The sequence below is a fragment of the Lycium barbarum genome, chromosome 6 (genome assembly GCF_019175385.1).
Source record: "Lycium barbarum isolate Lr01 chromosome 6, ASM1917538v2, whole genome shotgun sequence".
Classification (NCBI taxonomy): Eukaryota; Viridiplantae; Streptophyta; class Magnoliopsida; order Solanales; family Solanaceae; genus Lycium; species Lycium barbarum.
Window position 1 is genome coordinate 51,394,796 of NC_083342.1, and position 72,089 is coordinate 51,466,884.

The window sequence follows — 72,089 nt, forward strand, 5'->3', positions numbered from 1 at the left end:
TTCTTACTATCCCAAAACCTGTACACAGGAAATACCAACCATGCCTCACAGGGCCAACACATATACGTATATACGTATCATATCATATCGCATCATAGCCACACGGGGCTAACAATTTCAAATAAAAGTATAAAGATGCCGAGGCTTACCTCACATGCCCAACTCAAACTGCACCTACTACACTTTCCTGTTTATTTTTTTTCTTTTCAATCTTCAGCTTCATGTTTCAATCGTATTTCAAACACCTTACCCAGCATACATCTTTCATACCATTACTTACCTGTGTACTGTGTAGCTTCCAATATCATCAGTCGCTGTCTTACGTTGATACCGTTCTCCGGCTGAAATCAGAGGATAGTAAAAAAAAAGGAATTCATTTCCTACAGCGGGCTCTATCGCACGATCTAAGATTCAAAGAAAAGTAACACCCTAAATGTCCTGTAGCTTCCTGTTTATAGATGTGGTGCACAACACACCGATAAACAAGACTCTACTAGACACGGTCTGTAGACACTCCGAGGACGAACCGCTCTGATACCACGGATTGTCACGACCCAACCCTGTAGGCCGCGACTAGTGTCCGTACTGGACACCCAAACGTACCCAATAACCCAAATCAGCATATTAGCAGAATATATCAATATAAAAGTCAGTTGGCGTTACTAGTTATCATAGGTGAACAAATATAGCACGTGGAAGCCGATAAGGCTATCACAGATCATATCAACCCAAAACATATACAGAACCCACACAATTATGTCTACAGACCTCTACAGAACATAACAGAATCATAAGACGGGACAGGGCCCCGTCATACCCCTGAATAGCATACATATATACAATAGCAGCAGACTGTACCAACATATAGGCTCTGGACAAAAGAGCACTCCCAAAATAGCAGAATAGATGTCCTAGGCAGGCGGGTCAGCAAATCTGTCGTCTGTACCTGCGCGGCATGAAAACGCAGCCCCCGAAGGAAGGGGGTCAGTACGAAATATGTACTGAGTATGTAAAGCACGGAACGTAGTAAACAAAGTCATAATCGAAGCAGAAGATACAGAAAATGAACTGAATATCCAGATTAGCAAAATGCTGATCATATAGCATAAATAATATTCGCTGGAAACATATGTCGTACCTGGTCCCATTACGGAACAAGATCATAACCGAAACAGAACTTACAGAGAAGTGAGTGTAACATCCGAAGTATCAAATGCATATTTTCGAAACATGAGGAGTGTGTACAGAAACATATACCATATCATATCCGACCCCTGCCAAGGGACTCGGCAAACAGAACGTGGCCACCCCCCGACGCTGGTGCCACCACACATAAGGAGCAGAATAGGGGATAACCCCGTAACATAACATATCATATCAGATGGCCATATCAGATCATATCATATCAGAATGTGTGTACATGGCACAGCATACTCCACAACCCATGTACATGTATACCTGCCCCCTCACATCGAGGCGCGGCGAACAATGCAGTGAAATACGCGTGATAACATATCCTGGCCCGGGCTCAGTGAAGGAAACGTTGAGGCATCCACGAATGGAGTAGTGAGAAACTAATGCAAAATAAAATATAGCACATTTACGAAGACTCAGTAGCATAATTCAGATGACAAACCATATGACAGAAGCGGAGCAGTAATCATAGTGTATGCATTTCGGATATCCCAATAGCATATGTCAAAATAAGCTTTTTGTAATCATTTTCATGTTTCAAAATACATTATGGGGCTTATCAAAATAATTCAAACAAATGTCATATATTTCCAGAGACTCAATAAGACCTATCGGATGACAAATCGAAATAATGAAATCGGACAGAATCATAGTGAGTGTATTTCGGATGTCATAATGGATTACAGAAGCATAATCTTTCTAAGTTCGTTTCCAAGTTCCGAAACAGTTTTACAAGACTTAATGGAATATTTAAAACAAGTTTTATTTAGTAATTACAAGCGTAGTTAAAAACATTTCTTAAAAAAATACGCTCGAAGACAAGTCATAACCACTAAAAGGGTAAAATCGAAAATAGCGGGCCCACCTCGGGACAAACGAAGCGGTGGGCTCAAATTACGTATTTTAAGCTTATAAAGTCACCTACGGAGGTTCTGGGGACATTCCATAATTTTCTAAACAATTTGCGGAAGTTTGCACAATTCTTTCAATAAAGCATACTTATAGGGTTCAATTCCATTGAATGAAAAAGGGGGATTTTCAAATGCGGATTCCGATGAGCAGAATACTTTCCGAGGCTCAAATTCGATCCTAGTACACCTAGGACATGCCAAAAGAAGAATCGGGATAGCTTTACATACCTTTTTCGCCCTTTACGCTAGTCCAACTTCAATTCCCGTTTCGTCAAAAATCTGCAATTGGTCACTTTTACCAATTATCAATTTCAAATTTTTAAGAATTCAATCTTAATTCATACTTGTCTACAGAAATTTGGGCAGCACCTCCCCTATACATATAGCATCCCCGAGAATTTAACTCGGCCAAAACAATCAACATCAACCCCACAACAACACCAACAACAACAACAATTAATATAGGACACAATATAACACAACTAGTCTTCTTTCCGACATAATGCAAGAACTTTCATTCCGACTTTCCATTTCCAAACCAATCTCAATGTTTTCATATTCATTATTAATCTAGATTATCACAATATAATTTGGAAGCATTTCATATCATTTCCACAAGATATACAAAATATACAAACTTTCCACCAAAGTCATAATTCATCCAAAACTTCTAATATTCAACCTACATATCCATAACATATTTCCATCTTCCAATTTCATCAACCATAATCATAATTCACATCTTAACAACTTCATTTCCATAATATCACAAAATCATTCTAAAGTGACATAATCTTCTACATTCCAACTTCAACCAAAATTCATTCAACTTTCATTCCCAATATAATTTTCACCATAACCACAACTAGAATACAACATAAAATTCAACTCATATATGTATACAACACATATACACCCATGGCTACATATATATATACATACCCACTTTGCAAACTTCCTTATTTCCATAATTTCTACTCATTTACACATACCACAACATAAACAAACCTTCATAACATAAGAAAAAAGAATTGATTCTTACCTTTTTCTGCAAACTCCTTCACTTGAACAAGTTGTCAACTTGAAGAAATAAGTGCTCCTTCTTCCAAAACAATTACACCAAGTTGTAAAGGACCCTTAAATTAGTAGGAATACCACAAGAAAATAATTTTTGGAGGAAGATTTTGAGGGTTGAATTTTCTATGGCCAAACCCGAAATGGTCCTTTGTTTTGCTCTTGTTTTGTTTGTTCTTTCTCCTTCTAAGTTTCTTGAATCATCTAAGGGATAATGATCCCTTTATAATTAATTTGTCACATGGAAATTAATTAATTTGGTGGGCTTGGACCAGGTATGGCCGGCCACCCTCTCACCTTGGGCCTAAAGTTTTCTTTTCATCTTTTTGGGCCAACTCGGTTGGTCCCGAGTTATGCCTAGCCCACTGACCTTTCGACCTTAAAACGTTTATATCTCCTTGTACCGACGTCACCTGGGAACCCACGACCTATGGATGGAAAGCTAATTCAATTATCTACAACTTCTATTTCTTGGTATTTTTCCACATTCCAAACTTATAATACCGTTTTGTCCCCCCAAAGTCAGGTCACCCGAAAACGTATTCTTAAAAATATTCGTTTGGAGGACTTCCACTTTGATTTGGCCCAAAGGTCCTTCTTGAGTTGTGTTTAACTTCACATATGTGATTCATATAATTTGTCACATGTCCCAAAAAATCTTGACGTGTGGGCCCCACCTCAACTTACAATTAATCCGACGTTCAAAAATACGGGATGTAACGCGGATAGCATAATCTTTCTAAGTTCGTTTCCAAGTTCCGAAACAGTTTTACAAGACTTAATGGAATATTTAAAACAAGTTTTATTTAGTAATTACAAGCGTAGTTAAAAACATTTCTTAAAAAAATACGCTTGAAGACAAGTCATAACCACTAAAAGGGTAAAATCGAAAATAGCGGGCCCACCTCGGGACAAACGAAGCGGTGGGCTCAAATTACGTATTTTAAGCTTATAAAGTCACCTACGGAGGTTTTGGGGACATTCCATAATTTTCTAAACAATTTGCGGAAGTTTGCACAATTCTTTCAATAAAGCATACTTATAGGGTTCAATTCCATTGAATGAAAAAGGGGGATTTTCAAATGCGGATTCCGATGAGCAGAATACTTTTCGAGGCTCAAATTCGATCCTAGTACACCTAGGACATGCCAAAAGAAGAATCGGGATAGCTTTACATACCTTTTTCGCCCTTTACGCTAGTCCAACTTCAATTCCCGTTTCGTCAAAAATCTGCAATTGGTCACTTTTACCAATTATCAATTTCAAATTTTTAAGAATTCAATCTTAATTCATACTTGTCTACAGAAATTTGGGCAGCACCTCCCCTATACATATAGCATCCCCGAGAATTTAACTCGGCCAAAACAATCAACATCAACCCCACAACAACACCAACAACAACAACAATTAATATAGGACACAATATAACACAACTAGTCTTCTTTCCGACATAATGCAAGAACTTTCATTCCGACTTTCCATTTCCAAACCAATCTCAATGTTTTCATATTCATTATTAATCTAGATTATCACAATATAATTTGAAAGCATTTCATATCATTTCCACAAGATATACAAAATATACAAACTTTCCACCAAAGTCATAATTCATCCAAAACTTCTAATATTCAACCTACATATCCATAACATATTTCCATCTTCCAATTTCATCAACCATAATCATAATTCACATCTTAACAACTTCATTTCCATAATATCACAAAATCATTCTAAAGTGACATAATCTTCTACATTCCAACTTCAACCAAAATTCATTCAACTTTCATTCCCAATATAATTTTCACCATAACCACAACTAGAATACAACATAAAATTCAACTCATATATGTATACAACACATATACACCCATGGCTACATATATATATACATACCCACTTTGCAAACTTCCTTATTTCCATAATTTCTACTCATTTACACATACCACAACATAAACAAACCTTCATAACATAAGAAAAAGGAATTGATTCTTACCTTTTTCTGCAAAGTCCGTCACTTGAACAAGTTGTCAACTTGAAGAAATAAGTGCTCCTTCTTCCAAAACAATTACACCAAGTTGTAAAGGACCCTTAAATTAGTAGGAATACCACAAGAAAATAATTTTTGGAGGAAGATTTTGAGGGTTGAATTTTCTATGGCCAAACCCGAAATGGTCCTTTTTTTTTGCTCTTGTTTTGTTTGTTCTTTCTCCTTCTAAGTTTCTTGAATCATCTAAGGGATAATGATCCCTTTCTAATTAATTTGTCACATGGAAATTAATTAATTTGGTGGGCTTGGACCAGGTATGGCCGGCCACCCTCTCACCTTGGGCCTAAAGTTTTCTTTTCATTTTTTTGGGCCAACTCGGTTGGTCCCGAGTTGGGCCTAGCCCACTGACCTTTCGACCTTAAAACATTTATATCTCCTTGTACCGACGTCACCTGGGAACCCACGACCTATGGATGGAAAGCTAATTCAATTATCTACAACTTCTATTTCTTGGTATGTTTCCAAATTCCAAACTTATAATACCGTTTTTTCCCCCCAAAGTCAGGTCACCCGAAAACGTATTCTTAAAAATATTCGTTTGGAGGACTTCCACTTTGATTTGGCCCAAGGGTCCTTCTTGAGTTGTGTTTAACTTCACATATGTGATTCATATAATTTGTCACATGTCCCAAAAAATCTTGACGTGTGGGCCCCACCTCAACTTAAAATTAATCCGACGTTCAAAAATACGGGATGTAACATCATCCCCCCATTTAGAACATTCGTCCTCGAATGTTCAACTAGCCTTATGGGGTATTATAATACGTCGGAGAGGTCTCTTTCTTTCCTTCAAAATTTCCCAAACGTTACTATTATTATCCTCCTTTTACGTACTCGTATTCTTTCTATTTCCGAACATCGTTGTGCTAGAACGTCCCGGCCTTAGCTGGCGACGGAACTAGTGTCAGTTTACTTGTAATATCTGTACCATGTCTTTCGCTTTGTCTCTCAAATTCTGTTCAGTTAATATCTTTCATACCTCGCGACACTGGCTGCTGAGGTCCACCTGTCGGTCGGTACAATCATGAATTGGGTGTCATATGCACACATACACATTTACTACCATTTTTCTTACAAAACAATTTCCAAATGCTTATTCAAACTTACTCTCATTCCCAAGCTGCATTGCGCTATCTTCTTCCTCACCAGCTTATCTTGTCTTAGTCTACCCGACTTCTTGAGGGTTTCTAATAACTCCGCATATCCTAATTTCCTTTAAGTTACCTCAAATTTCCCATTCGTCCCTTATTCCTATACTTGTGAAAATTTTAGTTTACTTCCCAGGGGGTCACCCATCCCAGAATTGCTCTGGCCCTAGCACGCTTAACCTTACAACTTTAATGCATTTAAACACGTTAAGGCCGGTATAATTGCATCAATTGCCCCGCACAGTCTTTATCACGTAATTTAAGGCAAGTCGGGGTCTTAACAACTTTCAAAACGTTCTCGTAGTGGGTCCCACCCCGGTCTAGAGAGGATTCTCTTACTTTTCTGACTATATAGTTACCATGTCGCCCCCTGTAAATCCTCAATATTTACCTTCATGTATATATATATATATATATATATAATTCTAGACAGCCCACGAGTTTAAGTTTTTATTCCACAAATTCCATCTCCAATCCGTCGATGAAAACTGATGGAATGTTACTGTAAGGCATCTTCCGACCACCAGCAAAAGAAAACTAGAGTCCGACGAACTTCGCGGGATCTTTTAGTACTTAATTCACATAATTACCTCCATATTTATATATATATTTTTTAGTCGTGAGCGAACCACTCAATTTCCAACTGCCTGTCATACACTTTGTATCCTTCCAATTAGAGGAAACTTAATCGTTGGACATTTTTTCCCTTCCACATATTTTTGCCCTTCACATGGGCTGTGCTAAAGCGAAATGGGGTTCGAACATATTTCTGGTCCATTTAAATAAATTGCGAATTTGCTACTCGTATATGCTTTCTCGAGATAAAATTTTCCAAACAAAGATAATGCTTCTTACGAATGCTATGGAGGGTATCTCTTAAACTTTAATCCAACATAATGGGTTTGCCCTATCGGTATCGACCCTTAAGACATGTTATGAATTTATATCTCATTTTCCTCTTTATATTCCTAGAAAAATTTGGGCAGAAGTTCCTCTGTATTTCTTACTATCCCAAAACCTGTACACAGGAAATACCAACCATGCCTCACAGGGCCAACACATATACGTATATACGTATCATATCATATCGCATCATAGCCACACGGGGCTAACAATTTCAAATAAAAGTATAAAGATGCCGAGGCTTACCTCACATGCCCAACTCAAACTGCACCTACTACACTTTCCTGTTTATTTTTTTTCTTTTCAATCTTCAGCTTCATGTTTCAATCGTATTTCAAACACCTTACCCAGCATACATCTTTCATACCATTACTTACCTGTGTACTGTGTAGCTTCCAATATCATCAGTCGCTGTCTTACGTTGATACCGTTCTCCGGCTGAAATCAGAGGTTAGTAAAAAAAAAGGAATTCATTTCCTACAGCGGGCTCTATCGCACGATCTAAGATTCAAAGAAAAGTAACACCCTAAATGTCCTGTAGCCTCCTGTTTATAGATGTGGTGCACAACACACCGATAAACAAAACTCTACTAGACACGGTCTGTAGACACTCCGAGGACGAACCGCTCTGATACCACGGATTGTCACGACCCAACCCTGTAGGCCGCGACTAGTGTCCGTACTGGACACCCAAACGTACCCAATAACCCAAATCAGCATATTAGCAGAATATATCAATATAAAAGTCAGTTGGCGTTACTAGTTATCATAGGTGAACAAATATAGCACGTGGAAGCCGATAAGGCTATCACAGATCATATCAACCCAAAACATATACAGAACCCACACAATTATGTCTACAGACCTCTACAGAACATAACAGAATCATAAGACGGGACAGGGCCCCGTCATACCCCTGAATAGTATACATATATACAATAGCAGCAGACTGTACCAACATATAGGCTCTGGACAAAAGAGCACTCCCAAAATAGCAGAATAGATGTCCTAGGCAGGCGGGTCAGCAAATCTGTCGTCTGTACCTGCGCGGCATGAAAACGCAGCCCCCGAAGGAAGGGGGTCAGTACGAAATATGTACTGAGTATGTAAAGCACGGAACGTAGTAAACAAAGTCATAATCGAAGCAGAAGATACAGAAAATGAACTGAATATCCAGATTAGCAAAATGCTGATCATATAGCATAAATAATATTCGCTGGAAACATATGTCGTACCTGGTCCCATTACGGAACAAGATCATAACCGAAACAGAACTTACAGAGAAGTGAGTGTAACATCCGAAGTATCAAATGCATATTTTCGAAACATGAGGAGTGTGTACAGAAACATATACCATATCATATCCGACCCCTGCCAAGGGACTCGGCAAACAGAACGTGGCCACCCCCCGACGCTGGTGCCACCACACATAAGGAGCAGAATAGGGGATAACCCCGTAACATAACATATCATATCAGATGGCCATATCAGATCATATCATATCAGAATGTGTGTACATGGCACAGCATACTCCACAACCCATGTACATGTATACCTGCCCCCTCACATCGAGGCGCGGCGAACAATGCAGTGAAATACGCGTGATAACATATCCTGGCCCGAGCTCAGTGAAGGAAACGTTGAGGCATCCACGAATGGAGTAGTGAGAAACTAATGCAAAATAAAATATAGCACATTTACGGAGACTCAGTAGCATAATTCAGATGACAAACCATATGACAGAAGCGGAGCAGTAATCATAGTGTATGCATTTCGGATATCCCAATAGCATATGTCAAAATAAGCTTTTTGTAATCATTTTCATGTTTCAAAATACATTATGGGGCTTATCAAAATAATTCAAACAAATGTCATATATTTCCAGAGACTCAATAAGACCTATCGGATGACAAATCGAAATAATGAAATCGGACAGAATCATAGTGAGTGTATTTCGGATGTCATAATGGATTACAGAAGCATAATCTTTCTAAGTTCGTTTCCAAGTTCCGAAACAGTTTTACAAGACTTAATGGAATATTTAAAACAAGTTTTATTTAGTAATTACAAGCGTAGTTAAAAACATTTCTTAAAAAAATACGCTCGAAGACAAGTCATAACCACTAAAAGGGTAAAATCGAAAATAGCGGGCCCACCTCGGGACAAACGAAGCGGTGGGCTCAAATTACGTATTTTAAGCTTATAAAGTCACCTACGGAGGTTCTGGGGACATTCCATAATTTTCTAAACAATTTGCGGAAGTTTGCACAATTCTTTCAATAAAGCATACTTATAGGGTTCAATTCCATTGAATGAAAAAAGGGGATTTTCAAATGCGGATTCCGATGAGCAGAATACTTTCCGAGGCTCAAATTCGATCCTAGTACACCTAGGACATGCCAAAAGAAGAATCGGGATAGCTTTACATACCTTTTTCGCCCTTTACGCTAGTCTAACTTCAATTCCCGTTTCGTCAAAAATCTGCAATTGGTCACTTTTACCAATTATCAATTTCAAATTTTTAAGAATTCAATCTTAATTCATACTTGTCTACAGAAATTTGGGCAGCACCTCCCCTATACATATAGCATCCCCGAGAATTTAACTCGGCCAAAACAATCAACATCAACCCCACAACAACACCAACAACAACAACAATTAATATAGGACACAATATAACACAACTAGTCTTCTTTCCGACATAATGCAAGAACTTTCATTCCGACTTTCCATTTCCAAACCAATCTCAATGTTTTCATATTCATTATTAATCTAGATTATCACAATATAATTTGGAAGCATTTCATATCATTTCCACAAGATATACAAAATATACAAACTTTCCACCAAAGTCATAATTCATCCAAAACTTCTAATATTCAACCTACATATCCATAACATATTTCCATCTTCCAATTTCATCAACCATAATCATAATTCACATCTTAACAACTTCATTTCCATAATATCACAAAATCATTCTAAAGTGACATAATCTTCTACATTCCAACTTCAACCAAAATTCATTCAACTTTCATTCCCAATATAATTTTCACCATAACCACAACTAGAATACAACATAAAATTCAACTCATATATGTATACAACACATATACACCCATGGCTACATATATATATACATACCCACTTTGCAAACTTCCTTATTTCCATAATTTCTACTCATTTACACATACCACAACATAAACAAACCTTCATAACATAAGAAAAAGGAATTGATTCTTACCTTTTTCTGCAAACTCCTTCACTTGAACAAGGTATCAACTTGAAGAAATAAGTGCTCCTTCTTCCAAAACAATTACACCAAGTTGTAAAGGACCCTTAAATTAGTAGGAATACCACAAGAAAATAATTTTTGGAGGAAGATTTTGAGGGTTGAATTTGCTATGGCCAAACCCGAAATGGTCCTTTTTTTTGCTCTTGTTTTGTTTGTTCTTTCTCCTTCTAAGTTTCTTGAATCATCTAAGGGATAATGATCCCTTTATAATTAATTTGTCACATGGAAATTAATTAATTTGGTGGGCTTGGACCAGGTATGGCCGGCCACCCTCTCACCTTGGGCCTAAAGTTTTCTTTTCATTTTTTTGGGCCAACTCGGTTGGTCCCGAGTTGGGCCTAGCCCACTGACCTTTCGACCTTAAAACGTTTATATCTCCTTGTACCGACGTCACCTGGGAACCCACGACATATGGATGGAAAGCTAATTCAATTATCTACAACTTCTATTTCTTGGTATGTTTCCAAATTCGAAACTTATAATACCGTTTTTTCCCCCCAAAGTCAGGTCACTCGAAAACGTATTCTTAAAAATATTCGTTTGGAGGACTTCCACTTTGATTTGGCCCAAGGGTCCTTCTTGAGTTGTGTTTAACTTCACATATGTGATTCATATAATTTGTCACATGTCCCAAAAAATCTTGAAGTGTGGGCCCCACCTCAACTTACAATTAATCCGACGTTCAAAAATACGGGATGTAACACGGATAGCCCCAAAGGCAGAGAATAATAATGCAAGTAGCCCCGAAGGCAATGATTAGAAATGTAAATATATATACCGTACCCGACCCTTTAGTAAGGGACACCGTACCCGGCCCTCTAGTAAGGGATCGGTGAACAATGCAATGAAACTGTGCACGAACACGTACCCGGCCCGGGACTTGGTGAAGTCATACATTAACAATATGCACGAGTAGAATATTAGAGCAATCGTGTACAAACTGAATCACCATTTAGAACTCAAGAAAAATAAACAGAATGAACCAACACTTGAGAATCAAAGCCAACTATCATGTCAAATACGATTGAGAATTAAAGTTCATTAGAGTCATGTATGATCGTTGTTCGCTCACTTTATGTAATTCATGCCAAAAAGAAAGAAAGGGATAGCCTTAACATACCTGGTCTTAGCTCAACGGCTCAAGAACTCAACTCGTATCTGCTGCACGATTTATATCTAACAACAATGATACTATCGTTAATTACACAAACGATTCTCTTAATCGTATAATGAAACTTTAACTTATCATAAAATAAAATGGGAAGCACCTCCCCCGTTCTTCTCAATTTCCCAAACTCCATATATCAACAATCAAAAACTAGAACAATACAACAAGTATATAAATCAATAACAAGATACCATGTAGCAACAACAAGTCACAAACATTTCACGACGAGCGACAAGCCCGGATACTATTATCAAACACACTCCTCCAATTTTTCTTTCCTTCAAAATACATATCAATGATAACAACAACAATATACTTAAGTTACTCCAACAATTTCCAGCCACAACACAACCCAAAAATATACCTCAAATCAGCCCACGCAACAACAATAACTTATCCGATTTCCCGCAATTAATTTCGTAATTCCCATCTCACAATTTAGCTATGACTGGAATGAATTTAAATATAGCTTGGAGAGAATAGTTCTTACCTTATATGAAAAGAAATGATCTTCTTCCACCTTACTTCACTTCGAATAAAATCCGGATTTAATGACACGACAAAACAGAACAACGAGATCAAAGCGGTGTGCAAAATTTGTATGTTGTTCTTGTGAAAAATAATGAAACTTTACTTCCGTAAAATTGTAGCTCACGTTGTATTGGAGCTGCAAGTCACGCAACTTGCTGCTATGGTTATGTTTCAATGACAGCTCTCCGTACTACCTCTTTTGGATTTTAAAGAATAAACAAGCACATGAAGACATTATATCCTAACATGAATTCCTATTCAAACGTGATTACTAAAGGTAGAAAAATGAAGGTCCAATTTGGTACTTTCTTACTTTACATGCGTCATCTATGCACTACATGTGCCATGTGACTCATTAATAACTTAAATGCCACCATTGCTTTACACGTAGCCACATGGCAACTAGTAAATCCAAAACTTGCTTCATTATCTATAAGAAAATACCATGGCCCACGTAAATATTTATCCACAATCATAATTAATTCATTTCTTATCTTCTACTATAATTCCCCATTTAACCAATTACATCTAGAATTAATTTCTTGATCTCAATTCACTTAAACATTGATCACCTTTAACATACTCCATATACTTATTACCATGACCATATAATATAACACTAGTCCATAACCTCATTTGCCATACATAAAATATTATTTGCAATCATCGTCGTCACACTTTTCCATCTTAAATCATTTCGGGAGTTCATTCCTTGTATACACCGAGTTCTTGATTTTCATGCTTGAATATGACCAAATCCTATGGCCTCGGCAAAATTTCTCATGTTGGACGGTTCAATTTCCTCGTCCAACTTGGACCATGTTCTGTTAAAATAAATGTCGAACCTCGACGAAACTTATTTTCTTCGATTGGTTTAACTTTAAATCCTTACGATACATCTGTACCATCACTCTAACCACCTATAAGAATGAGGGATAACCTCGCTTCCATTATTAATGTCATTTAACTCGCACGCTTTCCAACGCATGAAAACACGGGATGTAACATCCTTCCCCCCTTTAGAACATTCGTCCTCGAATGTTAAACTAGTCCTGTATAAGTATACTGGTTATGATGATCTTATGACAAATCAATTACTCTTCTATCATGTTGTGCCTTTCCTTGCCTAACTTAATACCATTCTCCACCTGACATCAGTTATTATTGAGTTTCCAAATAAACTGGTCATAATTTAGCTACTTCCGTAATTGACTGCAACTTACTATATCCATCTACGTTTGAAGCTTAGATCGAGTTTTTCTTGTTTTGGAGTCATTTTTTGGTAATACTATAGAATAGGAGCTGCCTTTCCCTTGGGTAGGCTTACCATTGCAAATTGGTTCCTCTTGTTCTCTCTTCTAATTCTTATAGGTCTACTTCCACTCTTTATTTAGGTAGCATAGTCCGCAGCGCACCTCCTTTTTGGAGTCATCATTTTAATCCTCTGATATGTACTATCTATAACATTCCCTTTGAGTAGTTGAAAACGAGTTTCCTTCTTAGTAATGACTCTCGGTTGCAATACTCCCTTGATTCCTCAGGAATATCCTTTCAGAGATATAAGTGAGTCACTTTCCTGATTTGATCCTCCTTGATACTCAGGCTCGTCGATCCTTTTTTTTGCTCAATAATGGTATTAAGTATCACATGGTTTGCAAATCTCTCCCACTTCCCTTCTTCCATATGACCATGATAATGGTATTGATTCACATCTGTAGAGTCTAGATAAATTCAATTCAAGATGTCCTGTCGTAGGTGTCCCTCATCGACTCATTAAACGCTTCATAATTTTTGAGAATTTCATAATCCTCTGGTAAACTGTTGGAAATTCGCTATAACCACAATGATACAAAAATGAAAGTTCCAAAGAGTAATATTCTTCGGGTAAAACCCCCTTTATTCGATGATCCTATCAAATTCGTAAGTAATCTGACACACCCTAGGGCTATCGTAGGAAACATATAACATATACTTATATCATATTTAGAATAATTGTCCTAATTGTCCTAAATGATAATTCCAACTCAACATTTCGACTCAATTTACCATATATTTTCCCCCAACTGACTCGGAGTATCACAAACACACTTATTCTTGCTTAACTCTTACTCCTCTTTTTAAGTACCCAATTGGTTTCATTCTCGACATGTAAATACTTTCAAGTTACATAACCGTTCTTGTGGTGAGCTTACGCTTACTCTCAGCCTCTTTGATTGGTAAGCGGGCGGGCTATGATTCGTGTATGAACATCTAATCTTATTCATAAATTTACCTCTCTTTGGTTCGTTCTATTTTACGTATCTCATACATACCAAAACTCTTTGTCTATCTATTGTAACTTATCTCGTCATACTCTTTTCTTTCCTTTATTTGTCCCTTGAGGCAAATGAGGCTATGGACTAGTGTTATATTACATGGTCATGGTAATAGGTATATGGAGTATGTTAACGGTGAGCACTGTTTAAGTGAATTGAGATCAAAAAATTAATTCTAGATGTAATTGGTTAAATGGGGAATTATAGTAGAAGACAAGAAATGAATTAATTATGATTGTGGATAAATATTTACGTGGGCCATGATATTTTCTTATAGATAATGAAGCAAGTTTTGGATTTACTAGTTGCCATGTGGCTGTATGTAAAGCAAAGGTGGCATTTAAGTTATTAACGAGTCACATGGCACATGTAGTGCATAGATGGCACATACCAAATTGGACCTTCATTTTCTACCTATACTAATCACGTTTGAATAGGAATTCACGTTAGGATATAATGTCTTCAGGTGCTTGTTTATTCTTTAAAATCCAAAAAAGGTAGTACGGAGGGTTGGCATTGAAATATAACCATAGAAGCAAGTTGCGTGACTTGCAGCTCCTATACAACGTGAGCTACAATTTTACAGAAGTAAAGTTTCATTATTTTTCACAAGAACAACATACGAGTTTTGCACACCGCTTTGATCTCGTTATTCTATTTTGTCGTGTAATTAAATTCGGATTTTATTCGAAGTGAAGTAAGATGGAAGAAGATCATTTCTTTTCATATAAGGTAAGAACTATTCTCTCCTAGTTATATTTAAATTCATTCCGGTCATAGCTAAATTGTGAGATGGCAATTACGAAATTAATTGTGGGAAATCGGATAAGTTATTGTTGTTGCGTGGGCTGATTTGAGGTATATTTTTGGGTTGTGTTGTGGCTGGAAATTGTTGGAGTAACTTAAGTATATTGTTGTTGTTGTCATTGATATGTATTTTGAAGGAAAGCAAAATTGGAGGAGTGTGTTTGATAATAGTATCTGGGCTTGTCGCTCGTCGTGAAATGTTTGTGACTTGTTGTTGCTACATGGTATCTTGTTATTGATTTATATACTTGATGTATTGTTCTAGTTGTTGATTGTTGATATATGGAGTTTGGGAAAATGAGAAGAACGGGGGAGGTGCTTCCCATTTTATTTTAGGATAAGTTAAAGTTTCATTATACGATTAAGAGAATCGTTTGTGTAATTAACGATAGTATCATTGTTGTTAGATATAAATCGTGGAGCAGATACGAGTTGAGTTCTTGAGCCGTTGAGCTAAGACAGGTATGTTAAGGCTATCCCTTTCTTTGTTTTTGGCATTAATTACATAAAGTGAGCGAACGACGAACATTCATGACTCCAACGGACCCTAATTCTCAGTGGTATTTGACATGATAGTTGTCTTTGATTCTCAAGTGTTGGTTCATTCTGTTTATTTTTCTTGAGTTCTAAATGGTGATTCAGTTTGTACATGATTGCTCTTAATATTCTACTCGTGCATATTGTTAATGTATGACTTCACCAAGTCCCGGGCCGGGTACGTGTTTGTGCACAGTTTCATTGCATTGTTCACCGAGTCCCTCACTAGAGGGCTGGGTATGGTATATATATGATTATTTCACCGAGTCCCTCACTAGAGGGCCGGGTACGGTATATATATGATTATTTCGCCGAGTCCCTTACTAGAGGGCCGGGTACGGTATATATATGATTATTTCACCGAGTCCCTCACTAGAGTGCTGGGTACGATATATATATGATTATTTCACCGAGTCCCTTACTAGAGGGCCGGGTACGGTATATATTTACATTTCACCGAGTCCCTTACTAAAGGGCCGGGTATGATATATATATTTACATTTCTAATCATTGCCTTCGGGGCTACTTGTATTGTTATTCTCTGCCTTCAGGGCTATCCATATTACAAGTTGTTTCTCGTTCCTTTATTATGACTTATATCTCACTCTTTATGATTACTGCTGCCTTACTTACTCGGTACATTGTTTGTACTGACGTCCCTTTTGCCTGGGGGCGCTGTGTTCATGCCACACAGTCCCATATTGTTTTGCAGGTAAAAGTATTCAGCTAGGATGATTGGCTATCTGCTGGTATTGGCAAACTCCATTTTCTTCCTGGAGCAGTGCCGAGTCATTATGGTTATTATATGCTTGTATGGGTATGTCGGGGCCCTGTCCCGACTCATAGGACTCAAGTGTTTACTCTTAGAGACTTTGCAGAAGGTGTCCTGTGGTTAGTATGTTAAGATGTCATGCATTGAGTAAAGCGACCATGTAGGCCGATATGTCAGTTTGACTTATTCGATTTTTGATTAATTGAGTATCGTTCGCAAACTTCTATGGTTTGACTGATAGTACTTTATTATATTTCCAAAAAAAACAAATATCTGTCCAGTTTCATTATGTGAATGCCAGAGGGTTCGTCCAGCTCTAAGTAAGAGTTGGGTGCCCATCACGCCCTATCGGAATTGGGGTGCGACAGTTATAAACGACTCTCTGAACCTCATGGAATCGACAAAATTCCCAAAAAGGTTTATACACCCAAAAGTTAACTATTGGTCAACAATGTTTTACTTAAAGCCGCGCTACCCATCCCTATGAGTCAAACATGCTCTAACGCAGCTAGGGGAGGGTCAACAAGGGTAAAAGGGTCAAAAGGCCTAAACAACCAAATGGGTCGTTAAATAAGGTAACAATTAAACAACTGTTCATCCTCGAACGAAAAAGGAATGAAATGAAGGGAAGGTACCTGACTCGGTGAAAAGTTGGGGTTATCTACTACATATATCGGCCTCGGTCTCCCATGAGGCCTCCTCAACTAGGTTGTGCTTCCATTGAACTTTCACCGAAGCTATCTTATTTGATCTCAATTTTCGAACCTCACTATCCAAGATAGCTATCGGCTCCTCCGAATCACACCCCCGGTCTCTGGTGCTCATACTTAACTTGCTAGCAATTCAAACACTGAGAAACGAAATGAAAAATATCACGCTTCGTCCTGGCCCACCAATAGTGCTTTTTCAACTCACGATACATCTTGGTAGCACCAGGGTGAATGAAAGATCTAGAACTGTGAGCCTCTTCTAAAATTATCTTAATCAAGCCACTAACCCGAGGAACACAAACACGCCCCTTAATCCTCAAAATCCCCTGACTATGCAGAATTGCCTCTTTGGCCTCCCCACTCAACACTTTATCATGAATCTTGCACAATTTCACATCCTTGAATTGTTGTGCCTTAATCTGATCCAAAAGCGATGACCTCGCCTTAACACGAGCCAAAACCTTGCCTGAATCCGAAATTTCAAGCCTAACCATCCCGTTTGCCGAAGTCTGAACATCTCTGGCCAACAGTCTCTCCCCTACAACCAATCTGGCCAAACTACCCATACTCACGACCTTCCGGCTCAACGCATTTGCCATAACATTAGCCTTGCCGTATGATACAGAATAGTCAGGTCATAATCCTTGAGCAACTAAATCCATCTGCGTTTTCTGAAATTTAAATCCCTCTGATTGAACACATGTGAAAGATTACGATGATCAGTGAAAACCTCACACTCAACCCCATACAAGTAGTGCCTCCAAATCTTTAAAGTAAATACCAGCGCCGCTAACTATAAGTCATGAGTGTGGTAGTTCTTTTCATGCACTTTAAATTTCCTCGAAGCATAGGCAATCACCTGACCCTCCTACATCAACACACAACCCAAACCTATACGTGAAACATCACAATACACAGTGATGTCTTTTCCCTCGATCGGTAGAGATAAAATAGGAGCCATAGTCAACAAAGTCTTGAGCTTTTGAAAGCTCTCTTCTCACTCATCGAACCACTAAAAAAGCACATTCTTTTGAGTCAAACGAGTCAAAATGGAAGATATCGAAGAGAACCCTTTCATAAACCGGTGATAATAACTCGCAAGACCCACAAAACTTTAGATCTCAGTCACTAAAGTAGGCCCAACCCAATCTCGGACTGCCTCAATCTTCTGGGGATCTACCGTAATCCTATCCTTAGACACAATATGCCCGAAGAATGCCATAGAATCGAGCTAAAACTCACACTTAGAAAATTTCGCATAAAGCTCCTTTTCCTTCAACAAATCAAGTACAATCCTCAAATGCTTCTCATGATCTTCCTTGCTTCGCGGATACACCAAAATGTCATCAATAAAGACTATGATGAAAGAGTCCAAGTATGGCTTGAAGATGCCATTCATCCGATCCATAAAAGCTGCCGGGGCATTTGTAAGCCCGAAAGGCATAACTAGGAACTCGTAATGACCATAACGAGTCCTAAAGGCCATATTTGGGATATCCTCGGCTCTAATCTTTAGCTGCTGATAGGTCAACCTCAAATCAATCTTGGAAAATATTTATGCTCCCTGAAGCTGGTCAAACAATCATCGATGCGGGGAATAGGATACTTGTTCCGAATGGTAACTTTGTTCAACTGACGATAATCAATACATATCTGCATCGACCCATCTTTCTTCTTTATGAAAAGCACGGGAGTGCCCCAAGGGTAGACACTCGGTCTAATTAAACCCTTTCTTAGAAGATCTTGCAACTGTTCCTTCAACTCTCTCAATTCGGCCGATGCCATCCGATACGGCGAAATAGAAATAGGACAAGTGCCCGACTCTAGATCAATGTAGAAGCCAATATCACGATCGGGTGGCATACCCAGTAAGTCTGTAGGAAACACTTCCATGAACTCGCTCACAACAGGTACAGACACAAGTGATAGAGTGTCAGCACTGGCATCGCGCATATGGGCCAAGTAGGCAAGACATCCTCTATCGACTAACTTCTTGGCTCAAAGGAATGAGATAATCTTCTTAGGAGAGGGACTAGGAGTGACCTTCTACTCGAGTCTTAGAATACCCGGTATGGCAAACGTGACTGTCTTGGCGTGACAGCCTAAAATCGCATGATAAGGAGACAACCAACTCATGCCCAAGATAACATCAAAATATACCATATCGAGTATCACCAAGTCTAACCCGTACCATAACCCATGAACGTAATTGTACCAGACCGATAGACTCGATATATCACTATAGAACCTCTGACCAAAGTAGATACATAAATAGGTACGTCAAGTAGATGACAAACCATATCCAAACCCATTTAAAAATATGTAGACGCATAAGAGAAAATGGAACTCGAGTCAAATAATATGGAAGCCGCTCGTGACAAACTAAAATAGTACCTGTGATGACAACATTTGAAGCCTCGGCCTCTAGCGTGCTAGGGAATACATAACATTGAAATCATCCACCATCAGCCTGCGAACCACTATGACCACACTGACCTGACTGAGCTCCGTCCCTACTGGGATGATGTCCATCTTTGTTGGACTGAGATCCGCCTTTGCTAGGTTGGGGACCACCCCTACCAGGAGAGTGACTACCTGTCACGACCCAACCGGAGGGCCGCGACGGGCACCCGGTGCTAGCCCACCCGAGCACCTCTTATCATACCTTTACATTTACATCTAGGTGAGCCACGTACTAAATCGTACATTTCCATTCATCAATCATACTAGTCCTATTGGACAATAATACCTCTATATTATCATTGGCATCTATGCCCATATCAATGTACATAAGCCGACGAGGCAAACAAAATGAAAATCCAAAATATAGGCCTACAAGGACAAACACATCTAACCATATACACATGTTTACGAGCCTCTAAGGAGAGTATGTCATATCATATAGGCGGGACAGGACCCCGCTATTCCCATAAATATGTACACAAAAAGAATAAGTACCAAAATCTATAGCTCCGAATGAAATGAAGCTCCGTTATGTAGTCCCTGAGAAATGTAGCTATGGATCGAGTCTGTCTCCCTGGTCACCTGTGGGCATGACGCAACATCCACAAACAAAAGGACGTCAGTACGAAGAATGTACTGAGTATGTAAAGCATGATCAATATCAACATAGAAGCATAATACACAACATAAGAAGAGGCATAAGATTCGAGATAATCGTATCATCGTCATAAGCACTTACTTGCTTCTCATGGGGACCTTCCATTTCTAGCACGTATTTGTGTATATACATCCATATCCGTATCCGTATTGATTTACATTGCGTCCATAATCGTATTCATATACATAGTCTTATTCATATTCGTATCATATTCATATTCATACTCATATCTATTTCATATACATAACATTTACATAGCATGCCCGACCACGAAGGTTCGGTGTTTCATATACCCGACCATGATTAGGCTCGGTTATCATACATACATGGCAAACCAAGGCTCAAGGTTACACATACCTGGCCCTACCAAGGCTTCAGGGTTATCCGTACTCTACAGAGGTGTGCGCGCTATACATCAATTTATACATATTCTACCCGGCCTTATAAGCTCGAGGTTCCATAATAGTCATACATAGATACATATACATAATAACTCATAAGAATCTTTTATATTATCATCACTATCATTATCGTTATCGTTATCATTATTATCGTCGTTATCGTTATCATTATCATCGTCGTTAATTACATCTATCCTTATAAGATTACTCGTCATATGGGGAACTTAGTACAATCGTAATACATATCAAGAATCATAAGCTTGTAGCTTTGAAGATAGAATCATTTGGAGGACATCATAGACTTATAGAAGATTTAGATGATTGGCCCAAGAACCATGCCTTATGAAAGAAGGGTTAGCCTTATATACCTTTCCATTCAAATATTTTACCACTTGCACGTTCTCCTTCAACGCTCACGTTCTACCTTCATTAAAGTCATACTGTCATTAGAAATCGATGGCTAGCATACACGACTAAAACATAGAGAAAATCGGACAGCATCTCCTTTATTTATACGACATTCCTCCATATCGGATATCAACTCTCAAACGTCAATAACACATTCACAATATCATAACAATAGTCTTTATTAATCCACATTATCCATACCTCTCAATTCACTTCCAATTGTCCATATCCATGGTCATAACACTCATTTACATTCATTCATATACAATGTCTATCTCACATTCTTAACATCATTTATAACATATTCATATCACAACACATCAAGAATCATAACTCAATTCAAGCTATTACTCAAAATGGCACTATTCCACATTCATGACCCATATTTCTATAACCTTCCACAATCCAAGTATTTCAACTCTCAAATACCTTAAACAACATAGAAATAACATAAATCTTACCATAGATGTTGTAGGAACAAGCTTGGGTGGAAATACTTCACTTGAGCAAAAACCCTAGTTCATCTCCAAGGAGATTTCTTGACTTGGATGTTCTTTTAATGGGTTTCTTACACTTGATTCACTTAGTTTATGTTGTTGATCACTAATACCTCTTGAATTCTTGTGGAATAAATGTAGAGAGATGTTTTAGCGAGAAGGGGTGTGATATGGAAATGAAATGAAATGAAACTTGGAACCCTTATTTAATGGACCAATCTGTCCCCGACCAGGTATACGGACCAACATACGGTCCGTACATTTTATACGGGCCATATGTTTGGTCCAGTGAAATGAGTCATTCTGGGCTGATTATACGGTCCAACATATGGACCGTATATTTTCTTCAGCCAGTATGTTTGGCCGTATAATCCCCAGTGTTCCGAAGCGCGTTTTCGTCGACTCGTTTGATCTCCAATCCTTATGAAACCTTCTTAACACTTGTTTAACACCTCAATACCAATCTAAAGGACGTTATCACTCTTCTCCAAGACATCATTAGATCATCGTTAACTCGTTACTCGTAATTCCTTTCCGTTACCTATCGTATGCCTTGCCTTCTCTTGGCAACTTTCTTCCCCTATCTCGAACATCTTTGAAATCTTATCTAGAGTCATCGAATGTCATTCCTTACTTATCAAAATACCATATACTCGTGTCTTCGTTAGTCTATTCACTGTGCATCAATGGAAAATTTTCTGAGGTGTATCATTCTCCCCCCCTTAAGAACATTCGTCCTCGAATGTTAAGTCATCGGGGATTCTATTAAAATTTTGCCAGAGTTTCCCCTGTAATATGGCACTACCATCCTATCACAGCATCCCATAATAACAATGCCTCACATGGCCACAACATAATAGCAATAGAATTTGGCCACACACGACCCAAAAGCATAAAAGGAAAACATACATACCTTATGATCTTGATATCTCATCTTGGATCTCTTCCAGGGGCTGATATAAATGCGGGTACTTGGATCGCATAATTTCTTCCGCTTCCCATGTCATTTCTTCTCATTTATTATTTCTCCATAAAACCTTAACTGAGGCCACCTCTTTGTTTCTAAGCCTCCGTACTTGCCTATCTAGTATGGCAATGGGTACCTCTTCATAAGTCAACTTCTCTGTCACTTGAACATCATTTACTGCCACGATCCTAGTAGGATCTCCAACACATTTATGAAGCATCGAGACATGGAAAACTGGGTGAACTGACTCAAAATCAGGAGGTAGATCTAACTCATAGGCCACTTTGCCTACTTTGCGCACAATCTCATAAGGCCCAATGTACCGGGACTAAGCTTCCCCTTTTTGCCAAATCTCATTACACCCTTCATTGGTGACACTTTCAAGAATACCCAATCTTTCACTTGGAACTCTAAGTCCCTTCGACGATTATCCGCATAGGACTTTTGATGACTTTGGGCTGCTAATAACCGATCTTGTATGAGCTTGACTTTCTTTATGGCTTGCTGGACCAATTCTGGCCCTATCAACTTAGTCTCTCCAGCCTCGAACCACCCAATTGGGGATCTACACTTTCACCCATATAAAGCCTCATACGACGCCATTTGAATGCTAGAATGATAACTATTGTTATAAGCAAATTCAATGAGTGGCAAGTGATCATCCCAATTACCCCCAAAATCTATCATACATGCCCGTAACATATCTTCAAGAGTCTGAATAGTATGTTTAGCTTGTCCATCAGTCTGCGGATGAAATGCCGTGCTAAGGCTCACTTGGGTCCCTAAACCCTCTTGGAAGGACTTCCAAAAATTAGCTGTAAACTGAGTCCCTCTATCAGAGATAATAGATGCTGGGACACCATGGAGTCACACTATCTCTCTAACATAAAGCTTTGCATAATCTTCCGCCACATACATCGTTCTGACCGGTAAGAAATGAGTTGACTTCGTGAGTCTATCCACAATCACCTATATAGAATCATACTTACGTCGAGAACGGGGTAAGCCTGTAATGAAGTCCATGTTGATTACTTCCCACTTCCAAGTTGGAATATCTATAGCTTGCCACAATCCGCCCGACTTTTGGTGCTCGATATTCACTTGTTGACAGTTGGGACATTGAGCTACGAATTCCGCTATATTTGTTTTCATCCCATTCCACCAATATATAGACTTAAGATCATGGTACATTTTCGTCGCTCCAGGGTGAACAAAATAATCGGCACAATGGGCTTCTCTCAATATTTGGTGGCGTAAACCTGCCACATTAGGAACACATAATCTTCCTTGACATCGAATAACTTCGTCTTCTGAAATGTCAAATGATGACTCCTCCTTTTGACGGAGTGTATCTCTGTAATGCATTAGCATGGAATCTTCGTATTGTCGCTCTTTCACTTCCGCTACTAGCGACGAGATTGCTGAATTCTGAATGGTAGTTCCCCGGCTACCTGAGTCCACAACTCAAACTCCTAAGCTAGCTAACTGCTGGAGCTCACGAGCCATTTCTCTCTTCTCTGGTCGTACATCATAGAAACTTCCCATAGGTCTACGGCTAAGAGCATCAGCCATAACATTTGCCTTTCCGGGGTGATATAAGATATCAACATCATAATCTTTTAGCAATTCCAATCATCGTCGTTGCCGCAAATTCAACTCCTTCTGCTTGAAAATATACTGGAGGCTCTTATGATCCATAAAAATATCCACATGGACACCATATAGATAATGTCTCCATATCTTTAATGTATGAACCACTGCAGTCAATTCTAGATCATGGGTTGGATAATTCTTTTCATGTTTTCGTAGTTGCCTTGAAGCATACGCAATCAATTTACCATGTTGCATCAACACACAGCCTAGCCCAATGCCTGAAGCATCACAATAAAAAACATATCTTTCCAATCCCTCTGGAAGTGTCAAGACTGGGGCAGAAGTCAATCTATCTTTTAACTCTTGGAAACTACGTTCACAAGCATCTGTCTAGTGAAACTTTACTGATTTCTGGGTCAACTTTGTGAGTGGTGCAGAAATAGAAGAAAAACCCTCAACAAATCTCCTGTAATAACCTGCTAAGCCCAGAAAGCTACGAACCTCTGTAAGAGTTGTGGGCCTTGGCCAAGTCTTCACGGCCTCAATCTTTTGACTATCTACCCGAATACCATCGGCTGCAACAATGTGCCCCAGAAATGTCACTAAGTTCAACCAAAACTCACACTTAGAAAATTTTGCAAATAACCCTCGAGCTTGAAGAACTCTAAGGACAGTACGCAAATGATCTGCTTGTTCTGCCTCGGATCTAGAATACACCAAGATATCATCGATGAATACGAACACAAATAGATCTAGGAAGGGCCTGAACACATTGTTCATCAAATCCATAAATACTGCCGGTGCATTAGTTAGCCCAAATGACATTACCCAGAACTCAAAATAACCATATCTTGTTCTGAAGGCTGTCTTAGGGATATCTTTCTGCCTAACTCTCACTTGATGATACCCGGACCTCAAATCTATCTTTGAAAACCATTTGGCACTTTGCAATTGATCAAATAAGTCATCAATCCTTGGAAGAGGATATTTGTTCTTAATCGTCACCTTATTCAATTGACGATAGTCAATGCATATTCGCAAGGAGCCATCTTTCTTTTGGACAAACAATACGGGTGCTCCCCACGGGGATGAACTAGGCCTAATAAAGTCTTTCTCAAGCAAGTCTTTCAATTGCTCATTCAACTCTTTCAATTCTGCGGGAGCCATTCTATAAGGAGGAATAGATATAGGCTTAGTGTCTGGCAATACATCAATAGCAAAATCAATCTCCCGCTCAGGGGGGAGGCCTGGAAGCTCTTCCGGGAACACATCCGGAAATTCAATCACCATGGGAACTGACTGAAGAGTTGGCGATTCAGCTTATACATCTTGAACCCAAACTAGATGATAAATATATCCCTTCGTGATCATTTTCCTTGCCTTTAGATAGGAAATAAACCTACCTTTTGGTCACGCAGTATTCCCTTTCCATTCTAAAACTAGTTCTCCCGGAAATTGGAAACGAATCATTTTCATTCTACAATCAACATTGGCATAACAAGATGCCAACCAATCCATGCCTATAATAACATCAAAGTCTACCATTTTTAACTTATGCAATTCAATCATAGTACGACGATAAAAAATCATGATTATGCAGTTTCTATATACTCGGCTAGCTTTTACCGATTCACTAACGGGTGTAGACACCTCAAAAGGTTTGATCGACTCTGGTTCGACTCTAAATTGACCCGCAATATACGGAGTAACATATGACAATGTGGAGCCCGGATCAATCAAAGCATATACATTATGAGAAAATACCGATAATATACCTGTGACCACATCAGGAGAAGACTCAAGATCTTGGCGTCCAGCCAAAGCATAAATACAGTGCTGAGGACCGCTAAAACTGGGGACTCTCCCTCTACCTCTACCATGTCCGACTGGCGCATGTGAACCTGGCCCTATAGGGCGTACAGATGTTGAAGATCCGGCTACCGACCTTGGAGGCTGGGTCCTACCTCTACCATGAACTGAGGGGCAATCACGCATAATGTGGCCTGGTCGACCATATGAATAGCAAACCTCCGAACCCAATCGGCATGGACCCCAATGCACCTTCCCACACTGGGAACATTGTGGCACGTTTGACTTCGCCTGAGCAGAATCACCTCTAAACTGAGATCTCGAAAAGCTCTGAGTCGGCCCGGAATAAGTGGACCTATCAAATCTCTGGCCTGAAAACCGTGGAGGCACACTAGTCATAGAATAGCCTGAATGCCTAGAAAGCTGCTGTCTGTGCCTGCCTATAAACTCACTCATCAAACTCGAAGATCTAGCCCTCTTGTTTTGTCCCCTATCATGCTCACATTCACTTCTTTGTTGTTGTAGGCTTTCTTCCAAATTTTGAGCATGGGCTTGAATGTGTGAAATATCCATATTGTCCTGAAGGGACGCAGTCAAGCACCTATCCATCAAATGTGGCCCTAGGCCTTTCACAAATCGGTGTACCCGGTCACCCATATCTGCTACCATGGCCGATGCATACTTGGCCAAAGAATTGAAGCGGAGACTATACTCTAAAGCAATCATTCTACCTTGATTCAAATTCAAGAATTTATCGACTCTAGCTTGCCGAACTTCTGGAGGTATATAATGTCGGAGGAAAGCATCAACAAATTCTTGCCATACCGGGGTAGGTGCATTGGCTCCCCGTGAAGCCGTCCAAACCATGTACTAATAGATTGAGACATCTCTCAATCTATATGATGCTAACTCCACCGATTCGGTGTCCGAAGCATGTATCAAACGAAGCGTCCTCAACATTCCATCAATAAAATTCTGAGGGTCCTCATCCGGCTTTGATCCAAAAAATTTTGGAGGGTTTAAGATAATGAAATTACGGGCCCTTGCACTAACAGCCCTATCACCTTGCCCTGCACTTTGCCGCTGAGTCTGAGCAGCAACCAATTGAGTAAGCAAATGAATGGCCTGTTTTACATCTTGGCTCGAAGCATCCGGAGAAGGAGCCGGAGGTGCTGGATCTGGGGCTGAGGCTCCCTCACGCTCCTCAGAAATAGGCACTGTCTGGGAGGACTGAGATTGAGCCGCATTCTGGGACTCACTTTCCTCTACAACTGCTGGCGGTGCTCTTTCAGCCCGCTTTTCTGCCGCTGTCTTGCCCTTTTGGGCTGCTGTAGCCTTTCTCTTTACAGGTGTCACGACCCAGCTAGGGGCCGCGCCGGGTACCCGGGACTAACCACCGAGCACCACTGGTTCTACTACTCACCTTACTCATTTAATGCTCTTTTATCAATTTATACTCAAGGCATAAGGAAATCATCTTTTCATTTTAGGACGTAGAATACTTTTATATGTATGAGCCTCTCGACCATCAAAATAATATATACAGGTACATAATAGCATCTCGTGAGACCATCTAACCCACACTGCGTATCTACGAGCCTCTACTAGTGTGCTAAACATGAAGACGGGACAAGACCCCGTCATGCCCGAAATACATATACATGAATATACACAAAAGAATAATCAATCACCTCCGGAACAAAGGAGTGCTTTCAATCGGCTGACAGCTACTACGAATCTGGGTCAAGCTCACCTCCCTGTCTACCCGTGGGCATGAAAATAGCGTCCAAAGAAAACGGATGTCAGTACGAACATTGTACTGAGTATGAGAGGCATAAACAATGAAATAAGACAGTGATACAAAGGAAATATCAATATGAAACATCTGTATCTGACTGTCAAATATAAAAAAAGTAATGCATACTGTCTTACTCATACTCATCGTCATATCATATATGCATAAATGTATAAGTTGCCCGCCCATATAGGTACAGTGTGATAGTGTATAAACTGCCCGCCCATATCGGATCAGTATGGTAATCATAACATTAGCCTGCGTCTAGGCCTGCTGCGTTCGGGGTATTATTTCATGCGGCCCACTAGTGGTGTCTGCCCATGCCATCTGGCCATGGTATATACGCTGCCCGCTTTAGCGGTGACTGCCCGGCCATATAGGCGCGGTGTATATCATCATTATAATATGCTCATCATAGTACATGTATAAGGCTCAAGGACAACTATACTCTATCGGGTTGACGTAAGGTCGTGATCCCCCGATTTCATTATGGAGCATTCTTTGACATTCTGCCTCACCTTGAAGGAACTAGCATATAAGGTGAGTGTGAGCAATAAATAACATCATTATCATTATAGGATCATCATATCATACATTTTAGAATCTTTATACTTTAACTCATCACCAACATTATAGGGCTCATAACATGTCTCTTATCTTATATAGCTATTCATAGACATAGGCTTTTAGCTTTCTGGAATATAGGAACTCATGAAGAGGAAAGAGAGTCATGCTATAGGATTCATGCCATTAGAAAGAAAGGACTAGCCTCACATACGTTTGACGTTTACTAGTCTGTCGCTTGCTTGTCCTCCTTTAGTGCATACGTTCTACCTTCAAAAGAATTCGTATAGACATTAGCTAACAATTATAAAAACAGCTTACTAACGCTAGAGAAAATTGGACAACATTTCCTTTCGTTTGTGCAACTCTTCCCATATTCTATATCAACTCTCAAGCGTTCATAACAACGTTCTCAATATGATAGACAACACTCATCATTCATTTACAATATTCGTATTTCACAATTTGTCTTCCACTTCTCCATAATCATGGCCATGGTTCATTGTTGCATTTTCTCACATAGTATACTTATTCCATGTTCTAAATGTCATTCATAACATTTTTATAATCACAAATTATCAATGATCATGGCTCAATTCAAACCTTTACTCAACATTGCTACTATTCACACTTTCATGATCCATTTCTTACATCCTTCTATAATCCAAGTATTTCAACTCTTCCTACCCTAAATAACATGTAAAAGCCATAAAAATTACCTTAGATGTTGTAGGAACAAGCCTTGAGTGGTATTACTCTTCTTGCACCAAAACCCTAGTTTGCTTCTCTTGAAATTTCTTAACTTGGATGAACTTTGATGAGTTTCATACACTTGATTCACTTGGATTCTTGATATTGATCTTTGATTTCCTTTGTTTTCTTGTAGATGAAGAGTGGAGAATATTCTAGAGGTTTCTAGAGAGAAGTATCGTGAGAATGAAGTGAATTAATGAGCTTGGGTCTCCTTTTTAATGACTTAAAATCTGATATGAAATGAACAGTAGTTGAAGTGCACGGTGGTCGTAAACCCAGTTTACGGTCCACATTCTGCGGGCGTATTTAAGCATAACAGAACCAGAAAGGTAGGCTGAGGACATGGTGGTTTACGACTCAGTTTACGGTCCGTATTTCAAGTCGTTTTTAACCATTCAAGTCTTTGGAAGAAAGTTGATGTTTTGTAAGTTTAAATACGACAGGGTAGTTTACGGGCCGTATACCACTTTACGGTCCGTATTTCATTTTACGATCGACTGGGCCGAAGTGCAAATCTGCAACTTTCACGTCTTCAGAACCTATAATTAGTCATTGTGGAGCATAACCTATCTCTTATTCCCATTGCCTTTGAAATCTTACTTAGGGTCGTCAAACGTCATTCCCTTCTGATTAAAACATCGTATACTCGTATTCTTCGTTAGTCTATTCATTGTACGTTCACGGGGAAATTTCCGAAGTGTAACAATAGGCATCTCTGAAATAGACAATACACATTTAAGGAGAAGGAAGTTCTTATATCGTAGCTCTATCGCACGATGTTATGAAGAAAGAAGGTCAATCATTCCTAAAATGCCCGCAGCCTCTTGTTTATAAGTATGGTGCGAAACACACCCATAACGAAGACTCTATTGGACACGGCTCGTAGACACACCCTAGGACAGAACTGCTCTGATACCACTTTTGTCACGACCCAACAGGAGGGCCGCGACGGGCACCCGGTGCTAGCCCACCCGGGCACCTCTTATCATACCTTTACATTTACATCTAGGTGAGCCACACACTAAATCGTACATTTCTATTCATCAATCATACCAGTCCCATTGGACAACAATATCTCTATATCATCATTGGCATCTATGCCCATATCAATGTACATAAGCCGACGAGGCTAACAAAATGAAAATCCAAAATATAGGCCGACAAGGACAAAAACATAAAACCATATACACATGTCTACGAGCCTCTAAGGAGAGTATGTCATATCATATAGGCGAGACAGGAGCCCGCTATACCCATAAATATGTACAAAAAAGAATAAGTACCAAAAGCTATAGCTCCGAATGAAATAGAGCTCCGCTATGTAGTTCCTGAGAAATGTAGCTATGGAACGAGTCTGTCTCCCTGGGCACCTGCGGGCATGATGCAGCGTCCACAAACAAAAGGACGTCAGTACGAAGAATGTACTGAGTATGTAAAGCATGATCAATATCAACATAGAAGCATAATACACAACATAAGAAGAGGCATAAGATGGGAGATAATCGTATCATCGTCATAAGCACTTACTTGCTTCTCATGGGGACCTTCCATTTCTAGCACGTATTTGTGTACATACATCCATATCCGTATCCGTACCCATTTACATTGCGTCCATAATCGTATTCATATACATAGTCTTATTCATATTCGTATCATATTCGTATTTATACTCATATCTATATCATATACATAACATTTACATAGCATGCCCGACCACGAAGGTTCGGTGTTTCACATACCCGACCATGACTAGGCTCGGTTATCATACATACTTTGCCAATCAAGGCTCAAGGTTACACATACCTGGCCCTACCAAGGCTTCAGAGTTATCCGTACCATCTGCAGAGGTGTGCGCGCTATACATCAATATATACATATTCTACCCGACCTTATAAGCTCGGGGTTCCATAATAGTCATACATAGATACATATACATAATAACTCATAAGCATCTTTTGTATTATCATCACTATCATTATCGTTATCGTTATCGTTATCGCTCTTATCGTCGTTCATTACGTCTATCCTTATAAGATTACTCGTCATATGGGGAACTTAGTACAATCGTAATATATATCAAGAATCATAAGCTTGTAACTTTGAAGATAGAATCATTTGGAGGACATCATAGACTTATCGAAGATTTAGATGATTGGCCCAAGAACCATGCCTTATGAAAGAAGGGTTAGCCTTACATACCTTTCTGTTCAACTATTTTACCGCTTGCACGTTCTCCTTCATCGCTCACGTTCTACCTTCATTAAAGTCATACTATCATTAGAAATCGATGGCTAGCATACACGATTAAACTTAGAGAAAATGGGACAACATCTCCTTTATTTATACAACATTCCTCCATATCTGATATCAACTCCCAAACGTCAATAACACATTCACAATATCATAACAATAGTCTTTATTCATCCACATTATCCATACCTCTCAATTCAATTCCAATTGTCCATATCCATGGTCATAACACACATTTACATTCATTCATATACAATGTCTATCTCACGTTCTTAACATCATTTATAACATATTCATATCACAACACATCAAGAATCATAACTCAATTCAAGCTATTACTCAAAATGGCACTATTCCACATTCATGACCCATATTTCTATAACCTTCCACAATCCAAGTATTTCAACTCTCAAATACCTTAAACAACATAGAAATACCATAAATCTTACCTTAGATGCTGTAGGAACAAGCTTGGGTGAAAATACTTCACTTGAGCAAAAACCCTAGTTCATCTCCAAGGAGATTTCTTGACTTGGATGTTCTTTTAATGGGTTTCTTACACTTGATTCACTTAGTTTATGTTGTTGATCACTAATACCTCTTGAATTCTTGTGGAATAAATGTAGAGAGATGTTTTAGAGAGAAGGGGTGTGATATGGAAATGAAATGAAATGAAACTTGGATCCCTTATTTAATGAATCAATTTGTCCCCGACCAGGTATACAGACCAACATACGGTCCGTACATTTTATACGGGCCGTATATTTGGTCCAGTGAAATGAGTCATTCTGGGATGATTATACGGTCCAACATACGGACCGTATATTTTCTTCGGCCAGTATGTTTGGCCGTATAATCCCCAGTGTTCCGAAGCTCGTTTTCGTCGACTCGTTTGATCTCCAATCCTTATGGAACCTTCTTAACACTTATTTAACACTTCAATAACAATCTAAGGGAAGTTATAACTCTTCTCCAAGACATCATTAGATCGTCGTTCACTCGTTACTCGTAATTCCTTTCCGTTACCTATCGTATGCCTTGCCTTCTCTTGGCAACTTTCTTCCCCTATCTCGAACATCTTTGAAATCTTATCTAGAGTCATAGAATGTCATTCCTTACTTATCAAAATACCGTATGCTCGTGCTCTTCGTTAGTCTATTCACTGTGCATCAATGGAATTTTTTTGGAGGTGTAACATTACCTCTGCCAAGCTATGCACTACCCCGACCAGATGACCCATCCCATCTGACAGGTGGCACTGAAGGCTTGGGGATCTAATATGGAGTACTCTAACTGCTCTGTCAGAGTCGGGGACAATAGGTTCTAACATACCTCAGCTCACCACACACATAACAAATCTTGTCTGGTACACCTCAATTAACCAAAGCTGATGAACCAGAATGCCTTCCACTATCCGAGAACCTAGAATAAGAACCCTTTATTGGCTGTCCTGAAGAGTAACGACTGGGCCCTAAAGAACCCCCAACCGAAGTCTGAATAACTGACTGAATTGGGCTACTGGAGTAGAACTGGGAACTCTGCCCATAATGGCCCTGCCCTTTGGAAACTGTGCCACTAAAACTGCCCCATTTGCTAGCCCTTTTGTCCTCAACCCTACCATAACTCTCCTGCCTCACTGACTCAACTGAAGTAACATCATCCACCACATCCTAAAATGAAGCCCCTGTGGTCACTAACTGTAGGGCCGCCAACTTAAACGGAGTATTCAACCGTTTGATAAATCTCCTCACTCTCTCCATCTCTGTAGGAAGCCACTGAAGCTCATAGCTAGATAAGGAATGAAAGCGAACCTCATACTCAGTAATGGATGACCCTCTCTACTCCCGGTGACTGAAATCATCACGTCTCCTATCCTTCAAAGTACGCAGGACGTACTTCTCCAAGAAGATCTGATAAAACCTGGTCCATGACAACGGAGGCGACCCAACTGGCCTGCACTCAACATACGATCTCCACCAAAGCTTAGCATCACCAATAAACTGGAAGGACATATAATCAACTCCGTGTGTCTCCACCACCCCCAGCTTATGGAGCCTCTCATGACAATCGATATTAAACTAAACTCATAGGTGTACTTCTATGGAGATCCGTAGAAATAAGAAGGCTTCATATTGGTGAATATCCCAAACAAGTCCCGCTCCTTGTGGGTCATCACTGGACTTGCCATGGGTCCAGGAAGGAAATCTGGTCTGGGAACCTCATTTATACCAGGAGCCACAGCCGCAGCTGGCTGTGCCTCTGGAGCACGAAACCTTTCTGGGATTTGATGATCCAATCTAACCCTCTGGCCATTAGCTGTAGCTGGTAGAACATCTGCCTAAGTCAATCCCTCAAGCAGGTTCAACACTCGAACCAAAGCTTCAGATATAACTGGAGTAGCAATAATATTGGGTTGAGCTAGTGCTGGTCCCATCCCTTCCTCCTCATAGACCTCATCCTCATGATCCATCTGTGCCTCGGGAGACACGGATCTAGCTCGGCCCTGACGTGCCCTTTCCCTAGCTGGTGCTGCCCCTCTACCTCTGCGATGGCCACTACCTCTAGCTCCGACCCTACCACATGCCACGGCCCCAGCGGCCGGCACTGGCACCTCAGCAGCTATAGCATAAGTTTTCACCAAGGATATGAAGTCACGGTATAAGAACGACTAATCCAATACATGTCTAGAAATGTAATAAAAGTCTGAACATAAAAGATGACTGTATAATGGATAAGTAGTAGACATTAATGGAGGAGATCTAGGGCTGCAGGATGATAGGTGGCTCACCCTTCTATCTTGAGATAAGAAGACTTGGGGCCTCGATGTGGATCCTGTCTCAAACACTGTACTTAGAAAAAATACAGCAAGAGTCATATCTGTACAAGACACACACTGGTAAGCATCATAGGCCGAGTAAGATTAGATAACGCATACGAAATATAGAAATCAAGAAGTAAACATATAAGGCAATCAAACACAATCAACAAATAAAAAATATCCCGACATCATTAAGTTGTAGCATAGGTTAAGCTTCTATTCCACAAGTCATCCAAGTTCTAAGAATAACTCATCCATAGATCACAACACAAGTACATCATCAATAAGAATCTGATAAGATAATGTATAATGCGGTAATGAGAGATGCAATTCCATGCAATGCAATGGCCAATATCTCAAATCTGTACACACATGCTCTAAGCATTTATCGCTTCATTGGTCATGACCCATGGGGGATCTGTGGAGTCCATGTACCAGCCACCTCGGATAGACTATAGGCCGTGGCTTTATCAACATATCCGGTATAAACCTCGGATCATAGCAATAATCACGTACTTTCATCGTTCCCTTTCTTTCAATTTCAAACCATTTTCATAACTCTTTCAATTCAGAATCCATTTCCATAACTCTTTCATCATGTATGAATGCAAGAATGAAGTCTCACTTGTAACAATGCCAATGAATATGATACAGAATTCACAAATACAATAAGCCAATTCTATCCTCGCATGAATTATCAAGACTACCACGAAAACGTATCAAGAAATCAATCCCAATACATCAAATAGAACCAGCACATCTCGCATCACCACAAACAAGTAGTCAAGTATACCACATGTCAATAAGTTCATAAACAACGGCGACAAACCCACATAATCAGAAATCATACCAACCTAGTGGATTTAACACCACGGCCATGCCTGAAGGCCTATCATGCTTTCCCAGTCAACAACTACATAACATATGCGATTCTCTAATCTAAGTCTATGAAGGTAAGTCGTAACCTACCTCAATGCTGAGCACGAACCTAGAACTCCTCAAATCTGGGCCTTCCCCTTCCGGATTGCCTCCGAATGCTCAAAGTCTAGCAATTAAATGATCTACATTATACTAGGTCCACAAGGGTAAAAGGGGAATCTAAGAGTTGGAAAAGGTCAATCCAAAGTTGGAGAAGTCCAATTTCTAATTATCAACATCAATAAGCCCCTAATTAGCATTAATTTCTTCAATGAAAGAAAAACCCCAAATTCCATAATTCAAACCATAGAATTTAAGAATAGATTCAACTTAGTATCTAATTCCCAGTGATTAGAAGCTTAGAATTAAAGAATCCTTCCTATAAACTCATTAGAGTTGAAAGGAAATCATAGAAACAATTTAGGGTTCCTAACTCATCATTCCCAACTTAAATCATGAAACTATGATGGAATCCAATCCTAAACCATAAATAAATTACAAGAGAAAGTAAAGGAAACTAACCCCAATATTAATTCACCCAAAGACTCTTCAATTTCACCCATTATTATCTCTTGGATAATAATTTGATGAATGGAAGGAATGATTCGAAGTTGGGAATAAAAAGGGTTTTATGATTTAGCGATTTACGCATCCACGAACACTTTGTCCGTAGATGCGGACTCGCCTCCGCGGAGAGTGCTTCTCAGCCGTGAAATTACTTACTATGTCACCACTTCACGTCTGTGAGCCAAGTCCCGTATGGGCAGAGTCGCATAAACAAAAACATGCCCACATAAGTGGGAGATCAGAAACAAGAAAACATCTAGTTTTTCACCAAGTCCAACCCCAAACCCGACACTCATCCGGGACCCCCAGGATACAAACCAAACATACAAATCAATATAAAAACACGCTACAAAATCACCCATGCCCTCGGAATTCCCGAAGGAGGTTATGTTGACTCGGCCAACCCCCCAAACCCCCAAAGTCAAGTTTCCAACCAAGGACCCAAAATGCTTCTGAGTGCCTCGGGAACCAAACCAATCACCCCACCAATTTATAAATGACTCTCCGAACCTCATGGAATCAACAAAATTCCCAAAAAGATCAGTTTACCCAAAAGTCAACTATTGATCAACGGTTTTTCACTTTAAGCCTCTAATTCCTTCAAAACTAATTCGGATCACCTATGGAACCGCGCTACCCATCTCTACACGTCAAACATGCTCTAACTTATCTAGGGGAAGTTTCAATAGGGGTAAAAGCGTCAAAAGTCCTAAAGGACCAAACGGATCGTTACATGTACTTGTGCAGTTTTGGGTTTCTAGTTGGCTAATGATTGGATAATGTGAGAGGTCTATATGCTTATTGTAATGATGATTTAATGTAGAATGATATATTAAGTTAACAGTGGTTTCATTAGCATTAGAAACAACATTTAAGAAAGCGAACCAGCATATTAGGAAGCCTATGTTTTGGCTATTTTCCATTTATGATGATGTTGCTTTTTACATTGATATGGGTACATACCTTGATTAATTGGACTGAGAGTTAGACTCTGATTTTGAATTGCTCTTAAAGCTTAGAGGATGTTCACCTACGGGACTTTAACTATTTTAAACCCATTGTTTTGTCGTTTGAGGTGATCTGAATTTCCAAGAGCATAGTTTTGATTTATTGGAAAGAGTGCTAGGATTGTGCAATCGAGGTAAGTGATACTTTAAGCTTTGGGTTCTTTCTTTTCAAAACCCATTTTAAAAATATGTTTTGTCGGCCTAGTCTATGTGTTGGGACGCGCATGTGGTTGGCGGAATTAGTTGAGGCCAACTGCATATATATTTTGTTTTCAAATACTCTAAAACTCCCTTCGTAATTTTTTTCGTGATATGATACGATTGTGAGCCATGAGATAGGGGTATTGTGTATGCTTCCCTTAGCATTGTGTATGCTTTTTGATTTCACTGGGGCATTGTGTGTGCTTCCCACGCATTATGTATGCTTCTTAACATATTTGCATATTGTGTATGTTGCCGTGGACTCGTGGTGTTGATTAATTTCTTTAACTGCCGTTTAAGATATGTCTGCAGTGTAATTTTGCTGGATGTATAGTATAATTGATAAACAGTGGTTTGGACCTTAGTTGATATTATATAATGATATATTCATGTGTATAATATTTTTGTGCCTGTTGTGTGTTTATATTTTCTAACACTTTTTTCAAGGGTATTTAAAGTGGCGGTTTGAGGATCTTACAAGGTTATATTTACGTATAACTCATTTCTTACCTATATGTTCATGCAGATACCATTGCTGAGAATAAGGCTTGTAGAAGAAGATCTCGTGAGTGGATTCTGTTGCTGAGGTGAGCCACCGCATTATTCGTGGAGGCAACCATTTTGGATTTATCTAGTTTATTTTTAGTTATTTCTTTTATTTTGGGTTTACATGTCCGACGTTCAAACTCATGTAACTCTGTTGATTGCTCCATGGTCTTAGCGTGAGATTTGGGCTGGAGATTTTTTTATCTTAGCGATGGTTGATTTTCATAAATGGATTAGGGATTTGGTTGATAACTATTTTGTATTAATTATTAATAATGTCATTTGACCAGCACTTATTTTCTTTTAGGTCTTTTGTAAATGATTAATGGTACGAGATATGGTTCTCCTAGCGGGTGGTGTGTGCTGGGTGCCAATCACATGTAGGGGGTATTTTGGGACGTGATAAAGTTGGTTTCAGAGATTAGGCTTTAGGTCTCGGGTCATGGAGCAAGGTTTAGTAGAGTCTTGTTCATGGGTATGTAGGCGCACATACTTATGACCTTAAGGCTAGTGAGAATCTAGGATGCTTTTCCTTCTTTCATTCCTTATTCGCGCGTTGAGTTGAATCAAGTCTAACTTTGGAATATTTTTCGCAGATGATTAAGAAGCACACATCTTCATCTGCTAAATGTGGTGCTAGACAGGGTCCTAATCGTGGTGGTAGTCAAGCTGGGGCTGATCAGACTAGAGCTCAGACTAGGACACTGGTTGCTCCTAAGCTTGATGTTGTGAGCAGGGGTCGACCCCAAGTTGTGTCAGAGCGATGCAAGAACCGATTATTCAGAATACTCCAGTGACACCAATTGTTGTACCTACTATTGCTTTTCTTACAGATATGGTGACCAGATTGTTGAATGTGCTGGAGGCATTGGTGCCTACTTATGGTAGACTTCCAGGTCCTTAGGCTACTTCACAAGAACAAGGTCAGTTGAATGTTGCAGCTACTGTGTTATATCCCGTATTTTTGTACGTTGGATTATTCATAAGTTAATCGACGTAAGTTCAAGGACAAGATTATTTTTGAGATAGGAGACAAGGAATTTTTAACCCCGATTTTAATATTTCACGGTTTGCTATTAATTACAGTTAGTGTATAAACATTAGTGAAGTGGGAAATTAATTAACCAAATTAAACCACTAAGTGGGCCCCACTAAAAAATGGCTGAATTTGATTGGTGCAAGCTAAAAGTGGGGCACGTGTCATAGTGGCTGGCTGCATATATATGTGTAGTGATGACTTATTAATTTCACACTTCATCTCCACAAATTCATTTGAAGCTTTCATCACAAACAGCCATGGCTGCTCACGGCCAACCTCAAGATTGTGATAGCAAAAAATTATAATTCCCTAAGGTGTTCTAAACGTCCCAAAGGAGGCAGCAACATTAGAATTTAATTGAGGGAGAAGAAGTGGTGCAATTGGTGCAAGTGATTGTAGGATCTGTTCTAGCTAATTTAAGGTAAGAGTTTTTTCTTCTTATAGTGTAATTGGAGTTGAATAATGTTATAGTTGAGAGGATTAACTCGTATTAAGCGGAATTGTATATGCTAATGTTGAGGTTCTGTTTGACCGTATTGGAGTTGTTTTAATTTAATAATGGTGGATTAAGTTTGATTGGTGTTGTTGTTATTGTTGTCATTGATTATGTGTTAAAAGTAAAGGAATCTTGATATTTAAAATTGTAGTTGTTTATATGAAATTGTTGGGACATGAATTGGATTACATGTTCATGAGGTTGTTGGGCATTGTCGTATTGTAATTAGGGGCTATTCTTGTTGAGTTGAAGGACTAAGTGTAGTTATGATTATGTATTGTGTTGTTATAGTGATGGGCTGTTTGGGGAATGTTATTGTAAGGTCATTTTTGATGATGTGTTGTGGCTATAGATCATTAGGAATAACTTGAGTATGTCGTGGTCGTTATGTTGATTATTGTTGAATGTCCAATGTGTGGACTGATTTGGAATGTTGTGCGTGCGGTGCGGGCTGTTTCGAGGTGTTCTTGGATCTTGTTTGGGCTAGTTCTTGATATGGTAACTTGGACGTGTTGTTGTTGATGTTATTCTGGTCGTTTTCATAGTTGGCTTGAATGTGAGGGAAGTGAACAATATAGGGGAAATGCCGCCCAATTCTCTAGAAATGAGCTACTAACGTTGAATTACGTTTTAAGCCTTTCCGTAGCTTAACCATAGTTCTTAACGTCTTAATATAGGTTGAGGTACTTCGGGAAACGTATACATATCGAATCACGGATTAAACGTCAAAGGTATGTAAAGCTATCCCTTCTTTCTTTTTGGCATGATCTATATGAAACAAACAGACGACGAGCATATGAATTCCAAATAAGCTCCTATTCTTAGAGACACTAGGATGGCTAATGTTCTTGATTTCCAGAAGCTATTTCATTATGTCCTGATACGTGTCTAAAGTTCCTGAAGTCCTATTTGATATAATCCATAGTGACACTCGAGGGGTACTTGACGTGACTATTATCTTTGATTCTCAAGTGTTAGTTCATTCTAATTATTCTATTGAGTCTCAGTTGATGATTTAGTTTGCATATGGTTGCTCATTATTCTGCTCGTGCATGCCGTTAATATATCATTCACCAAGTCCCGGGCCGGGTATGTATTCGTGCACAGTTTCCCTGCATTGTTCACCGAGTCCCTCACTAGAGGGCCGGGTACGGTATATATTGTTACATCCGACATTTTTGCATATTCGAAAAATTTGTGATAACTTGACTTGTAATGAATAAGGCCATAATTGGACCTTACTTGATATGAATGTGTTGGTTATGAATACATTGGTGTGGAATTACGAAAGGAGGCCAAGGGCAAAAATTGGAATTTTGGAAACTTGTTCCATGAATCACAATATTTAGCCAATTGGAATAAAAGAAAATATAATAAGAGAAATGAGGCCCAAAATGGGAAGGCCCAACCGGCCATTTATGACCCAAAGCCCATGGAATTAATTAATTTCCATGTGCCAATATATACTCATCTATATCCTTAGAAACTTCAAGAAAAGCAAAGAACAAACAAGAGGAAAAAAAAAGAGAGGCAATTCGGGTGAAGAGGAGAGAAAGAAGGGAGAAAGAAAAAAAATTCTTGGAGCCAATTCCTTGGTTCAAAGATTCATTCCTTGTGAGATTATTACTAAGTTCAAGGTCTTCTACAAAGTGACATAATTATATTGGCAAGAAAGCAACCTTAACCCCAAGTGAAGAACTTGAAGAAAGGTAAGGATTTTATGCTTTTGTTGTGTTATGGAAGGTATATGTATGTTGTAGTGTGTGTAAATGAATGAAAAGTATGAAAATCTTGTGGGTTGTGAATGGGTGTGTATGGCCGTATGTATGTATATGTTGAATGTCTATAGTGACTTGAAATTATGTTGTAATCTAGTTGTAGTTAATGTGGGAATTGTATTAGAAATGAAAGTGAAGGAATTAATGGAAGTTGGAGAATATAGTATGTGGCCGTGTGGTGTATGTTGATGATGGGAGGTGAACTAAATTTTGTTAATATGTTAATTGTGTTGTAGTGAAGTGAATGGAAAGATAATAGTCTTCGTTGTCATGGAAAAATGGTTATTAAGTTGTTGTAGGAAAACATGCAAGTTTATTATAATTAGGTAAATGCGGAAGTGAAAGAAGGAAGATGCAAATTATGGTTACCATTGATGAAGTTGGAGGGTAAGAATACGTTATGGATGTTTATGCTAAAAGATTGGAAGTTGTGGGCGAAATATGCCCGTGGTAGGGAACTTGTATATTGCGTATATCTTGTGAAAATGGTATGATATGCCCCTGAAATATGTTGTAATGATCTTGATAAGTGTTGAATATGAAAATGGTAGGATTGGTTGGGAAGTGTAAGGTTGAAATGAAAGATGTTATGTTATGTCGGAAAGATGGCTAGTAGGCCATACTATGTGTTTTGTGATACTTGTTGTTGTTATTGATGTTGTTGTTGGGTTACTGTGTTGATATATTAAGCCGAGCTAAGTCTATGGGATGTTATATGTATAAGGGAAATGCTGCCGAAATTTCGGTAGGCAAGTATGTAATAAGTTTGGATTATTGAAAAGCTTGAATTTGACATTTGCCAAACATGACCATTTGTAGATTCTGGACGAGATTGGAATCGAAGCCAAGCGAGCGTAAGGCGCAATCGAGGTATGTAAAGCCTTCCCCTTTATTCTTAGGCATGTTCTGGATGTAATAGGCTCGGCCGCGAGCCTTAAGTACGACTCCGTTCCTCGGAATTCGAGATGGAAATCCGCTCCAATTCCTTCAGTAAGATTGAATCATTTCTCTTATAACTTGTCCCTAAAGTGAACCTTTGTATAAAACTTTCCTAAACGGAGTCGGAATACTTCCAAATGATTATGGATGACCTCATAAGGTCTATTATCAGTAATTTACATATGTCGCCTCGAGTTGGTCCGGGGCGGGCCCACAAGGCCCGATGCCTTCTGTATAACCTTAATTACTTTGGTTCTGTCCGATTTTCTCAGAAAACATCTGGACTATTATTGTGATTATGAAATGACTATTTTTATGCAAATCTTACAAAATGATTTCTGGACATCTGAGAATCTGATCCTGATAATAATCTGTCGTGCCTTCCCAAGTAGGATAGAGGCGCGTATTATGAACACTATCTGAATACTCTGATTTGACTCGCCATATGGCCTTCCTCAATTTTATTGGGTCTGTATAATGATCTGTATGTATGTGGTCTCTCATTAATCAGTTCGTGCATGTGCTATGATTCCTTTCACCGGAGCCCGGGCCGGTTGATATCGTGCGGATGGGCCGCCGAGTCCCTTGTCGGGGGCCGGGTCCCATGTATGAATTCTGAAGTATGATGTGTTCGGTTCCGGGGTACTGTGGTACATGTCGTCCCCGGTTACCGTGTATATGTTACGAAGTATGATGTGTCCGATTTCCCGGCGTGTGATCTGTCCCCGGGGTTACCGTGGTTATGATATGATGTGTTATGTGACGGAGATGTTCGAAGATATGAAATCTTCTGAAATATGATATGTTGTGGCGCCAAAGGCAGGAGTGGCGACCACGTTCTTGTGCCCTATTATGATTCTGTCCGGTATCCTTCAGTCTGTCTGTCTGAACTACGACTCTGTCCGGTATATCTCTGTCTGTTCGTTGGATTACGATTCCGTTTGCTATACTTCTGTGCTTCTGATTCAGACTATGATTATGTTTGTTATGTTTCCGCTTTACATGCTCAGTACATATTTCGTACTGACCCCCGGTTCTTCGGGGGCTGCGTTACATGCCCGCAGGTACAGACGCACCCGGTGACACGCCGCCAGTCTAGGGTCCTGATTCTGCTGTTTTTGGAGAGCTCCTTTGATCCGGAGCGTGTACTCTTGGTATATATCTTTTGACATTTGTATATTCTGTACGTATGGTAACTCCGGGTACGGCGGGGCCCTGTCCCGTCATATGATTCTGTATGTCTGTTTAGAGGTCTGTGGACATGTTTGTGGGTTAGGGTCTTTCTGTACGGATGTGTGTATGGGTTATGTTTGGGGCGATCCCATTCGCCGCGGCGGCCAGTCCGCATATGTTTATATGTTGCTTTGTTGGCCGGTGTGGCCTTTGTTGGTATTTTCTGTGCGCAGGGTTATTTTGGATAGTCTGTAAAACAAAGGAAACTCTGTCAAAATATTTCTGGAAATTAACCAAATTTGAAATATAGCCTTGAAGGCTTCTGCTTTATATTTGAATGTGTTCGATAACCTTTGAGATAGCATTGGATAGATGTGTTTGGGTGCCCAGATCGGGTACTAGTCACGGCCTACGGGGTTGGGTCGTGACAGAAGTGGTATCAGAGCGGTTAGTCCTCGGTATGTCTACAGGCCGTGTCTAGTAGAGTCTTGTTTATCGGTGTGTTGTGCACCACATCTATAAACAGGAGGCTACAGGGCATCTAGGATGTTACCCTTCTTTGAATCTTAGATCGTGCGATAGAACTGTATTGGTAGGATGATCCCCTCTTGACGATTTGTTATGTTTTCAGCGATGCCTCCGAAGAAGGCAACAGCTGCCCAGAAGGGCAAAATGGGGGTGGAGGTTGGAGAAACCAGTCGGGCCCAGAGAGTTACCAGGGCCAGTGCGCGGTTAGCGCTTGAGGATGAGCCCCTGTTAGCCGGCTCTGTTACACCGCCCTTATTAGAGGATATTGGAGCAGCAGCAGCTGCTGATCAGAGGGCGGCTCCACCACGAGCTCCCAGGGTTCCAGTGCCCGAGCCTCCAGCTCCACAGCCAGGGGCAGAGGACAGGGCTATGCGAGATGCGGTTCAGTTATTGACCACACTGATGACGGAGCAGGTTCATAGGCATGGATTTGGGGGTGGTCGTTCGGACAGGTACGAAAGCTCCAGGGCTCGTGAGTTCTTGACCTGTAATCCTCCAGAATTCTCCGGGACAAAACCCGAAGAGGACCCCCAGGAGTTTATCAGGAAGATGGAGAGCACGATACGGTTGATTAAGGCTTCGCCGACTGAGTCCGTCGAGTTGGCCTCGTATCGGTTATATGAGGTAGCGGCGAACTGGTATGAGTCCTGGCAGCTATCCAGGGGTGACGATGCTCCCCCAGCAGTATTGGCCGAGTTTACTAAGGCCTTTCTTGATCATTTGCTACCTCCAGAGCTGCGGAGAGCTAGGGTTGACCGATTCTTGCACCTAAAGCTTAACGGTAGAAGTGTTCGAGAGTATAGCCTAGAGTTCGACTCACTGGCTAGGTATGCACCCGCTATAGTAGCGGAGATGGCCGACAGGGTGCACCGGTATGTGATGGGGCTAGACCCTTATTTGATCGATGGTTGCTTGGCGATGGCTTCTCAGCCAGGGATGCATGTTGCCCGGGTGCAGGCATACGCCCAGGGCATGGAGGACCGGCGTAGGGAACGTCGGCCTGATAGGGGCCATGACGGGAGCAGGCCTAAGAGAGCCAGATCGGCCGGGTACTCAGGGGGATTTCAGAGTGAGTTTTCTCAGCAGCAGGGTAACAGGTATTCGTCCCAGCCAGCATACAGTACGCCCCCCACAGTTCTCAGGACAGAATTCCATGGCTTTGAGTTCGCAAGTAAATAGGAGTTTCAGTCAGATGGGGCCATCCATACCTCGGTATCCTTATTGCAGGAGGCGTCACCCTGGTGAGTGTTATCGTGCCACTGGTGCCTGCTTTTCCTGTGGCCAACAAGGCCATACGATGAGAGAGTGTCCGTATAGGGGTGGTCCAGGTGGTTCAGCCCAGCTTACCGGGTCAGTTGCTGGCTCGTTTTCTCCTTCGGCAGCCATACGCCCCACAGGGCGAGGAGCACCAGCACCAGCGAGCCGTGGCCGAGGTCGAGGTGCAGCTTCTGGTTACAGCGGTCTTTCGAACCGCGTATTTGCTTTGACCAGCCGGCAGGACCCAGGAGCGTCTTCAAGTGCACACCCAGGTATGTTAGTGATCTTTTCTTGAGGGATATGTGTATGAATGGGTCTATACTTTATCATATTATGTGATTTTCTTCTTCTGGGTATTAATAAGAGCAAGGTAATTGTTAACCTGATAGACATTGAGAATTCGGAAGGGCGATATGGTAATTGTATGGTTTAGCCCGGGGTGGGACCCACTCTGAGAATTTTCCGAAAATTTATTAAGACCCCGATCTGCCCTGAATTATGTGACAAAGGTCGTGCGGGGCTGTCGACGAAATTATACCAGCCCTAACGCGTCAAAATGCATGAAAGTTTCGAGGTGAAGCGTGCTAGGGCCAGGGCAATTCTGGGATGGGTGACCCCCTGGGAAGGATACTAAAATTTTTACAAGTGCAAGTATAAGATGAAAATGGAAATGTGGGGTAACCTAAAGGAAAAGAGAATGTGTGGAATAGCTAGCGCCCTTACAGAAGTCGCGCGGACTGAGGCGGAACAAATGGGCGAAAAGAAGAAGCGCAATACCGCTCGGGAAATTTTCGTAAATCACTAGAGCCTTAATAGGAGTGGTCTGGTCCTAATCAAAGCTCTGTTTGCTGTACTTCTGCACCTCTGATTCTGATGAGGCTCTGTCTATTACGCCTCTGTACGTCTGACTTTGATCACGAATCTGTCTGATACATTTCTGTCCGTCTGACTCTGAACACGGATCTGTCTGACATACTCCCATACGTCTGATTCTGACTACGAATCTGTCCGCCATAGTTTAGTACGTCTGCCTCCGATTGCGAATCCGTCTGATATGCTCTGTGCGTCCGATCCCAGTTACGAATCTGTTTGGTATGACGTGGGATTATGATAATGTGGTAAGGAATCGAGGAGTGTGACAAGAGGTGATATTAAGTATAATGTTTGAAAAGCTTTGAAGGAAAGGAAGAAGGGACACAACGTCTGTGAAAGAGCGAAAAGCATTCATCCGTTACTAGAATATAGTTCATGGCCCAATGATTGTGTGGGAAATGAGAGAATACGTTATGAAAGCATATGAGTCAGTAATGTGAAGAATTACTCCATTATTTTGGTAGAGAATCCATATCGGAAAGTCAACAAAGGACGATTATAAGTAGAACCCTCCCGAAGTAGTAAGACGCCCCATGAGGTCAATTTAACTTTCGAGGACAAATGTTCTAAAGGGGGGGAGGATGTTACATCCGGCATTTTTGCATATTCAAAAAATTTGTGATAACTTGACTTGTAATGAATAAGGCCATAATTGGACCTTACTTGATATGAATGTGTTGGTTATGAATACATTGGTGTGGAATTACGAAAGGAGGCCAAGGGCAAAAATTGGAATTTTGGAAACTTGTTCCATGAATCACAATATTTAGCCAATTGGAATAAAAAAAAATATAATAAGAGAAATGAGGCCCAAAATGGGAAGGCCCAACCGGCCATTTATGACCCAAAGCCCATGGAATTAATTAATTTCCATGTGCCAATATATACTCATCTATATCCTTAGAAACTTCAAGAAAAGCAAAGAACAAACAAGAGGAAAAAAGAAGAGAGGCAATTCGGGTGAAGAGGAGAGAAAGAAGGGTGAAAGAAAAAAATGCTTGGAGCCAATTCCTTGGTTCAAAGATTCATTCCTTGTGAGATTATTACTAAGTTCAAGGTCTTCTACAAAGTGACATAATTATATTGGCAAGAAAGCAACCTTAACCCCAAGTGAAGAACTTGAAGAAAGGTAAGGATTTTATGCTTTTGTTGTGTTATGGAAGGTATATGTATGTTGTAGTGTGTGTAAATGAATGAAAAGTATGAAAATCTTATGGGTTGTGAATGGGTGTGTATGGCCGTATGTATGTATATGTTGAATGTCTATAGTGACTTGAAATTATGTTGTAATCTAGTTGTAGTTAATGTGGGAATTGTATTAGAAATGAAAGTGAAGGAATTAATGGAAGTTGGAGAATATAGTATGTGGCCGTGTGGTGTATGTTGATGATGGGAGGTGAACTAAATTTTGTTAATATGTTAATTGTGTTGTAGTGAAGTGAATGGAAAGATAATAGTCTTCGTTGTCATGGAAAAATGGTTATTAAGTTGTTGTAGGAAAACATGCAAGTTTATTATAATTAGGTAAATGCGGAAGTGAAAGAAGGAAGATGCAAATTATGGTTACCATTGATGAAGTTGGAGGGTAAGAATACGTTATGGATGTTTATGCTAAAAGATTGGAAGTTGTGGGCGAAATATGCCCGTGGTAGGGAACTTGTATATTGCGTATATCTTGTGAAAATGGTATGATATGCCCCTGAAATATGTTGTAATGATCTTGATAAGTGTTGAATATGAAAATGGTAGGATTGGTTGGGAAGTGTAAGGTTGAAATGAAAGATGTTATGTTATGTCGGAAAGATGGCTAGTAGGCCATACTATGTGTTTTGTGATACTTGTTGTTGTTATTGATGTTGTTGTTGGGTTACTGTGTTGATATATTAAGCCGAGCTAAGTCTATGGGATGTTATATGTATAAGGGAAATGCTGCCGAAATTTCGGTAGGCAAGTATGTAATAAGTTTGGATTATTGAAAAGCTTGAATTTGACATTTGCCAAACATGACCATTTGTAGATTCTGGACGAGATTGGAATCGAAGCCAAGCGAGCGTAAGGCGCAATCGAGGTATGTAAAGCCTTCCCCTTTATTCTTAGGCATGTTCTGGATGTAATAGGCTCGGCCGCGAGCCTTAAGTACGACTCCGTTCCTCGGAATTCGAGATGGAAATTCGCTCCAATTCCTTCAGTAAGATTGAATCATTTCTCTTATAACTTGTCCCTAAAGTGAACCTTTGTATAAAACTTTCCTAAACGGAGTCGGAATACTTCCAAATGATTATGGATGACCTCATAAGGTCTATTATCAGTAATTTACATATGTCGCCTCGAGTTGGTCCGGGGCGGGCCCACAAGGCCCGATGCCTTCTGTATAACCTTAATTACTTTGGTTCTGTCCGATTTTCTCAGAAAACATCTGGACTATTATTGTGATTATGAAATGACTATTTTTATGCAAATCTTACAAAATGATTTCTGGACATCTGAGAATCTGATCATGATAATAATCTGTCGTGCCTTCCCAAGTAGGATAGAGGCGCGTATTATGAACACTATCCAAATACTCTGATTTGACTCGCCATATGGCCTTCCTCAATTTGATTGGGTCTGTATAATGATCTGTATGTATGTGGTCTCTCATTAATCAGTTCGTGCATGTGCTATGATTCCTTTCACCGGATCCCGGGCCAGTTGATATCGTGCGGATGGGCCGCCGAGTCCCTTGTCGGGGGCCGGGTCCCATGTATGAATTCCGAAGTATGATGTGTTCGGTTCCGGGGTACTGTGGTACATGTCGTCCCCGGTTACCGTGTATATGTTACGAAGTATGATGTGTCCGGTTTCCCGGCGTGTGATCTGTCCCCGAGGTTACCGTGGTTATGATATAATGTGTTATGTGACGGAGATGTTCGAAGATATGAAATCTTCTGAAATATGATATGTTGTGGCGCCAAATGCAGGAGTGGCGACCACGTTCTTGTGCCCTATTATGATTCTGTCCGGTATCCTTCCGTCTGTCTGTCTGAACTACGACTCTGTCCGGTATATCTCTGTCTGTTCGTTGGATTACGATTCCGTTTGCTATACTTCTGTGCTTCTGATTCAGACTATGATTATGTTTGTTATGTTTCCGCTTTACATGCTCAGTACATATTTCGTACTGACCCCCGGTTCTTCGGGGGCTGCGTTACATGCCCGCAGGTACAGACGCACCCGGTGACACGCCGCCAGTCTAGGGTCCTGATTCTGCTGTTTTTGGAGAGCTCCTTTGATCCGGAGCGTGTACTCTTGGTATATATCTTTTGACATTTGTATATTCTGTACGTATGGTAACTCCGGGTACGGCGGGGCCCTGTCCCGTCATATGATTCTGTATGTCTGTTTAGAGGTCTGTGGACATGTTTGTGGGTTAGGGTCTTTCTGTACGGATGTGTGTATGGGTTGTGTTTGGGGCGATCCCATTCACCGCGGCGGCCGGTCCGCATATGTTTATATGTTGCTTTGTTGGCCGGTGTGGCCTTTGTTGGTATTTTCTGTGCGCAGGGTTATTTTGGATAGTCTGTAAAACAAAGGAAACTCTGCCAAAATTTTTCTGGAAATTATCCAAATTTGAAATATAGCCTTGACGGCTTCTGCTTTATATTTGAATGCGTTCGATAACCTTTGAGATAGCATTGGATAGATGTGTTTGGGTGCCCAGATCGGGTACTAGTCACGGCCTACGGGGTTGGGTCGTGACATATATATATATATATATATATATGATGTGATTATGGCACTGAGTCCCATGATGGGCCGAGTATGGTATATGATGACTTTATTCACCGAGTCCTATAATGGGCCGAGTATGGTATATGATGTAGATATGCATGATTCTCATCTCGTAAGGCACAGGTGCATTGGTATCTTGATTATCATACTTGCCTCCTGCAATCTTTTATTCATTCATAAACTTCTTTATTGTATTTCATGCTTTATATACTCAGTACATTCCTCGCACTGACCCCCTTTCTTCAGGGGGCTGCGTTTCATGCCCGTAGGTACAGACACTCGGTTTGGTGACCCTCCAGCTTAGGACTTCTACTCAGCGGTCTGGAGAGCTCCATTGTTCCGGAGCCTAGATTATTTTGGTACAGATCTTTTGATGTAGACTTATGCATATCCAGGGGTAAGGCGGGGCCCTGTCCCGTCATATTTCACTTTTATACTCTTAGAGGTCTGTAGACATGTGTGAGTTGCATGTCAGTTTTGGTCAGCTCTGTCGATATGATTCGTTTTGGATATTTCCATATATAGTGGCAGCCTTGTCGACTTGCATATTATGTTATGTGTTGGTTAGCTGTGACTCCTCAGGAGACAGGTTTATGATGATATATGGCGTTATAAATCTTTAGTTGCTTTTACAAGTTTCCATACTGTCCTTAGTTTCAGTCTGACTATATCTAACAGGTTTGTATGCGAATCTCCAGCTCGGGCACCAGTCACGGCTCATAGGGTTGGGTCGTGACAGCTGCTCAGACACCTCAGTTGGCCCCTCAGTAGGTTGTTCAATCAGGCCCAACTATTGGGCAATGCAAAGAGTTTAAGAACTTTATGGATCTTAAGTCATCTGAGTTCGATACGTCACCGGCTTCTGTTGAGCCTTAGAAGTTCATTGATCGTTGTGAAAATATACTGACTACATCGGGGCTGAAGAAGACTCGTGGTGTGGAATTTTCCACTTTCTTATTCTCAGGGTTTGCAGAGTCATGGTGGATTTCGATTCAGAGAGGTACACAAGCAGGGTTACCGCCTATCACTTGGTCAGAGTTTTCAACAATATTTAAGGACAAGTTTATTCCATTGAGCAAATAAGTCGACATAAGACGTCAGTTTGATAATTGGTGTCATGGAACTATGACAGTTACATAGTATGAGGCAAAGTTCACTAATTTATCCAGGTATGTACCCTTTCTGGTTAAAGACCCGAGGAAGAAGGTGAAGCGATTTTTTGATGAACTTAAGCATCATTATCGTGGTCCTATGGAACGAGATGTGAGAGATGGTAGATATAGTTGAAACTGCTCTCCGTTATGAGTTCTATCTATAAATGGACAAAGGAGAGCGAGAAAGCAAAAAGCCATATAACACGTGTGGGTTTAATGGTGCTCCATTTAGGGGCAAGAGTGGTTTTAATCGTTGGCAGTCCAGGCCTACTCAACCAGAGTCAGTGGTGCTGGTTATCCAGGTAGGCAGGGTCAACAGTAAATGAATAGGAAGGGTAATAGCTCATATCAGTCATGTTATCATCCGAGGTGTTCTAATTGTGGTAGAAATCACAACGGTCATTGCTTTGGAGAATATGGGGCTTGTTCTACTAGTTGTGAAAGGAGTCATGCTGCTAAATACTGTCCTAATGGAAATTTTGGTGCTAGTCGAGCTACTACACAGGCGCAGGGAACTTGTACAGGTACACAGGCTCAGATTCAGCCAACCAGGACCACTCCATAGGGTGCTTGTGGACAGGGTCGACAGGGTGCACATGTTGCTGAAGGAGTGGGTGGACCACCAAGATTCTTCATTATGGCCAGACAGGATGTCGAAAGCATCTAATGCATTAGGCACAGATATTATATTATCGGTTCTCATGGTGCATATGCTCTAATTGATCCTAATTCTACGTATTTGTTTGTATCTTCTTCTTTCGCTTTGTTCTTAGAACATGGATGAGTCTCTTAATGTGCCATATGTGGTAGTCACCCCAGTGCGGAAGAGTATATCAGTTAGAGTTTATAGATATTGTGTGATATATGTTCAGGGCAGGGACACCGTAGTTGATCTATTAGTGTTACCAATGTATGATTTTGAAGTAATTATGGGTACAGATTAGTTGGCTTTATGTTATGCATTGGTTGATTACTATGCTAAGCTTATACGTTTTGAATTTTCGTGGAGAACATTTAGTGTGAAAGGCATGACTCCTATTGCTTAAGGAAATATAATATCTTATGTAAAGGCATGACTCCTGTTACTCAAGGATAAACCATGGATGTTTGAGCTTTATTTCTACCATTCATGATACTCGAGTGGAGAATGTTACTATTGACAATGTTCCTATAGCTTGAAAATTTTGCCGACGTGTTTCCTGAAGATTTACCTGGCCTACTTCCGATGAGGGAAATCGAGTTCAACATTGATTTAGTGCCAGGGACTCAACCTATCTTTATTCCTCCATAACGTATGGCTCCAGTTGAGCTGAGATAATTGAAGGTTCAACTCCAAGAGCTACTTGATAAGGGGTTCAAGGCTTAGTGTATCGCCTTGGGGTGCACAAGCATATTTGTGAAAAAAATGGCACGATGAGAATGTAAATTGACTACAAGCAGTTGAATAAGAGAAGATCAAGAATAAGTATATGTTGCCTCATATTGATGATTTATTCGACCAACTATAGAGTACTATTCATTTTTCAAATCGAGTTGGGATCAGGTTACCATTAGTTGAGAATCAAGATTGAGGACATCTCAAAGGCAGCTTTTCGGACCAAATATGAACACTTTGAATTTTTAGTGATGTCATTCGGGCTGACTAAAGAGCCCCTGGCATTTATGGACCTCATAAATAGGGTATTCAGGCCATACTTAGACCATTTCGTGATTGTGTTCATTAATGATATTTTGGTCTACTCACAGAGTGAGGCAGAACATGAACAACACTTGAGAATTGTGCTACAGACACTTAAATAATGAAAGCATTATGCCATGTTCTCAAAATGTGAGTTCTAGTTAGGCACATTTTCCTTTTTAGGACACGTGGTGTCACGAGATGGGATTCAAGTTGATCCAAAGAAAATTGAAGCAGTTCGAGATTATCCTCAACCAAGTACTACTACAGAGATACGAAACTTCTTGGGACTAGCTGGATATTATAGAAGGTTTGTGGAGGGTTTCTCTAAGATAGCCACCCCATTGACACGTCTAACTTATACAGGCGATGTGTTCCAGTGATTGTTTTAATAAATTAAAGACCGCATTAACTACGACCCCGATTTTCACCTTACCTACTGTTGTAGGTGGTTTCACCATTTTTTGTGATGCTTCTAGAGTTAGGTAAGGTTGTGTATTGATGTACAGTGGAAAAGTGGTAGCTTATGCGTCTCAACAACTAAAGAACCATGATAAGAATTATCCGAATCATGACTTAGAATTAGCCACTATAGTATTTGCACTCAATATCTGGCATCACTCTATTTATGGTGAGCCATGTGAAATATGTACTGATCACAAAAGGCTGCAATACCTATTCAAGAAAAGTGATTTGATCTGAGACAATGACGGTGGTTAGAATTACTTAAAGATTATGATCTTAGTATTTTGTATCATCCGGGGAAGACGAATGTGGTGGCAGACACCTTGAGTAGAAAGTCTGTGGGAAGCTTCGCTAGATTCACAACTGAGGAGTGACATATGGTTATGGATATTCAGGAATTGGCTAATCACGGAGTTCGAATTGATCATACAGTTCCTGGCAGGTTACTTGTAGGTATAGTGGCACAATCGTCCTTAGTTGGACAATTCAAGTCTTGCAAATATGAAGATCCTCATCTTGCTAGACTACTAGATCGAGTGCAAAATGGGGTTGTTAAGTCATTCTCTATTGATAGCAAAGATGTGTTACGTCAGCATAATAGACTTTGTATTCCTATGGTGGGTGATGTGAAGTAGCTGATTCTTGAAGAGGCTCATAGCTCGCGATCCCCCGTCCACTAAGGTGCTACAAAGATGTATTAAGACTTGCGTGGGCTGTACTGGTGGAAAGGTATGAAGGATGATATTTTGAAACATGTGACTATCTGCTTATGCTGTCAACAAGTCAAATATGACCATCAAAAACCTGGTGGAGTAATGAAAAACTTGATTATCCTAGAATGGAAATGGGAAAGGATTACTACAGATTTCATAGTTGGGTTGCCGAATACATTCAAGAAACACGACTCAGTTTGGGTGATTGTGGATAGACTCACAAAATCTGCCCATTTCATAGAGGTTCGAGTTACTCATATCGCAGAACAATTAGCAAATATTTACCTCTGTGAGATAGTTCGACTTCACGGTGTGTCTATTTCTATAATATCTTATCAAGGTGCATAATTTCCTGCTGAGTTTTGGAAGTCTTTTCAGGAGTCGTTGGGCTCTCAGGTTGAGTGGAGTATAGCTTTTCATCCGCAAACTAACAGGAAGTCCAAATGGGTTATTCAAATATTAGAGCTTGTGCGATCATTTTTGGTGGTTATCGGGACGATCAGTTACCTTTGACAGAGTTTGCTTATAATAATAGCTACCAATCGAGTATACCAAAGATGCCATTTGAAGCTCTATATGGTCGCAGGTTGTCACGCCCCGAACTTGGGCCTGGACATAACATGTGACCAAGCGAACCAACTGGCTGACTGAATCAACATGTGGTATCATAACATACTGAATATGGAATAAACTAATAGATGCTGATATATTGAAATTCTGAATGGTATAAATCAAAATGCGGAAACGCTAAAATAACTCTGAACATAAACTGTAGCCAACATGGCTTAACATGAAAGCTTGCGACTCTATCTAACTCTCACTCAAGTTTATGAAGCCTCCAGTGAAGTACTGAAAACACTAAATGTGGCCGGTACAAGGCCCCCGGCATACCTAACTATCTATAATTACTGTAAACACTGTAAATAAATGATAAGGCCTTGAAAGAACTGGGGCTCACTAATCAGCTGATGCTGGAGATCCTAGCGAGTAAATACGTCATCCTGTAAATCATTAACTGCATCGCGAGATGCAGGCCCCGAGGAAAAAGGGACGTCGGTACATTTGAATTGCACTGGTATGTAAAGCACATGAAGGAAAGAACTATAAGTGGGGTTCTTGGGAAAGGGCAGCCCAAATCAATAAACAGGTAATATCATCTAAACTGAAACTGAAACTGAAACTGAAACTGATAACTGAACTAAACAAGAGAAGTAAAGTAATAGGTACTCCCTGCTCTGAATATGAATTTACCTATGTTAACTGAGTTAATCATATATGGGGCCCCGACCCATTATAAGTGCACAAATCAGTGGCGTTGTCAAGTAAGTGCATCAATCTGTGGCCTCGGCCAAGTGTACGTATACATGATACTGTTCCCTCAGGAAAAGTATATATGTTCAATATTCATTAATTATTATTAAGAGACTGAGATCACTGTAATAATGAACATTGCTAACTGAGACATGTATTCAAGGACTGATTATGAGGTCTGAAGCTTTAACTGTTTGTAACATGCTGAGTATTCTAGACTGAGACTCGTGGGTATCAAACACAAGTCTATATTGATTACGTACTGAGCTCACAACATTCTGAATGAAAGACATGAACCAAACGGGAATTTCTATGTTCTGAGCCAAACTACAAGGCCTCTCGTGCTCAATTTTCGTCTGCTGACAATTCGGACATTTGGCCACGAAATCTGCTATGTTATTTTTCATGTCGTTCCACCAATAAATCTCCTTGAGGTCATGATACATCTTTGTGGAACTTAGGTCAATAGAGTACCTGAAATTGTAGGCTTGTGTCATGATTCGGTCTCTGAGCCCATCTACTACTGGAATACATAGTCTGGCTCTGTACCTTAAGGTACCATCATCTCCCCCTTATTCAAAAGTCATCGTCTTTTATTTGTGAATCCTCTCTTTTAGCTGCTGAGATACTGATCTGAATGACTACTGAACTGACCGAATACTGAGCTGACTGAATACTGGATTGATTGAATATTGAAATACATGGAGATTTTAATATAAGGTCTGAATGAAAAGGTTAGTTACCTTCAACATTTTCTACTTTCTCTTGAAAGAGATGGGGATACATGTAGTTCATATCTCCTTCAGCTTCCCACGTAGTCTTTTCGACTCTCTGATTTCTCCATAGTACTTTTATTGAAGTGCTCCCCTTAGTTCTTAACTTACGAACCTGACGATCAAGGATAGTAATCAGAATCTCCTCGTAAGACAGGCTATCTTTAACTCCCGTGATCTTTGTAGGAACAACAAGAGTCGGGTCCCTCATGAACTTCTTCAAAATAGATACGTGAAATACTGGTGTACAAAAGCCAATTATTGTGGCAACTCTAATTCATAGGGTACTTGCCCGATCCTTTGCAGGATCCTATACGGTCTAATATAACCGGGACTGAGCTTCCCTTTTTTTCCAACTCTCATAACGCCTTTCATAGGCGAAACTTTCAGGAACACCCAATCATCAATTTGAAACTCGAAGTCTTTGTGTCGCACATTCGAATAGGAATTTGACGACATTGAGCTGTCTTCAACCTCTCCTGAATCAATTTGACTCTTTCCATAGCCTGGTAGACCAAGTCTAGTCCTAACAACTCTGCTTCACCGACTTCGAACCATCCAATCAGCGACCTACATCTTCGCCTATACTATAACGACCCGTTTGGTCGTTATTGCGTTTTTATCGTTTTTCCCCTGTTGACTCATCCACGAGCCTTGTTAGTACTATTTTGACCCGCGAGGATCGGTGGAATAGTTCCCTAGGCATCATTTTGGGTTTGGAATGACTTTTAGAAAATTTGGTCTTAAAGCGAAAATCATTTGACTCAAAGTTGACTTTTTGGGTTAACGTGCCCGTAATTGAGTTCCGACAGTTTCATTAGGTCCGGAGGGTGATTAATGACTTAGTGGTGTCATTGGTTTGGTTCTTGAAAAGTTGGCGTGTGATTTGGGTCATTGGTTGAGAACTGGTTAAGTTAGAATTAGAGTTGACCATGGTCAACATTGGCATCCCGTGTTGATGTTTTGAAAGTTCCAATAAGTTTGTATGATGATTTTGGACATGTCCACAAAGTTTGGTTAGATTCCGAAGAGTTTTGGATAAGTTTGGGTTGTGTGGTGATTGTTTTCGGTTTCGACATTGATTTGAGCATAAAGGGTACCATATTGAGAAAACGGCTTTTGATTCATGTTTCGACTAAACCATTTTATCCGTATCGTAATTTCAGAACCATAGCAACTGAAATCATCATGTTTTGGACATCGTATGGGGGGGATTATGGTCATTTTACTAAGAATTGGGTTGCCAGATTTTTCAGATTAATTACGAAATTGCCATAAAATTCGTATTTAATAATCTACACTCTTCCAAATATTGAAACCACCATATCTCATTTATTATAAGGTCAAATGGAGTGATTCAAAAACCTAACTTGAGTGAAATTTCTCAAGGAATCCATTGGAGGCATCAAAAGCAAGTTTTGGGATCATTTGGCACCAGAAATGAGGCGAAACAGCTGAGTGTTTTTACTATTAATGTTGTTTGGGGTTTCTCTCATCTTGAAAGCTTGGGTTTGGGAGAATTCAAGGATGTTCTTCAAGTTTCATCCATGGGGTAAGGTCTAAACTATAATCTAAGCATTTTCCTTTGATTCATTCCCTTGGTTTAAGCTTTAATCCATGATTTCTAAAGTAGGAAATTGGGGTTTTCATGAAAGAAGGTTTAATTGGTCTTTCTTGAGAAGTTCATGAAATTTGTTAGACTTCCTAATTTGCTTTAAATGATGAAATATATTTGGTTGATGCTAGATTATGGTGCATCTAAGGTTTTAATCATATACCTTCCATTATTTGTGATGAATTCTTGCATTTAAGAGTTAGGGTTTTACCCAAAATTGGGGGTTTTGCTTGGATTTCGAAATTGGATGAATCCTTGAGTTAATTTAGCAATTAGTTGATGGGTTTTGATCACCTAGTGTGTCATTAGATAATTTACCCATGAAATTCCCGTTTTGCCCTTGTGAGCCCCGTTTCCCCAAATTCTAGGGTTGGTGTTTGACCCAATTTGAATGATAGCAATATAGGTATCGATCTTCATGATTTCTAATCTAGATTTCGAATATGAATAGACTGTCTTGATCTCGAAGCTCAAGGAAAGGAAAGGCTAAGGTGTGATCATTGGTGTTATTGTTGTTCGACCATCCAGGTAGGTTATGGCTTACCCTTGGTGAGACTTCATTTAGCGAAGCATATATTTAAATGATATTGTCGGAGAATGCATGTAAACCTTCGGGTATGAAGTTGGGTTGGATATTTGTCTTAGGTTGAGCCCTGTTGTGTGATTGGGGCTAGCCACCCTGTTGTGTTGTGACTTGATTGCTCTATTGTTATTGGTTTGATGGCACGTGATAATAGTAGATATTGGAGACTATTGATATATCTTGTTCATGATATTGTGGTACCTCACTTGTTGACATTTGATACGAGGATAGTGTTCTCCATGACTTGTGTAGTTTTACATGATATTGTTGGTGTACCCATGCTTGGTACTTGTGATATTGATCTGGTTATTGATGTCGATTCATACGTTGCACGCATTCTCATCCTTCATGATATACTGTTGATACATTGATGATATTTGAGGAAACGCTGTGATGAGCGGGGCTCAGTTTGCATGAGAGTGTTGTGAGAGTCCGCTATCCAATGGTTGCCCCGGAATCGTGGATTGAGTGGTAGCGGTTGCTGAGGTTTGCACCGGAGCCGTGAGGTACATGGACTCCGCGGATCCCTGTTACACCTCGGAATTTCGGGTTGTTGTGCGATGAATAAGCTAACGAAAGTTAAGGTGTATATGATGTCCCTACAAGTAAGAGGGGATATTTAATGATTCTAATTAAGATTTCCAAAGACATTTGAGGCAACAGAAGAAAGCTCGTTGGAGGAAGTTAAGGTAGAGAGAGGCTTACCCCGTACACAATAGTACCAGCAGGTATTCCTGGTAATTTACAGGACTAAAGTGGAACGGATCAAATCGACACAATCTGAACTGATTCAAGATATTCTGCAGACATCAGTCAGTGCCGTGTCGATGGCCGTCACTATACACCGTCAACATGTTTCTGCAATCTGCAGGCGCAAGTCGACGGAGCAAGTTGACATACCATCGACCCGCTTGTCGAACCGCCTCGCTGGAACATACCACACTTGTTACGACCCGGCTAGGGGCCGCGACGGGCACCCGGGGCTAACCACCGAACACCACTTGTTCTACTGCTTATCATACTCCTTAAACATTCTTTTATTAAATTCATACTCACATTATAAGAAAATCATCTTTCCTTTGAAAACATGAATACTTTTATATACATAAGCCTTTCGGCCATCCAAATAATATATATACATGATAGCAATCTCGTGAGACCATATAACCCACACTGCGTATCTACGAGCCTCTACTGGAGTGCTAGACATAAGGACGGGACAGGACCCCGTCGTGCCCAAATTGTGCATACATATATACCAAAATAATAATCAATGGCACCTCCGGAAAATGGAGTGCTCTCAATCAGCTAACAGCTCCTACGAGTCTGGATTAAGTTCACCTCTCTGTCTACCTGTGGGCATGAACACAGCATCCAAAGAAAACGAACGTCAGTACGAACATTGTACTGAGTATTTAAGACAAGAATGAAATAAGTATAATAGGAGGATCGTGAGCCATAAGAGAAAGATATAACCTGCATAAGTTTCATAAAGGAATACATTTCGTACACATATTGTATATTTATATAATCATGGTACATATGTCATCCCATCACATATATCATCACATCATAATACTCATCGTTAACCCGCGTCCGGGTAACCATCATATGCCGCCCACTAGTGGTGATCATGCCCGGCCCTCTAGGCTCGGTGTAAACATAGCAGCTCGTCTTAGCAGTGACATGCCCGGCCATTGAGGCACGGTGGAATGCAGCCCGCCTTAGCGGTGACATGACCGGCCATTGAGGCACGGTGGAATCATATCATCATATAGCATAACCATCGTAACTCATCATTATTACACGTCTCATGAACATATCATTCTCTTGTCATAGCTTAACATTTTCATACATAACATAGGCATATTATAAGCTTGCATTATTAATCATCTTATAGACATACCATGACTTAGCATCATTATACATTTATTATTAAGAGCATACATTAGACTTTGAAGGCAACTATGGCTATGTCGGGGTGACATAAGGTCGTGAGCCCCCGATTATATTATGGAGTAATCATCGACATCATATCTCACCTTGAAGGAACTAACAATTTAAGGTGAGTGTGCGCAAAGAGAAGCATCGATGATGTCACACCCTAATCTTGATAGGGCATGATGGGCACCCGACCCTTACTTAGGGCCGAGCGAACCCACTGACTCTTATTACACACATAATCTCTTTGGACTCTTAAATCAAATAAAAATGAAATACATAGTAAAGGATTTCAGAAACATTCTTTTCGTAGTTCTCAAGCCAAGTAAAATCTGTAATCATTTGGAATTTGTAACATAACGCAAAATGGTACATCGGCTTGCAGAGCCGCTTATAAGACTGATGACCCACATACGTGACTCTGTCTGCAAAGTCTCTAACATCAATCAGGAATCATAACATACATACTCTGACTCGGCAACACTCCGAAAGGAATCGGATCTCGCCAATCCCGCTGGAACATCTTCTAGCAACGTCTTCTACTAATCTGTGTGTACCTGCGTGGCATGAAACGCAGCCCCCGAAGAAAGGGGGTCAGCACGAAATATGTACTAAGTATCTAAAGCAAAGAGTACAGCAAACAGAACCATAATCGGAACAAGAAGTACAGAAAGTAAGTACATTATCCAAAATATCAAAATGCTTACTTTTAAAACACAAATCATGCATGTCAAGGGGATATGTCACATCCGGCCCATTATAGGACTCGGTGGACAAAACATGGTTGCCACCCCGTCACTGGCGCTATAACACATCATACTCCAGAATAGGGAATAACTCCGTAACACATCATACTCCAGAACACATCATACTCCAAAATACATCATACTCCAGAACACATATACATATACCGTACCCGGCCCTCTAATGAGGGACTCGGTGAACAATGCAGTGGAGTGCGCACGATAACATATCCTGGCCCGGGCTCAGTGAAGGACATATTGAGGCATCCACGAGAAGAGTAGCGAGAAACTATATGCACACAAATCAATTTTTAAGACTCGATAGATAAGTACACAAAACGACACTTGAAGGGTCGTAAACACGTTTCGAGTCAATCCGAGTTTGCATAAGAAAGTTATGATCATCATTTACTACAGAACCCTCTACGAACGTTTTAAAGCAATCCGAGACCGTCTACGAAAGTTAGGGACATTAATACTTATAGAACTCTTTTAAAAACAAGAACTCTTTATGTTTTGCTCGTTATTCAATCATACAATAAGCTCGTCTATACTAAGTATACTCATATCAAGAAGTGAATAAGAATCGTAAACAAGCTCGGAATTAAAGAGTAGAGTTACCCCAAGGTGTGTGTCATACCTTACTTAGCTCTAGGACATGCCAAAGAAAGAAAGGGTAAGTCTTACATACCTGGAAGATGATTCTCGACTTTCAACTTACTTCCCGTCTTGCAACTCGCTTAAGAATTATTCGTAGCCTCGTACTCTACATATGGAATCATTCATAATATCATTAGGATCATCGTCGTACGTTCGTCTCGAAACTTTAATTAAAACCCCTTTTAAATTCTGCCGAAATTCGGGCAGCGTTTCCCCTGTTTATATGCCTAGCTCGAGATTCCAATTCAACAACCAACAACATCAACAACAATACCAATAGTATTAACATCATTTCCAATACCGACGTATGCCATAAAATATCCCGCGCACTGTTTTCTAAATTTTTCAACCAACCAAATTTGCGATATAACTATTTAATAGTTTTATTTCCATAAAGAAGCTAAAATTAACACTAACAACATCGATAACCACATCCTCCACATTTTACAAGTTAAATACATTTATTTTCATCCAAAGTTTTCTCCAAATCTCGTTCCATAATTCATAGCACTAACAAATGAATTTATCAGGCTATTCTCTCCGTTCTAATCCGTTAAAACTCTAAATAAACTCGTTAACAATGAAAAGGAACCTTATTCATATCTTAATCATGCAACCACCACGTTATCACTCTTCTCCTTGGTTGATTTTTAGCTCAAATTGAAGACAACGCAGCGTACAACACTTTTCTCTTCATGGGCTTCGGGATTCGGGGCTCAGATTTTGGTCAAAATTGGTTTTTCTTCTCTCCAAGGCTCTTCTCTCTCTCTTTCCAAAATTTTCTGGTGTTCTTGGTCTGAAAAATGAGGAGAAAGGGCTGAAATTTCACTTAAATAGGCATGGGTCATGGGCTTAACCCGGTTGGGCCCGGATTGGGCCTAGCCCACTGACCTTTCTTCCTTAAAACGTCCGTATCTCATTATCCCGACGTCGCCTATGGACCCACGACCTATGGTTGGAAATATAATTCATTTTTCGACAACTTTCATTCTAGGAGATTTCCCAAATTCCCAAATACCGATGGGGTTATGGCCTCCCGAAGTCAGATCACCCAAAAACGTAACTTAAAATTATTTGTTTGGAGGGATTTCCACTTTGATTTGGCTCAAGGGTCCTTCTTGAGTTGTGTTTAACTTCACATATGTGATTCATATAACTTGTCACATGTCCCAAAAAAAATCTCGACGTGTGGGCCCCACCTCAGCTTACGAATAATCCGACGTACAAAAATACGAAATATAATACCATCAACGTGAGTTTGCATTATGTAGCGACAACATGATTGTCAATTTTGAGGAAGAATGTGTCACGCTCATGCTCTGAAAACGCGGGGTATAACAGATGAGACCATACTTAGAATTACTAGCTTCATGGACACCTTATTTCGCACTAAGATTCCTCATACTTATATTCATCATCATTATTATTATGCTCGTATGTAGTTTGGTATATTTACGGACTCATAGTCTCCATCGTATAGGATGATCATGGAAAACTTGAAATATTCATGCCTTTGAAGGAAGGGATTAGCCTTACATACCATTTTCGTTTAACTAGTTTATCGCTTGCTTGCTCTCCTTCAACGCCCACGTTTCTTCCTTCAAGAGAATTCGTATGAACGTTAGCTAATCGACTATAAGAACGCGTTACTATTTCTAGGGAAAACTGGGCAGCACTTCCTTTGTTTTTACTACTTTTCCCATATTCTATATCGACTCCCAAATGTTCATAACAGCATTCACAATATTGCAAACAACAATCATCATTTATCTACATTTATCACAATTCACCATTTCCCTTCAATTTCTCCACAATTATGGTTATAGCTCATTATCGCGTTTTCTCATATATAATACTTATTCCATGGTCTAAATGTCATTTATAACATATTCACAATCACAACATACCAACATTCATGATTCTCCCCAACCACTATTCAACAATGACACTATTCACTCATTTATGACCCATTTTCTATGTCTTTCTACAATTCAAGTGTCTTAGCCTTCAAATAGCTTAAAAAACATGGTATGGTCATGAAACGTACCTTAGATAGTGTAGAAACAAGCTTTGAATGAAAATACTCCTCTAGCACAAAAACCCTATTTCACTTCTCTTGGGATTTCTTGGCTTGGATGACTTTAATGGGTCTCACACTCTTGATTCTTGTTGGTTTGATGAAGTTGATCATGAATTTCCTTTGGATTCTTGTGAATAAAGAGTGGAGAGAATATTCTAGAGGTTTCTTGACTTGTGGAGTGAAAATGAAATGAAAATGAAATGAGAGAGAGGTCCCATATAGTAATTCAAAACCTGTCCCAACCAGAACATACAGACTAACAAACGGTCCGTATATTTTTCACTGACCGTATGTCTGGACCGTATGTTTGGTCCAGTGAAGTGTGCCATTCTGGGCTGAACCTACGGCTGGACATATGGTCCGTATATTTTATACGGCCAGTATGTCTGGCCGTATAATGTCCAGCTATCTGGGACTTGTTCTCGTCGACTCGTTTGATCTCTGATCCTTATGGAACCTTCTTGACACTTGTTTAACACCTCAATACCAATCTAAGGGACGTTATTACTCTTCTCTAAGACGTCATTACTCCATCATTAATTCGTCGCTTAAAATTCCTACCCGACACATAACATATCCTTTACTTTCTTTGTCAAACTTCTTCCTTTTTGGTCAAATGTCTTTAAATCTCGATTAAGATCCTCAAATGCTATTTCTTACTTATCCAAATCACCGTATACCTCGTGTTCCTTGCTAGCCTATTCACTGTACATTAACGGGGAATTTTCCAAAGTGTAACATTCTTCCCCCCTTTTGGTACATTCATCCTCGATTGTTAAACACTCGGAATTCTACGAAAATTTCGCCAGAGTTTCTCCTGTAATATGGCACTACTGTCCTGTCACAACAACCCATAATAACATTGCCTCACAGGGCCACAACACAATAAAACTTATAAATTGGCCACACACGACCAAAAGTATGAAAAGTAAGCATACATACCTTATATTGATGGCGTTTCATCTTGAATCTCTCCTAGGGGGTTGGAATAAGTGCGGACACTTTGACTTCATGTTCTCTTCTGCTTCCCAAGTCATTTCTTCTTGGTTGTTGTTTCGCCACAAGACTTTGACTGAATCTACTTCCTTATTTCGAAGTCTTCGTACTTGCCTGTCTACGATGGCAATAGGCACTTCTTCATATGCTAGCTTTTCTGTCACCTGAACATCATCAATCGGAACAATCCTCGTAGGATCTCCAACACACTTGCGGAGCATCGAGACATGAAAGACTGTATGGACTGATTCAAGCTCTGAAGGCAAGTCCAATTCATCGGCTACATGACCCACCTTGCGGGTAATTTTATAGGATCCAATGTATCGAGGACTTAGCTTCCCTTTCTTACCAAATCTCATCACCCCTTTCACTAGCGACACTTTCAAAAATACCCAATCATCAACCTGAAGTTCCAAGTCTCGCCGGCGGTTGTCCGCATAAGATTTTTGGCGACTTTGGGCTGTCAACAATCGATCTCGGATCACCTTGACTTTTTCTACTGCTTGCTGAATCAATTCAGGGCCTATTAACTGTACTTCTCCTATTTCAAGCCATCCAATTGTAGATCTGCACTTCCTTCCATATAATGCTTCATATGGAGCCATTTGGATACTGGAATGATAACTATTGTTATATGCAAATTCGATTAGAGGCAAATGATCATCCCAACTACCACCAAAGTCTAAAACACACACCCTTAGCATATCTTCCAAGGTCTGTATAGTACGTTCGGCTTGTCCATCAGTCTGCAGATGAAACGTTGTGCTAAGTTTCACTTGGGTACCTAGACCTTCTTGAAAGGATTTCCAGAACTTGGCTGTAAACTGTGCTCCTCTATCTGTGATAATGGATAGTGGAATACCATGAAGTCGCACAATTTCTTTGAGATACAACCTTTCGCAGTCTTCCGCTGAGTATGTGGTTCTGACTGGAAGAAAATGAGCTGCTTTTGTGAGTCTGTTTACAATCACCCATATGGAATCATACCTGCTTGGAGAACAAGGTAACCCCACAATAAAATCCATGTTGATCTCTTCCCATTTCCAAGTAGGGATTTCCATGGCTTGCAAATAATCCTCCTGGATTTTGATGTTCGACCTTTACTTATTGGCAATTTGGACATTGGACTACAAATTCTACTATGTCTCTCTTCATGCCATCCCACCAATATATCAATTTGAGATCGTGATACATCTTTGTTACACCTGGGTGAATAGAATACCGAGAGTAATGGGCTTCTTCTAGAATTCTACGACGTAATTTTGCGACATTCTGTTATAGCTCGTATTTTGTACGTTCGGATATTTTTAGGTAGTCGTGGAATGTTGAGGGCAAGAACATTTTCCAAAATTATTTTAATGTACAAGTTGTTTATGAATATTATCTATGAATATTATTAGTATGGAAATATGGAGAAAGGCCAAGGGTAAAAAGGGAAATTCACAAAAGGGTTCATGGTAATATTGTGGAAGGCTAAGGGAAAAATGCGAATTTCACAAGTCTTCAAGAAACTTCTTGAAAGACCATGGTGGCTGTCCAAGTGTGGTGGGCTTGGGCCCATAAGGATGAAGTATGCATACATATATATATGACATATTAGTCATATTTCTCCATACAACTCTAGAACTATGAAGAGAAAAAAAAAAGAAAAACAAGAGAAGGGCCATTCGGCCATGGTCCCAAAAAAATATGTCCATAAAATTGAGCAAGAAAAATTATTTCCTTTTAGTATTCCAAGCAAGTTGAAGGCCCTAATTAACATAGAGTGGTTGTTGGAACAAGAAAACCATTCATTCTTGCAAGGCACAACTCTAGCCAAGTTGAAGAACTAAGTGGAAAAGGTAAGGTTTGATCCTCTTTTATATGTTGTGGATGGTTTGTATATGTTGTAGAGTTAAGAAATGGATGAAATTCATGAAAATATGGAAGTTGTGTTGTGGCCATGTATGTGTTGGTGTTGGCCGTGTATGTATTGTGTTGTGTAGAACAAATGAAATGATTTTATTTAGTAGTTTGATTGTTGTTGTTGTGAATTCCATAATAAAAATGAAAGTTTGATTGCTTGAAATGAAGTTGGAATCATTGTGGATTATGGAAGAGGTTAATGTGACATTACTATGGTTCCTTATAATTATAAGAATAGAGTTGCTAAAGTGAAGATTGTAAATATAATTCATGAATTTGGAAGTGAGACATGTGTTTGGAAGATTGTAAGTTGGGTTGTTGTGTTTGAATTGAAAGAAGGAAATGTGTTGTTATTGTTCTTGTTGAATTTGGAAGGTTTTGGGTGAAGTAGAATGTTGATTGGGTTGTTTTGAATGTTATATGAATTGTTTGGAGTATTCTTGAATCATGTTAGAAAACATTTCGGATTAGTACTTGAATGTGAGATCATTGATATTGGTTTGATTACATGTGATTGAATTGAATATAAATGGAATGCCGTTGGATTGTGTAGAAAGAATTGTTAATGTTAGAATGTGTTTTGAAATAATTGTTGAAGTTGGAGATATGATTGTTGGTATTGTTGTTGATAATTTGGCCGAGTTGCATTCTCGGGTTTGTTGTTGTTAAAATTGGCCGAGTTAGATTCTCAGGGATGGTGTATTTACAGGGGAAATGCTGCCGAAATTTCGGTAGATTATAAAGTGAATTTATGTGAGAAGCTAAGGCAAGTGTATGACGACGAATCTAATGATTATGTGAATTCTTTTGAATGTAGACTAGCAAGCTTGGATAAGTAAGCGTAGCTAATAGGACGTGGAGCAGGTATGCAAGGCTTACCCTTTCTTTCTTTTGGCATGATCTTTGTGAAACCAATATGACAAAGTATATGTATGATTTCAAAGAAAATCTCATTCTTAGAGCCACTAGGATGGCTAACGTTCTTGATCTCCATAAGCTGTTTCATATGATTTTGATGCGTATCTATGATGTCTGAAGACCTATTTGATATGTACCCGAATGGTACTCGAGAGATTAGTGATATGGCTAATGTCTTGATTGGGTAGTGAGGGCCGGGTGCCATATATGTTTATGGTTCGCCGAACCATATATGATGTGATATATGATGTGATATTATGATGTGACATTATGATGTGTGACGGAGAATACGGAGCAAATCATCTGGAGTATGATGTGTGTGGGGCCAAAGGCAGGGTGGTGCCACGTTTCCCCAGGTCCCCCAAGGGACCAGATACCGTTCTTGGCATGCATGGTTTGTGTTTCTAGTAAGTTTTTTTTTATTACTTTGCATATCGTGCTTACTTTCTGTACTAATCTTTTGTACTATTTATTCCGTTTGTGATTCTGTTCATATTACTCCATGCTTTACATACTCAGTACATACTTCGTACTGACCCCCTTTCTTCGGGGGCTGCGTTTCATGCCACGCAGGTACACCCAGATGATGTAGAATACTTTGCTAGGAGGTGTTTCAGCGAGATTGGCGAACTCCACTTCCTTCCGGAGTGTTGCCGAGTCAGAGCGTATATAAGTTGTGATTTCTGATTTGTGTTAGAGACTTTGCAGACAGAGTTGTGGGTACAGAACATCAGTTTTGTAAGCGGCTTCATCAGCCGATGTGACATTTTGTGATATGTTACATATTTTATATGATTACAGGTTTTGTTTGATTTGTGAACGATAGAAAGAAAGTTTCTGAAAACCTTACCATGTGTTTCATGTTCATTTGATTTGAAAGTTTGAAAAAAGTATATATGTAATAAGAGTCAGAGGGTTCGCTCGGCTCCGAATATGGGGTCGGGTGCCCATCACACCCTAGTAAGGTTAGGGTATGACAAAGTGGTATCAAAACAAGGTTTGTCCTAGGGGTTGTCTGCAAAGTCGTCTCTAGTAGAGTCCTGTTTATGGTGTGAAGCCGGCCACATTTATAAACAGGAGGCTACAGGGCATCTAGGGATTGTTGACCTTCTTTCTATCTTAGACCGTGAGATAGATCCAAGTCATAGGAAAATGAAATTCCTTATGTAAGCCTAACATACGACGGAAGAAGTGAGTGGTGATATGGAAAGTCATAAAGGTAAGTATTGACATATTTGTTCTGTTATCTGAAAAGGTAAGTATTGACAAAATGCGAATTTCACAAGTCTTCAAGAAACTTCTTGAAAGACCATGGTGGTTGTCCAAGTGTGGTGGGCTTGGGCCCACATGGATGAAATATGCATACATATATATATGAAATATTAGTCATATTTCTCCATACAACTCTAGAACTTTGAAGAAAAAAAAAAAAAAAAAAGAGAAGGGCCATTCGGCCATGGTCCCAAAAAAATATGTCCATGAAATTGACCAAGAAAAATTATTTCCTTTTAGTATTCCAAGCAAGTTGAAGGCCCTAATTAACATAGAGTGGTTGTTGGAACAAGAAAACCATTCATTCTTGCAAGGCACAACTCTAGCCAAGTTGAAGAACTAAGTGGAAAAGGTAAGGTTTGATCCTCTTTAATATGTTGTGGATGGTTTGTATATGTTGTAGAGTGAAGAAATGGATGAAATTCATGAAAATATGGAAGTTGTGTTGTGGCCGTGTATGTGTTGGTGTTGGCCGTGTATGTATTGTGTTGTGTAGAACAAATGAAATGATTTTATTTAGTAGTTTGATTGTTGTTGTTGTGAATTCCATAATAAAAATGAAAGTTTGATTGCTTGAAATGAAGTTGGAATCATTGTGGATTATGGAAGAGGTTAATGTGACATTACTATGGTTCCTTATAATTATAAGAATAGAGTTGCTAAAGTGAAGATTGTAAATATAATTCATGAATTTGGAAGTGAGACATGTGTTTGGAAGATTGTAAGTTGGTTTGTTGTGTTTGAATTGAAAGAAGGAAATGTGTTGTTATTGTTCTTGTTGAATTTGGAAGGTTTCGGGTGAAGTAGAATGTTGATTGGGTTGTTTTGAATGTTATGTGAATTGTTTGGAGTATTCTTGAATCATGTTAGAAAACATTTCGGATTAGTACTTGAATGTGAGATCATTGATATTGGCTTGATTACATGTGATTGAATTGAATATAAATGGAATGCCGTTGGATTGTGTAGAAAGAATTGTTAATGTTAGAATGTGTTTTGAAATAATTGTTGAAGTTGGAGATATGATTGTTGGTATTGTTGTTGATAATTTGGCCGAGTTGCATTCTCGGGTTTGTTGTTGTTAAAATTGGCCGAGTTAGATTCTCAGGGATGGTGTATTTACAGGGGAAATGCTGCCGAAATTTCGGTAGATTATAAAGTGAATTTATGTGAGAAGCTAAGGCAAGTGTATGACGACGAATCTAATGATTATGTGAATTCTTTTGAATGTAGACTAGCAAGCTTGGATATGTAAGCGTAGCTAATAGGATGTGGAGCAGGTATGTAAGGCTAAACCTTTCTTTCTTTTGGCATGATCTTTGTGAAACCAATATGACAAAGTATATGTATGATTTCAAAGAAACTCTCATTCTTAGAGCCACTAGGATGGCTAACGTTCTTGATCTCCATAAGCAGTTTCATATGATTTTGATGCGTATCTATGGTGTCTGAAGACCTATTTGATATGTACCCGAATGGTACTCGAGAGATAAGTGATATGGCTAATGTCTTGATTGTCAAATGATAACACGTTTGAGTATTCCATTGAGTCTGTGATCTATTTTGATACGTACCTATGCTTCGAAAAGCTCTATCCGATTTGATCCATAACGATATACGAAAAGTACTTGACATGATTATGACCTTGATTTTCCAAAAATTGCTTCTGAAACGCTTATAGAACGTTCTGTACTTCAAACGCTCATAACTTTCTCATACTAAGTCAGATTGACCCGAAACTCATTTCTGAGCCTTCAGGGGTCGGTAAGTATACTTGTCCATCGAGTCTTGATTATGTGCATTTAGTTTCTCACTACTCTGCTCGTGCATGTGTCATTACTTCTTTCGCCGAGTCCCGGGCCGATATGCATCGTGCGTATGGTTCGCCGGGTCCCCGCTTGAGGGCCGGGTGCCATATATGTATTCCGGAGTTAGATGTGTTACGGTGTTATGATGTGTTTATGGTTCGCCGAACCATATATGATGTGATATATGATGTGATATTACGATGTTACATTATGATGTGTGATGGAGATTACGGAGCAAATCTTCTGGAGTATGATGTGTGTGGCGCCAAAGGCAGGGTGGCGCCACGTTTCCCCGGGTCCCGCAAGGGACCGGATACCGTTCTTGGCATGCATGGTTTGTGTTTCCAGTAAGTGTTTTTTTTATTACTTTGCATATCGTGCTTACTTTCTGTACTAATCTTTTGTACTATTTATTCCGTTTGTGATTCTGTTCATATTACTCCATGCTTTACATACTCAGTACATACTTCGTACTGACCCCTTTTCTTCGGGGGCTGCGTTTCATGCCACGCAGGTACACCCAGATGATGTAGAATACTTTGCTAGGAAGTGTTTCAGCGAGATTGGCGAACTCCACTTCCTTCCGGAGTGTTGCCGAGTCAGAGTGTATATAAGTTGTGATTTCTGATTTGTGTTAGAGACTTTGCAGACAGAGTTGTGGGTACAGAACATCAGTTTTGTAAGCGGCTTCATCAGTCGATGTGACATTTTGTGATATGTTACATATTTTATATGATTACAGGTTTTGTTTGATTTGTGAACGATAGAAAGAAAGTTTCTGAAAACCTTACCATGTGTTTCATGTTCGTTTGATTTGAAAGTTTGAAAAGAGTATGTATGTAATAAGAGTTAGAGGGTTCGCTCGGCTCCGAATATGGGGTCGGGTGCCCATCACACCCTAGTAAGGTTAGGGTGTGACAAAGGGGGTTGCGTTTCATGCCACGCAGGTACACCCAGATGATGTAGAAGACTTTGCTAGGAGGTGTTTCAGCGAGATTGGCGAACTCCACTTCCTTCCGGAGTGTTGTCGAGTCAGAGCGTATATAAGTTGTGATTTCTGATTTGTGTTAGAGACATTGCAGACAGAGTTGTGGGTACAGAACATCAGTTTTGTAAGCGGCTTCATCAGCCGATGTGACATTTTGTGATATGTTACAGATTTTATATGATTGCAGGTTTTGTTTGATTTGTGAACGATAGAAAGAAAGTTTCTGAAAACCTTACCATGTGTTTCATGTTCATTTGATTTGAAAGTTTGAAAAGAGTATGTATGTAATAAGAGTCAGAGGGTTCGCTCGGCTCCGAATATGGGGTCGGGTGCCCATCACACCCTAGTAAGGTTAGGGTGTGACACATTCGGTACACATAGCCTGCCTCGGCATCTGAGAATCCCATCCCTGGAAACTTCAAATAGGGACTTCTCTTTTCCATGAGATGTGTCTCTATAACGACACAAATGAGGATCTTCATACTGACGCTCTTTCACTTCTATATCCAGAGATTAAACTGTGGGATCACTAATACCAATCCCTTCACTACCCGAATCAATTACACGCACTCCGAGGTTAGCTAATTGGTGGAGCTCATGAACAATCTCTTTCTTTTCCGGAGGAACTTCACATAAACTTCCCATTGTTCGGCGGCTAAGCGCGTCAGCTACTACATTTGCTTTTCCGGGGTGGTAATAAATATTCACATCATAATCTTTCAATAACTCTAACCACCACCTCTGCCGCAGATTTAACTCCTTCTGTTTGAAAATGTACTAAAGACTCTTGTGATCTGTATAGATATCAACGTGCAGACCATACAAGTAATGTCTCCACAACTTTAATGCATGAATGATTGCAGCCAATTCGAGATCATGAGTTGGATAGTTCTTTTCATGTTTCCGCAGCTATCTCGAAGCATAGGCAATGACTCTACCATGCTGGATTAACACACATCATAGCCCAACACCGGAAGCATCACAGTACACTACATAACCATCTGG

At 39.9% G+C, this 72,089-nt stretch overlaps 2 long non-coding RNA genes across 2 annotated transcripts; one reads left to right on the top strand and one right to left on the bottom strand.

Moving 5' to 3' along the window:
• Nucleotides 1-8,025: 8,025 nt before the first annotated feature.
• Nucleotides 8,026-12,458, bottom strand: LOC132599712 (uncharacterized). Its single transcript, XR_009566959.1, has 3 exons — nucleotides 12,231-12,458; nucleotides 11,693-11,748; nucleotides 8,026-8,320 (listed from the first exon to the last, which is right to left on the bottom strand). It is a non-coding gene; the product is annotated as an uncharacterized LOC132599712 (long non-coding RNA).
• Nucleotides 12,459-15,061: 2,603 nt separating this feature from the next.
• On the top strand, nucleotides 15,062-16,926 carry LOC132599713 (uncharacterized). Its single transcript, XR_009566960.1, has 3 exons — nucleotides 15,062-15,318; nucleotides 15,801-15,855; nucleotides 16,625-16,926. It is a non-coding gene; the product is annotated as an uncharacterized LOC132599713 (long non-coding RNA).
• Nucleotides 16,927-72,089: the final 55,163 nt, after the last annotated feature.